Genomic DNA, 72,089 nt, shown 5'->3' with positions numbered 1-72,089 from the left:
GGCTGTGGTGCAGGTTCGTTGCCTGTGCTGGGAACTTCCACATGCCATGGTCATAGCAAAAAGGAAAAAAAAAAAAAAGAAAAGAAATCATGACAGAAATCCTTATATAAAATGTGTCCTCCTCAATCATCTCCACTCCAAGTGCTAGACAGGGAATTTGAATCATTGCTTTTGTTTTAAGTTATAAATGTACTGAAATCATCAAGTGAAATAAATAATTGAAGGTTAATAAAATAAATCTCTATCTTTTTTACACAAATTTAAGTCCACCTAAAATATCTTAATAAATGAAATCATTTATCCTAAGTCCATTGCCCTATGGTGCTGCTAAGATAATGAAACCCACGTGGAAGGCAACTGTAGTAGAAAGGGCTTTGGAGCAAAGCAATGGTGGAGGCAGGGGGTACACTGACATAGCTGCTGTTGTTGTCTAGTTGTAATTCACTAGGCTGGCCAATTCTTACTTAAAAAGACAGTGACTTTAAGATATATTTTGTTTCATGCATAATTGACAGATCCATTGTAGGAATTACATGACTATACTCACTTCTTGGCTTGCAGCATCAATGGTTTTCCCATTAAATGCTTATTCATTTTAATTCCACTAATGAAGTCTATTGAGGAAATTTTGAAGGCTAATGGATTAAAAAGACCTCTGATTAGACTATTTCACTTTCTGATATGATTGGCAAAAGGGGTTGATTTGGCAAATTTGTGATATTTTTATCTGTTTATTGGCACAGGTCAATGGGTGATTGAGAGGTATAAAATTAAATGTAACAATGTCAAAAAATTGAAGTCAACTTGATCTACATCTGATTAGCCCTTTTATCAAATGAATAACTAACATAACACTTTAAAAATACTCTAGGACTCAGTAAATTGATATTTAATTGATCTCACACACCCCTCATCAAAAACATTGGGGCCAGTGCACTGGGAAAGATGGGAGGTCTGATCTTTATGGAGCCACACAAAAAAATCAGCTACATTTTTACCAAGTTTTGTAGACAGTGTTTCATATTAATAAACAATTTGGGCTTATGCAAGGTTAAAATAATCTAGGATTAGATAATTAAGTGCATTCATTCAAAATCAGCTTTGTCCCTTAGCCTATAAATCCACTGATATCTTTTGTTCCCACTTTTGTCATTTTCAGCCCTATAATTGAATAGGAATCTGCTTGTATTTTTATAAACTTTCTCCTGTCCTTGAGAAACTCCCAAGCACTTACTCAGACTGAGAAACAAAGTTAGCAAAACATGGAGAGAAAACCTTAAGCAAATGATCCTACAAACCTCTGAACACCATTCAGAGAGGAGAGAGGAATGGTGGTCCTTGGCTCCTACAAAGAGCCTTTGTTGGTTCTGATGGAGCAGTGGGGAAAGGTTCTTGTTGCTCTTTTCTGTCTACAGACAGCAGCTAGTCAGGCGGTGACTCTTTCATTTTAGGGTACAATCCTGGGTTCCAAGAATAAAACAGTAGCCAAAGGCAGCACACACTCCTGTGAACGTCCCAGAGTCATTCGTTGGCAATAGGACAATTTCTCATTCTTCTTTCCACCAGTTATCAAAGGCTGAGAGATCTTCCTGTTCTTTCTTTACTTTTTTTTTTTTGCAATAATTTTGGGAAAGAGGATTGTTGAATAACACCACTTTATGAAGGTTTGTAAAACAATTAAGTGTATCAATTTCTATTAGTGTTACATACCAGCTCCAAACTTAGTGGCTCAAAACAACCATTCATGTAGCTCAGGAATGTGCCCTTGTGTAGAGCCTGGCAGGATCAGCTCTTCTCTGTTTCTCTTGACATCTGCTGGGGCTGAGCATCCCCTTCTGAGATAGCTTGATCACAAGGCTCAATCACTTGCCAAGTTGGCACTGGCTGTCATCTGGGAGCTCAGCTGAGGCTAGGTTTTGAGGGCCTATATTCCTCTCCCTTATGGCAAGGTGGCAGAGCTCCAAAGCAAGTGTTTGAAGAAAACCTTGCATAGTCTTCTGGCATCTAACCTTAGAGTTTCTTGTCACTTCCATCACAGCCACATGCTACCCAGGTTAAGAGAAGGGATAGGTGGAGCATGTGGGGTTTGTGAAATTGTTGCAGTCCTTTTCAGAAAATACAATCTGTCATAACTTTTTTCTTAGACATTACCTAAAAGTCTTCATTTGTTATGATTAACAATAACTATCTTGAGGTTTACCATCAGAAGCACAGGGACTAGATTTTCTTTAAGAAAACAAAGCCAGGAGTTCCCGTCGTGGCGCAGTGGTTGAGAATCCTACTGGGAACCATGGGGTTGTAGGTTCGGTCCCTGGCCTTGCTCAGTGGGTTGGGGATCCGGTGTTACTGTGAGCTGTGGTGTCCGTTGCAGACGTGGCTGGGATCCCACTTTGCGGTGGCTGTGGTGTAGACCTGCGGCTACAGCTCTGATTAGACCCCTAGCCTGGGAACCTCCAGGTTCCGCGGGAGTGACCCTAGAAAATGCAAAAAAAAAAAAAAGGGAAAACAAAGCCATATCAGACATCGAAAGTAGTATGATTTTATTGTAATTGTTATTTGTGTTTTGGGCATTATTCGTTATTGATTAAATGAGATATATTAGGATTCTAAGAACTGCAAAGACTTTAGAAGGCGCTTACTTTAGTTTTCTACAAGCAAACACACACACACATGCAGGACCTCACATTACCCTCCCTCTACCACATGCACACACAAAAAATGCTTTGCATTTATAGGGTGTCCTCCAGTCTGGGATACTCAGTTCCTGCTCTGGGTCTGAACAAGGTGTCAATTACCAAAGACGAAGAGCAGAAAGGACACCATCCCTACCTACCTTCAGTATACACACCATTAACACTGACAAAATTCCAGCTGGAGCCCTTGAGACATGCTCCTGGTCGGGATAGGCGGCAGCAAAGAAAGAAAAGGTGGGGTAGGGTGTGGGGACACGTGGCCCCAGCACCAGAAAGAGGAGAGACTGGTGGTTGGGGCTGCTGCGCCTGTAACCCCTGCACAGCCAGGTCAGCAACTCCCTCATGTCCACCGCACCGCTAGCGCACAGCCCCTCTGCTGGCGCTGCCATCCACCTCCAGCTCCAGTGGCCATAGGTCGTCCCCTTCAAGTGGCCACCAGCCTCAGAACTGTCTTCCCCTGCTTTCAATTTGAATGGAGTCAAGGTCTTAAGCACCCTCCCATAGGACTGCGAAGGGGAGATCGCTCCAGCAAGATTCAGGTTTGGGGAGTTACCCTCATGGCTCAGTGGTTAAGGAACCCGACCAGGATCTAGCTGTGGTGTAGGTCGCAGACCTGGCATGGATCCTGAGTTGCTGTGGCTGTGATATGCCGACAGCTGCAGCTCCGATTAGACCCTTAGCATGGGCACGTCCATATTCCTCAGGTGCTGCCCTGAAAGGAAAGGGAAAAAAAAAAAAAAAAAAAAAAGGATTCAGGTTTGGGATCTCTCTCCTGTTCAACGTAGGGAAAGGTTGCGGGACGGCAGCACCACCCCTCCAGCCAGGCTGCACGTCTTCCATCATCATCGAGCTTGTGTTCCTCCGCGCAGAGAGAGGTTGCAGCTTCTGCAGCCCCGCCACACTCCAGCTCAGCTCCGCGCAGAACTCTAGGGCTTGGTGGGATTTCAACTTTTGGGAATCCAGGGCTCTTACCCTACTTCTGCTTTGCCCACGGCGCCCTCTAGAGGCAGCGAATGGGGAGAAGGAAGGGAGCCTGAGCCTGGGCAAAAATGCCCTGAACAAAGGGAGCGGGGCAAGGACAAAAGCACCAAGTTCGTGGTGGGGGAACTAAAGTGGACTTGCTATGAGTTTGCTCCAGCAGGAGACACCGCTGGAACAAGCCATGGTCCACTGGTTTGGTTTAAAAAATGCATAGTGGATTTCCCTTTTGGCTTAGTGAATTAAGGATCCAGTTTTGTCACGGCTTGACGGCTGTGGCTCTGGTTGCAGCTGTGGCAGGTTGGATTCCTGGGGAAAAGCAGATGAAGGGTGGAAAGGATTAAAGTCAGTGGGGGATCAGTGGAGTTGGATGAGGGTTTCTGAATGAGGGAGAAGCTATGAACTAGAGCTTACACCCATATTCTTTAGAAATGATAATATCTGCTAAAAAAAAAAAAAAAATCCCCATCCCATCTTATTCCCATCTCCTTCAAAATCCAAGCGTCCAGGAAATTTCTAAGCAAGAAGATAAATTTACTTCCTCTTTATTTCCTGGAAACTTAAGATTATCCAGCATGATACCTTTCCCCAGATTTTCATTTATAATGTAATTCACAGAAACCTTTTTGGAAAAGTGCTACTTTAGTTAGTTGAACTCATCGTTAGATTTTTGTTTAAAGTTGTGCACATTTTAAAACAATCTGTTCATTTTTATTTCTTTGGTACATAGGTATATATTACGTCAAATCGTGATAATGGCATTTAGTATGATACCATCCACAGGGTTTACCCTACAATTTAACCTTTATGTCAGAGGTATGATTTTATATCATTCCCAGGATTGGTTTAATCAAATAATTGAATCAGATATTCTTTCCATTTGGGTTTGAGATACTTTTGCCTTCATTTCCTAACTTAATCACCATATCTTTTATCATAACCCTGAAAATTAATCCTCCAGTTTGAACTTGAATCTTCTTATACTAATTGAGTAACTTTCCTGCTACTTTAAGTAATTAATACAAGTTCTATATTTAAGCAGAAAGTTTAAATTCTTCAAACATGTAAGACTTGTTAAGCCAAGATTCAAAGAACTTTGGGTTTGAATTATTTCTACCTTTCATTACTGTCCTAGTTGGGAAACACTCCTTTCACCTCTCTATTGAAATAAAAATCTTGGAAAGACCAAGGAGAAGAGAGTACATCTTTGGCAAATCAGAAACTCCAGCTAAGAAATGGAACAAAATACTGCTGTGTTTTTGGCTAAACATACTTTAAATCCTAGTGGGGCTTATTTGGTTTAGGACATAGAGAGAGGGTGATAGAATGACATTTCTGAGATAAATAGTAAATTATAGCATTTGTTAAACCTGATATTTTCAAAGCATATTTATTAGTGAAATTTCTTTTCTTTGAACTCTTACATTCAATAATGACAGCCCCAAAATACACAAAGAGGTGGTTTTATCAGTAAGTGCATACACAATAAAAAGGAAGAACTAATTTTGTTCCCCTAAAATAATATGAAAGTACTGTTCTACTTTTTCTGTATATCTTAATTACTGTGTTATTTCTCTACCTGGACAAAGATTCTGTCTCTTCAAAAACGAAAACACTGGACAAATAGCATTTCTGCAGCAAGCAAACATCATGGCAGATAAAAGTGAGAATGAAACACAGATTGGGAAGCAAAATTAAAGGCCACCTTTGAGACACATGCTTCTCTTTACTTTGGAAGGGAAAGATGCTCAAAAGACATACATGAGACAAAGAAACTTCCTATGTAATGTTTAACATGAAAGAACAGCTTCTATTCTGAGGTATAGGTAAGTAAAAATAGGGTGTGAATATTCCATACAAGAAGATTCATGTGTTTTTTTTGTTGTTTGTTTGTTTGTTTTTTGGTCTTTTTGTCTTTATAGGACTGCAACTGTGGCATACGGAGGTTCCCAGACTAGGGGTCTAATCAGAGCTGTTGTTGCCAGCCTATACCACATCCATAGCAACACCAGATCCAAGCTGCCTCTGTGACGTACACCACAGCTCACGGCAATGCCAGATTCTTAACCCACTGAGTGAGGCCAGGGATCAAATCTGCAACGTCATGGTTTCTAGGTGGATTCGTTTCTGCTGCTGCACCACAACGGGAACTCCGATTCATGTGTTTTTAAAGTTCTTATGATGAAATAATTTTAAATTCATGGAAGAGTTGCCATGAAGTTGGAGAGATTTCTCTACCTTTCACCAAATTTCACATTTCATATTGTACATGTGTAATAAATTATCTGTTTGAATTCCTTCCTGAGATTTCCCAACATAACAGGAATGACTTTAATTTGTACTCTTTGCGATGTACTATTATATGAGTTTTGATAAGTGCGTAGTCATGTGTCCACCACCTACTACCATAATGAAGAGTTCTATCATCCTAAAATTTTCTCTGGGCTGCTATTGTGTAGTCAGCTCTAACCCCTTCTCTCAATACTTACCGTCCACCGATCATCATTCATCTCATAGTTTTGTGTTTTTTTAATGTCACATAAATACAGGCATGCATGTGGCATATAGCCTTTGGGGTCTGACGTCTTTCACTTAGCAAAACACTTTCAAGGTCCATCTATGCTTTTGCATGAATTAATTACCCATTCTTTTTTTATTTCGGAGTGTTGTTCCATTGTACGGACATACTATAATTTGTTTATCTATTACCATTTTCAGGGATATCTTGGTTGTTTCCAGATTTTATGAACAAACCTGCTATAAACTCTGTTCAGAGGGTTGTTACAGAGATGGTAGTTTGTGTTGGGTGTAGAAGATTTAATTTCAGCTCGCCACGTAGAAACACTAATTGAGAGACATGAAGGTTGGAAAACTAATAAACAAAAATAAAAGAAAAATGAGTTTCAGCCTAGATCTTACCACCCATTGCTGGAAAGGATATTCTCAGTCTCAATTTCTTTATCTGTATAGGACTATTGCAATAATCAAGCAAGATGCTGCACATAAAACATCTTGTATGTGGCTGTGCTTTGTTGGCCATCATAGTAACTGAGCTGAGTTCATCAAGCACTTTTTGAGCACACCCAATATGCCAAGTGCTGCATTGGTAGAAATAGCAAAAACAGATGACGCAATTCCTAGATATAAGCCCAGTATTTTATGGGAAACAGATCTGAAAAAGGAGAAACACAGGAAGTGTGATAGGAATATAGCATAGAAATGCGAATAAATAGCTTCATTGTGCATGTCTGGCTAACCAAGAGCTGGAGATGTGTAAGGAAAACATACAGATGTCAATCCTTAGAGCTAGTAAGGTATACTGGAAGGAGTATGGACTTTATGGTTAAAGAGAATAAATTCAATCTTTTTCATGTGGCTATTAAATAAATCAATCATCTTGAGCAAGTCTTTTCACTTTTCAGAACAGAAGGATTTGAAATAATTAATCAATGCATAGAAAGTACTTGACATTCACTTGCTCACTTATTCATTCAACAGATATGAATGGACATTGTTTAATGCAATGATTAGATAGATAAGGATAGGAAATAAAACCTTAAATACATGAAATGAATAATTAATTTTGGATGTTGATAGATCATGTAAATTTAATGAATAAAGTGATGTGATAGGGAGTGACAGAAGAAGAGTTGTTAGATTGGGTAGATGAGGAAATACTTTCTAAAGAAAGAATATTTTAGCCAGAATGTGAATGATGAAAAGTTGTCTGTGTTCAAGGGACAGTTACATAAACATAACAAATGATCATTACAGAATCCATGTTTTTTAATCTTAAAAGGGAGATATCAAATTGTCAGATCATAGAGGGCTTAGAGAGCATTATAACCAGTGAATATTTTATCTTTAATTCTGAGGAGTGTGTTAAAATGGAGATCCTAGGGCTCCAACGCTCAATTGCCCTCTTAGCCCAGCACAGAGCCAAGGTGTACTTTCTAAGTTTGGCAAAATTATCCAAGCCCAGCTTCATCCAATTTAGGTTCCAAAGAGGCAAAAGATATACTGTTGCTGTGCTTCCAGCAGCCTGATTAAAGGGAAAGTTGACAGCACCAAGATCCTGAAGGTAGAATCAGAAAGAATACCCTGAACTTAGGCTGCTGTTGACCATGAATCCAGCTCTTCCAATTGCAGCCATTTCTTCTCTGCTGGCCTCCTTACTACCTAAAAAGATAAATTCTAGGAACACACCATGGATCACCATTGATTGGATAGTTAAAAATATCTAATCTTCTTGGATCTTGCCTTGTATCAATGATGTCATCAATTTAATCAAAGAGATTTGACTGGGATATATAGCCCTTGCTACATGTTATCAGGTTGTTGCTCTAGAAGATTGAGTCAGTTTACATTACTGTCAGCATTGGCTCAGGGTACCACTTAAAAGGAGTAAAATGAAGGTTTTCATTCAAATTTTTAGCTTGAAAGAACTGATACTTACTTTATGTGCACACTTTTATTTAATACCAAGCTTCACTTTTTCTCCTTCAAATAGTGTAATCATTTGCGGGGCTTTGAAAGTAACACCTACAGCAACACCTGCAAAGATTCTGATTCAATTAGTTGGTGGGGGGTGTAGAAGTCCCCAGATGAATCTAATGGATAGCCAAGGCTTGGAAATTACTGATGTGATTATGACTCATTAAGAAAAAGAAAAAACCTTGCTGTTGTACGTGCATGAATTACTACACGTTTCAACAGCCTATTGAGGGATATTTAGATTAGGTTCAGTTTAACAGCGTCTGACATAGTTATCTTCTCTCTCATATGGACGTATGTACTAATGCAATTGTCTGACCGCAATTCTCTGATTGATCAGAGGAGTGCTTCTAAAGTGGTGCGATATGCACCTGTTGACTTTGTTTGTCTTGGCTTGAAGCTAGTTTTGATCATTAGGAATCATGGCAAATGATATAGGCTTAGACTTGATCCTAGAAAAGGCGGGTAATGACCCAGTGCAGGTGTGTCTGCTCAGGGCCGATCTGCAGGTTAACATGCAGCAGGCCAGCAGGTTCCATTATTTGTGCTCATTTAAGCTCATTACCATGGCACTTGGTGCTCAGATTTTTCCCGTAGCTCAGTCGGCCTTTTGACTTGAGTAAGGGTGTCACTAGTTTTCCTGCTTCGTAGATTTGTTGTTTTGTTGCCTATAAAGTGGGGGCATCTCATGCAAGATCCCAAGGAAGCGAAACATGAGTCAAATAAATATTGGGTCCTTCACTGTGCGCCTGGATACAAGGTAAGAGGAACTATTGAGCTTTACTGTTCCGTTTCACCAAACTTGATTTTGCATGAAAGTATGACCTCGAGGGATCTTATTCCTTAAAATATTTGCCTCTGCTTTAAAAACAAACAAATAAACAAAACTCTGAAAGAAATGCAAAGGAAAGAGATAAATTTTAAATTTAATAAAATTGTGTCTAGACTCCTGGTTTCTATGAAGGCTGGTGCCTGTAAATGATACTTTATTTGAAAAGAAATACTGGTTGCATAAAGATAGGCTAGAAATGGTGGTTTTTTTGTTTTTTTTTTTTTTCTTTCAGTTTTTCTTGATTCCCCTGTACTCACAGTCTCTTCTCTGCTGAATCTACCTGGAACCAGAACTCTAGTTTTAAATTCCATTCTGAGCTCCTTTTAGAGCAAAAAGCAGCGCTTTTAGGCACAGTGGTCATAACTGCTGTTAAATAAAATGTGTTTAAGGGAAAATTTATCCTTCTTATCCTGGGCAAGGTTGAATCTGTTTTGACTGTATTCACTTTTAACATATATTTACGGAGTGCTTGATATTATACAAAGCAGGTATAAACTAGCAGTCTGGTGGGAAAACAGCTGGAAGCACCACAGAACATAATTACATAATTCAGAAGAAATCCCCCCTTCCTCTCTGCTTTTAGTCTCCTTTTTCTACTTCTTCCTCCGCTTCCCTTGACTCTGTCCTCCCTCTCTCTGGCCCTCTGTGAGGAAGTACACTGGCGATTCCTGGAGATAAAGTAACTGAGTCTGAGGGGAAATGACTTCATGCACCCTCTTATACGAGTGCACCAGGAATTCTCAAACTTGCAAGAAAGAGAAGATACAGTTGTCCTGAGGTAAGAAGCTGACAGCTAGGTCATGGAGCTTAATTGTTGAGGGAGGTGGGGGTGGACTAAACGAAGAACGAGGGTGGGAAAATGGTTGCATGGGATGGATGTGGGAAGGAGAGTAGATTCAGATGTGTGAGATAATACCTCATACATCTTGTTTTTAAAATTAGGCTCAGGGAGTTCCCGTCGTGGCGCAGTGGCTAACGAATCCGACTAGGAACCATGAGGTTGCGGGTTCGGTCCCTGCCCTTGCTCAGTGGGTTCACGATCTGGCGTTGCCGTGAGCTGTGGTGTAGGTTGCAGACGTGGCTCGGATCCCACGTTGCTGTGGCTCTGGCGTAGGCCGGTGGCTACAGCTCCGATTCGACCCCTGGCCTGGGAACCTCCATATGCCGTGGGAGCGGCCCAAGAAATAGCAACAACAACAAAGACAAAAGACAAAAAAAATAAATAAAATAAATAAAAAAAATAAAAAAATAATAAAAAAATATATAAAATCAGGCTCAGAGTTCCCGTTGTGGCTCAGTGGTTAACGAATCTGACTAGGAACCATGAGGTTGCAGGTTCGATCCCTGGCCTTGCTCAGTGGGTTAAGGATCTGGCATTGCCGTGGGCTGTGGTGTAGGTTGCAGACACGGCTTGGATCCCATGTTGCTGTGGCTCAGGTATCGGCCAGTGGCTACAGATCCGATTCAACCCTAGCCTGGGAACTTCCATATGCTGCGGGAGCGGCCCTGGAAGAGGCAAAAAGACAAAAAAAATAGGCTCTTAGAGTCATAATTCTTGACTGAAGAAATGAAATGCAAGTACGTAGTAGGAACTGTCCTTAGACATAGCACTTGGCTCAAGTCGTGAGCTGAGACTGAAGAAACTTCAAGTTTACAAATGAGTCACTGCATAGAGGGGTCATGAGAGCTTTTAAAAATTGTTGTAACAGCAAATTGCTCTGTCTCAAATCTCCCCTTGAGGCGTTATCAGAGGCGGACCTTTGGATTAAAAGGACCATGTAATGACCCTAGAGGGAGAGGGTGCACAGATGGAAAGAAACTTTTCTCGAAAGTGCCATTTAGTAAATATTTGAGGCTCTGCGGGCCAGATGGTCTCCATCACAATTATTCAACTCTGCTCTTGTAGTTCAGAGGCAGCTATAGTTTGGATGTGGCTGTGTTCCAATAAAGCTTTATTTGTAAATATAAGTTAGGGCCAGATCTGCCGCAGGGCTGTCCTTTTCCACCCCCTGCCTCAGCAGAAGAGCACATGCATTTCTGGTAGGTAAGAGGTAGAGATATTAATCTCAGCTTTGCCACTCTCTCTCTCTGAGACATGATCTTGGCCAGGTCGCAGTGCATCACTGCATGTATTATCTTTTATAAGGAAAATAGTGAAAGCTGTTTCAGCTCTCTGGGTTGTGGTGAGAAGGCATGAAATCACAACTATGGATATTGGGGGAGGGGGTTTAAAAGCTGCAAACAATCCTAAGGAGGTGATATTTTATTATTTGGCTTTGGCAGTAATGAGTAAGATTTGATACTGAATGGTAAAAAAAACCCACACACTATCTTACCCCTAAAGTCAGAAGCACGTTTCCTTTCCTCCTGCGTCACTGTCCAGTCTCCGTCCTCTCTGGTCCTGATGACCCAGTTTAGCTGTAGAAACATTAGCTTTTCCTCAGTGCCCCACAACCAGCACCTAAACTCTCCAACAGCCACTCAAGGGAGAACTAACGTGTGGCCATGTGGCTCTCATGCATTCCTAGCTCTGTGCTGCAGCTCACCTTTCCTGTTGACAGGAACAGGCATCTTATCTGCTTTGATTGTAGCTGTTAGCATGGAGTGGTTAAACTGTACGTAGAAATAAATGGTAAAATAACAGGTGACAGGGAAGCTTTTTAAAGATCCCATTTTCTTTGTGTTTAATGCTTCTCCAGCTCTGAGGGAGCAGCAAGGGACGCATCACCCCTTGGAGAACAGGGCTGGAAGCAGCTGTTCCTCTGCTCCTTGGTGGGGTGGGGCTGCCTTTGAAAGGGTCAGTGCTCCCAGGGCCACTGTCACCTGCTTTTCATGGAGGGAGGAGAATAGCAGTGTATTGCTAAGCTATAGGGAAGGATCTGCTGTTTGCTGCCCGGGTCCTATGTTTCTAAAGGAGAGGTTTGTAACTGTTGATTGCTCCTAACTGTGCCTCTTCTTTGGGCCTCCTTGGGAAAAGAACTAAGACTCCATCTCTGCTTCCTGCTGTAGACTAAACCTGTCTCAAGGCCCCTGTGTGTAGGTGGAGAGAAAGGTAAGGGTGATGGGTCAACTCACTAATACTGGGAACACTGATATACCCTTGAGGTTCTGAGGGGGGCAGCCTTATTCACTCAGCCTCTCTTAGTTGGAGGCCTGAGTGGAAAGGGAGCTCTCAGGGGAAAACCAGGCACTTGCTAAGGTCTTGGAGAGGACCTGAGCTAAGAAGCCAGGAAAGTCAAGCATTCAGGCCAGCATCTGCTCCACAGTGGGTGTCCCATAACTACTTGCTGATGGAAAAAGATGAATGCCCCACCCACCAATCCTCATCTCAGTGGGAAGAGACCAAAGTGCCTGGCCTAATAACATCCTGGTCATTAGGAGGGCCATTCCCTGGTTAAGGAGACATCCTGGTCAGAGACTGCTGGCTGGGTCCTAGTCTGTAAGAGCCCACAACTGCCTGATAGCCACAGCCAGCTGCATTCCATTCATGTATTATTTCCTGCATTTATTCCTTCCTTCGGTATTCGTTGGGTATTTTTTGTTTCAGTGCTGGTGATGCGGGAATGCATGAGACAGTTGCAGTCCTTAGCCTTGTGGAATTTACATTCTAGCTCCAACTATCTGGACTCTGCAAATTATATGACCTCCATAAAGGTTCTCCAGGCCAGGTCTTAGGGAGATTTTTTTCTCTGTGCTGTGAGAGAGTACCATTGTTTTTATCACAGGGGATACTCAGAAAGTAGCATTTTTCCTCTGTAGAGTGGGCATGATAATGTTTTCTTCACATAATCCATTAGATTCAGGTGGAATAAATTTCCACCTGATGTTCAGATCAGAAAGTGTCACTCAGATTTAAAATATAGATATCATCCTTTATATTTGTGTTTAATACATGTATTCTTTGCGTCAAATTTATTTCTCTTGACCTTTCCACCTCACCTATGCCTCCACTGTGATTTTAAAACACTCTTGAGGAAACACCAGTGTCTTAATCTCTTGTTTCCTCCACAGCAAGTAGTGCTAAAAAGAGAGAGAAAAGGCCACTCAACCCATGTTCTGTCACCCTGTTAGTGAAATCTGGCATTATTCACCCTTGGGTCTCCTAGGTTCCTGGTTCTTCTACTAATATTTCACAGGGGTCCACAAATTTTTGTTTTATATTTTCTTCCAGACTTTGACTCACTGTGTTTCCTGCTCTTGATTTGCAGTTCCAACTGTAGTTCCTTTTGCTGTACATGCTGCTTTATCAACATTGTGGATTTTAGCCATTAGAACACCCTCTCCTACTTGAGGTCAGAAATAATTCCCACAGTTAAATTAACACAAGTTTGTGAGATCATGAGCTGTGTGATTATGCCTAGTTAATCAGTCAATCAATGCATTTTTTTAAACAAAAAAGATATCATATTCTAATACTATTTGGTGTCTTCTTCCCATGCCCCCATGTATCCAAATACCATAGCCATTTTATGGAATCACTAAAGCATATTTTGTGATTTAGGAAAGTATTTTATTAATTTGTTATGCCAAAACTGAGTAGTCTTGGGTATGTAGGTTCTATAATTTATTTATTAGACACAAAGTGGTAATGAGAAGGTTTAGTGCTATGTCATTGACTCTTATCTAATATTTTTCTTAGGATGAAATGAATAATTTGAGTCACTAGGTCCAAAGGTGTGCATAGATTTATAGAACTTGATATTGGGTACCTCTTGCTGGATTATTTCTTGAAGTATTTTGCTTTAAATCTTTTTTTCCCCTAACATAATGACTTGAGATTAGTTTTTAAATTATCTGAGTGTTATAAAAAGCTTTTTATATTTTAAAGTTGCTGAAAGAATGTTGTGAAGAAACAACATGGTCAAGTGAAGAAAGTGGAGGTAAAACTTAGAAACAGCTTTCAGGGCTGCCATGTTGATAAGAGTTTTAATGTGAATCCCTCCGACAGAGTCCTTGTTTTGTCACTAATATTTGTCTCAAGAATCACATCAGACTCATTATTTGGAATGGGATCCTTTTCTCTCATTTTTGAAAAACCAAGATAGCACCGATGTATTTTTTTAAAGGTAGTGTGTTGTGTCTGTGTGTGTTGATATGATTATAGCTATAGCTACGTACATTGTTTCCCTTCTTGAATCTTCCTCTTCCAGCTCAACAGTCTTACATGGCAATGAAAATTGAGTATATGTATATTTTAATTACCTGTACCATGAAGACTTCTAGGAACTCTGAAGTTTTTCAATTGCCCTCCTTCTCCCTTCTTTTCTACTCTTCCCTCCCTCCTGTGCTTCCTTTTTCCTCACCCTTCCCTTCCTTCCTAATTTCCTTCTTAGGAAGTTACATATTTCAGCTTGGTACTTCATAGTAGACTCTGGCATGAACTTTGGAACAATTTGGGCCCATAATTTTATAATTAGAGGACCATCGATTACTATGCATGGTGATGATAATGTTGCAAAAAATAGCAAATTGGAGACTTTCAGACACCATGGAGACACAAAGATAAAGGCAGCATGACCTGAGAGAAACTTGGTCAACTTTATAACTTTGAGCTTCATTTCCTTATTTTGTAGAATTGGAAAACATAGAAAGTTTTTCTTCTTTCCTTGTAAGGAGGCTTTGTGCTTAAACTGCCCATTAGCCTTTAGTAGTTTATGCAGCCTTGGGTTGGGGGCAGGAGGAGGACCAGAAACTTTAACATCCTGATGCCATGGTAACCCTTGTCTCTTTTTGCATCATCCAACAATAGCATGGTGGTCCTTTACCGAGTCAGGGAGACAAGCCACAGACAGTTAGGAGTCTGCCACTTTGTTCTATTTATCTTTCACTTTAAGAAATTTAATTTTATTAGAGTATAGTTGACTTAAAATGTTGTCTCAGTTTCAGGTGTACAGCAAAATGAATCAGTCATATATCTTTTTTCCCATATAGTTTATTACAAACTATCGAGTAGATTTTCCTGTGCTATACAGTGGGTTCTTGTTAACCATCTATTTTGTACAGTAGTGTGTATATGTTATTCCTACCTTCCCAATTCTTCCCTCCCCTCAATGGTTTCACCTATGGTAACCTAAGATTGATTGTGAAATATGCGAGTTTGTGTTTTATAAATTCTTTTGTATCATTTTTATTAGAGTCCACATAGGATATCATATGACATTTGTCTTTGTATGACTTACTTCTCTCAGTATGATAATCTATAGGTCCATCCACAATGCTGCAAATGCCATTATTTCATTTTTACAGCTGTGTAATATTCCATTATGCTTCATTTTTTAAACAGAGATTTACATTGGCCAAGAATGGGAGCCAGGGAAGAAATAGTTTCCTCCTTATCAAAGTTCCTTATTTAGAGTGCCACACAAGGCCCTGGAAAGGTCTTCCTTTCCCCACTCTAACTCAAGCCTAGCACTGCTCATTCCCTGCTACCTAAGGGGAGTCCACCCGGATACTGGGAATAACGTTGACTAGAGGCCCAGCTGGTGGACATGAAGTGTGAGCAAGAAGAAAGTCTTTTAAGCCAACTAGATTTGGGAGTTGTTTGTTATTGCAATATAACCTAGCCTGCCTTTGTTTTCACAGCCACATAGGGGTATGTGTATGCATGCATGCATGAGTGTGTGTATGTGTGTATAAGGGGGAAGAGATAAAAGTAGAAGAAATAGAGGAGGAGGGAGGTGGACTCTTCTCTTTTGGGTCTTTTTAACTGAAAAAATAACAGACAAATTTAGATGTGTGTTCTAAGATATTGGGACTCATCAGCTTTATTATGTTAAGCTTCAGTTGTATTATGTTACTTAATTCATTAAAAAACCAATTTGTCACACCCTATGCATAGCCTCATTTTATAAAACAAGATACTGAGACACGGTTTGGTTAAATCTCTCAATTAAGATCTCACAGTAAGCAGAAAACCAAACCTAAGCCTGCCACTAAGGTTTACATTTTAATTACTAAACTATATTACTTTTCTGTGGCTTGAAGTTGTTTAAATAATAATTGATCACCAACCTGATATTGGCTATTAAATCGTTGCATTTAGGAATTCTGATTGAGCCAGAATATAAACATTACTTCTGTTCTTCGGGCTCCACTCTGCATGGTAGAAACTAAGGAGATGAACAATTCCCAGTATATTTTCAAAGAGCATATATCTTTTCTTCCAGAAAAGAGAAGATAAAAAGACAACACAAAAACTCTACAATGGGGTAAATTATAAATGCCATAAGAAAAGAATATACAAAAGGCTGTGAAATTCTAGGCTGTGAGAGATTTCTTCTGGAGAGTATGAACTAAAGTCCTTTTTTAATAATGGTTAGTATGAGTTTGGACAATAAAAAATGCACAGAAGAATTGTGAAACTAAGCATTAAAGAGTCTACAATTTAGGGAATTCTCATTGTGGCTCAGTGGTAACCAATCTGACTAATATCTGTGAGGACCCGGGTTCAATCCCTGGCTTCATTCAGTGGGTTAAGAATTGGGCAATGGTGAGCTGTGGTGTAGGTTGTAGACATGGCTTGGATCTGGCATGGCTGTGGCTATGGCATAGGCTGGCAGCCGTAGCTCCGATTTGACCGCTAGCCTGGGAATATCCATATGTCACATGTGTGGCCCTAAGAGAGTCTATAATATAGAATTAGAAAGAAATATTTTATCCAAAGTGTTGTCATTAAATAAATGAATATGGAGCACTTTATTCATTATAAAGGCAATTTAATAAAGGCATTGATAGTTAAGAGGTTTGTGAGGATGAGATTAGGTGATATTGGGGGATGAGAAGAATTCACTTCTAGGTAACTATGACGTGCCTAAATTACCCATGGCAGTACCAAAGTCCTGGTAACACTTCTCTAGAAACTTTTAAAATCCAGCCTATAGCTTTTCAAAATCACAGACATGGAAATTAGCATCCCTAGAAACTACAAATAGATGGAAGTGAACACTAGAGCTGTAACTTCAACTATGGTCTGATACTAGGTTATTTCCCATGAGGAAAAGGTGCTGTCTTTTATCAGGAGCTATCTCTGACTTCCAGAAAATAATTAGCAGTAATTTATATTTGTGGTTTTCCAAGATCAAAAGGAAGAGGAGCTCTTGGCTTGATGTTTTTGTTCGGTGAAGACAAACTATCACTTTTCAACGTGGTAAAACTTTTGACACTTATGTTTGACTGGAACTTTCTAGGAATTCCCCACCTAGGGCACTCCCACAGTATGGGCTGTCACTGCCTGTTAAGCCTGCTCTCTGGTGGAGACATAACTTGAAGCATCCGGATTGCCTTGATTCTCCTCTTCGCCTCCTATGTGCCCCTGCTTTCTCCTCAGCAACATCTCAGGGACAAGTCTGAAGAGGGAAATTTGTCCTGATGGGTATGATTTTACTGGTCAGTCTAAAGAGAACTCCACAGCAGTGAGGTAGATAAGGGCGTGGGTGCTAAGCACAGACTATCTGGGTTAGAGTCCCAATTCTACCTCTTATTAGGGCCAATGACAAGTCTTAGTGGATCTTTGAAGCAGTTAAGAGTATACATGATCTTTTGAGGCAGATCTGTGATCAAGTCCCAGATCTAACTCTGAATAGCCAATGTTCTTTGGCTAAACCACTGGTCTTCTTGGACCCCAGGGCTGTGGGGTCCTGGCCGACTTGACTTGGGCTTACACAATTGTTTGAGAGCAAATAATGCAAGGGGACTTCTAAGTCAAAGTAGGTAGTGAAATGCTGTGGATCTAACTTGTGGATTCTATGGAGAAAGAGTATTTATCAGGAAGTTTTATCCATTTGGCAAAGGCTGGTTTCTAATCTTCAGAGACTGGTTTCTAATCACCATTATTTTCCCTTCTGACAAGTACATATATACTAGGCCTCTCTCAGCGTCCAGAGCTCCAGCCATGTGAGTGTTCTCCTGTGTCTAATGACTAGACTAATTAGAATTAATCTCTAGTTCCAGGGACTTCTGGCACTGAAGTCTCTGGAGGAGCCAGATGTGTGTGTGTGTTTGCATTCATAGGGTCCAAGCTCTAAAGTTCTGATCTGCCAGCCTAGCTGCTGTGGTCATTGTGGTAAAGTGCTGCTAGGTCTTCTTGACAGCTAAAGAAATGGTGAGAGTTGGATTTGGATTTGCAGTAGAAGATTTGGGTCATAATGAAGAATTCTGGTCCCTAAATGTGCACCAGATTGTTGGACGAAGCAATACCTAAATTATGTCCTCCACAGAGATACTGGATTGGGTGAGGATTTCTGCCTGTGTTGTGTTGGAACTTCGAAAGTGTCTGTAAAGAGATGACTGGTGGGCATACATTTTGATCTCTCTCTCCCCATGAGCCAGCAAACAATAATAGTAAGAAATCTCCTGGGGAAAATGAAGTTAGTGTATTCCGTGAGAACATATTTGGTGTTGTCCATCAGCCTACAGGTCATAAAAGTTGGGACTGATATTACTGAAATCTAGGAGAATATTTGAGCTCTTGTATTCTTTCAATACTTTGACAACTCTAGGATAGTGAATAGTGAGAGTTGTGGAGGGTGAGAAAGGAAATAAGACAAGAGAGAATTCAATTGCAAAGTTTGTCTACCTCTATGACTTTACTCTTTGTCTTGAAAACTATTTGCAGAATAGGTATTTGGGATAAGAATAAAGGCATATGAAACCATTTACTGAAATTAACAGATGAGTTGGCTGTCTCTATATAATCTAAGTCTTGGCAAATAGTATTTTTCCATTAAACTGTATCTACTTCTTCCATACTGTAATCTTGATGATAGTCTCACTTGCCTTTTTGGATTACACTCATATATTTCCGTCACATCTTTGTTAAATGAGAATTATGTGAATGGTTACTCATTCCTGATTTATACTTTGCTCCGAGAGAAAGAAAAGACAAGATTTCAAATAACTCTAATGGACATCACAGTGAGTAACGGGTAGGCATATCAGTAATATAGAATGATCTCTTCTAAGGAAATGCCAGCAACCAACCAAAACATTTTTTACAGTTTGTGCTAATGGGAAGAGAAATGTACCCCAAATGGGTTCCATGAAGCAATAGATTCTAGAAACAAATTTTAAGTAAAATAAATACATTTGAAAAATATTGAATTGACTTTTTGTTAGTCCTATGGGACTACCAAAGGGGTTAATACAGTAGTGTGAATTAAAAATCTCCTAGTTCATTTTTTCTAGGTCATCTTACATGCTAATTGTTCTGTGAAACCCATTGGAAATGGCTTGTTTAGATGGATATTTATCTTATTGATTTATTCATACTGATAAATAAGATGGGCACTCAAACCTCACAGTTTGAGGGTGACAATTTTCATCTCAGTGGTTCCATCAGAGATAGTCTTGAAATGAATCAAAGACAGTTTACTACTCAACAGTAATTCTTTGTTCTTTCCACAAAATTATTTGCTAAAAGACCATGGATTTTTTTTTAGGGGATGTGGTTTTAATTATATTACATTTTTCTAGTTTTTTACTTTCCAAGCTTCTCTTGCATGTTAAACAGGTTCGAATAACCCAATTCTAGACAAAGAGAAATGAGGGAAATCTGTTAGGAAGTTTCTGGGAAATTTCTAGTAGAAGACAGATTGGAAGGAAGAGCATTTAGATATCAACTCTTACCCTTCCTTCTTGCCTTGAACATCTTTGGCATTGTGTGACATGCCACCTTGAGAAAGTTGGAGGGAAGGTAGGAAAAAGCCAACAAGAAGAGTAGAAGCTCTGATTATATTGTTGAGGCACTGCACTAATTCTGGAACCATCAGCCTCCAAATGACTTGTAACATAAATAATGAATGTCCTTAGGTTTAAGAGGCAACTCATCAACTTTCCCATGGCTTGCAAGTGAAAACACCTTAACTAATTCATAAAAATATACTTTATTTTCTTTTATTCTTAAACGTTGCTGTTTCTCTTTTATTTCTCAAATTTCTGCTCCTCAAATTGAAAATATTTCCAGGAAGTCAGGATTTTTCTTTGAATATTGCTTTAAGTACCGAGTTAATTTTCATTTTCTTTTCCCATTTAAAAAAAATTTATTGAAGTATAGTTGATTTACAAGTTGTGATAATTTCTTCCATACAACAGAGTGATTCAGTTACACATATACACACATCCATTCTTCTTCAGGTTCTTTTTTTTGTATAGATTATCACAGAATATTGATTGGGTAGAGTTCCCTGTGCTGTACAGCAGGTCACCACTGGCCAGTCATTCAATATACAGTGTGCATGTGGTAATCTCAAATCCCCAGTTCACCCCTCCCCCCACCCCACCTGTCTCCTTTGGTAACCATAGGTGTTTACAAAGTCTGAGTCTGTTTCTGTTCTACAATAAGTTCATTTGTATCTTTTTTTTAGATTCCACATATAAGTGATATCATGTGATGTTTGTTTTTCACTGTCTAACTTCCCTTAGTATTTCTAGGTCCCATCCATGTTGCTGCAAATGGCATTGCTTTAGTCATTTTTATGGCTGAGTAATATTCCATTGTGTGTGTGTGTGTGTGTGTGTGTGTGTGTGTGTGTGTATAGACACACCACATCTTCTTTATACAGCATATATGTGGGTCTTGTTTTTGTATCCATTCGGCCAGTCTATGTCTTTTGGTAGGAGCATTTAGTCCATTTACATTTAAAGTAATAATTGATATGTATGTTCTTATTGCCCTTTTGTTAATTGTTTTGGATTTGTTTTTGTTGGCTTTCTCTGGCCCTTTATCTCTTGGCCTTTTATCTTCCCTTTTGTTCTCTTCTCTTGTGATTTGATGACTATCTTTAGTGTTGTGTTTGAATTGCATTTATTGTAGATTTTTGGTTTGTGATAACATGAGGTTTTGATATAGGTGTCTATATATACACACAAGATTGCTTTAAGTTGCTGGTCTCTTAATTGCAAATGAATTTCCAGGATCCTGCATTTGTACCCTCCTCTTCTCACAATTGCTGCTTTTGGTGGCATATTTGTGTGTGGATGATTTCCTACATTTACTAATGTTTGCCTTTACTACATTTTTTTTTCTTCTCATAGACTGGTCAAGAGTGTTTTCTAAGAGTACTCCCCCTTACCCCTGCATCCCACCCTCTAATAAGAAATGGACAACAGAAAAAAATATGATGACATATATTACACAAGTATAGCTAATTAATGAGAGCCAATATTCACTTTACCATTGTAATTACTGCTAGATTAAGTTGTAGGCATCCTCCTGCACTTCAAACAGTTTTAGTAGCAAAGACTAAGCTTGCATGGGGCCTTTGAGGAACACATCCGCTGAGTTGATTGAGGTTTGCCCTTTATTCTCTCTGTGGTTGCTGTCTTTCCTAACAGCTGGGGAGCCTGTTGGCAAGAGGATCATCAGGAACTGGGTTGCAGTTTCTCCAGGTCCTAAGGGGAACACTACATAGTGATGTATAATTTAAAATTCAAGGAATGCAAACAGAGATAAGCTAAAAAGCAATTGTAGGCTACTTAAGAAATTTTAATTCATGGCACATTTTGTGCATAGTGGCTAATGTATCCCTTGCCACCTCTTACTAAAATTAAGTAACACTCATATTCCTAACCCTCACCCTGGCACAGAATTGTCTTTTTCTATTTAGTATATATTGAAATAACTTAGAGTAAGTCTATCTGCTTTTTAAGAGTGAGAAGCTGGGGAAAATAGAAGCAAATATTATGCAGTGGTGCAGCTAGTGTTTTTGACATTGGAACCCATCATTTTTGGTATCACCCATATGACAAAACAACTTGATTAATAATCATTACATTAAATGAGCAAAAAAATAATGGCTCACACAGAGTTAATTTCTTTTATTGAATTTTACCTGTTTAATCATAATATTAAAAATTGTATAGAAAGTAAAAAGGAACAAATTAACACTTTTCAGTGACATTTATGTATTTTTTAAAAAAATCTTACATCTATATATGGATATATGATAACATTGAATAAAAACATAGTAGTTTTTTTAAGATTTGACTGCTGCAAATTTGTCAATGACTATGTAGGGTTATTTTTTATTTGCATACTTTTACTCATTATTCTACAATCCATTTGGTACTTGGCTACCTTTGCTCAACTATAATCTGATAAACTTTATTTTAATGTCAAAAATTCCTTCTACATGAAGCAACTGATATGTAAATTCTGAAAAAATATAAATATCCTTAGGAAAAATTTTAAACCTAAAAGCAAGTTTACCATAGAACCTTTCAAAGGTTCTCTGTAGTTTAAAAGTCTCTACTAAAATCAACTTACCAGAACAATTTAACATGTTTATTTGTAATTTATGAAATTTTTCTTCTATGCAAATATTCATGGAAAATGTCTAGATAATAGCAAATATTGAAATTTGATTCATTTATTTAGAATAAATGTCTAGTTATTGGCATAAGCATTAAAAGAATACAACAAATATAGCCCACTTGATTTCTTCTGACAGTGTAAAGTGGTTACTTTCTTACTAGGACCTTTTAAATCGCTGCCAAGGTGTTGGTTTGCAAACTCTAGAGGTTTTCAGGGGAAACCTGAAATTGACCTTCAAACACAGTGGACAAAAGAGACCAAAGAAAGTCAGGCCATTGCAGATTGATAGGTAGCAAATTTAATTATATGAGCCTTGTCCTGAGCAGCCATAAGAATGAGATCTCTGCTCCCATCATAATCTTCATAAGAGGCTTTAACTGGGTTCAGTCACATATACTGTCCAAATAATCTCAACAAAACATTGTTCTCTCAAGGCTCTGTACTTGAAAAGAGCTCCGACTATGGGAACAATGGGTGGAGTGTATATTGCTAGCATAGAAGAGGGGATGAGTCTCCAATTGCCCAGGGCCAGCTTCTGGGTCAACCAGTGGTCCCATCTTCTTTATGACCTCCTCCAAAGCATGGCATTTGCTTTTCTTCATCTCCATGTCAGGATATCCCACACTGTTGCTTCTCAAAGCTGATTTTTCAGTACTGATTCACTGCCGATTTCTTTTTTAATTGCCAGTAGCCCCGTGTGCAAGTACTTGTGGTGGTGGTGAGTATGAAGAGTACAAAGAATAAAAAAGACTATAGGTCACATAAAAAGCTGTTGAATATATGTGACAGCACAATTTCTTTAGCAGTTTGTGACTGCTAACTTCTAGTGATGACCGTATTTAAATGATCAAATGTTGTATGAACTTCCAAAACTTTGGGTGTTTTTTGGTTTTGAGAAGCTTATTTATTTTTGGTTTGTTTCATTACCCTCCTAATTCTTAGCAGAGACTTAACTTCCTTATAGAATATGGGCATCTACCATTTATTAGCCACCGCCCCCAACCCAGAAATCTACCACTCTAAGTTGAAAAATCAAAGCAGTGCTGCAGGCACAATTTCTTCTCAGTGACTGGATTTGTATAATAATATCAGTGAACATTTATTACAGGTTATAAATTATGGAGTGATAGAGAATGGGAGAAGGAGTCTTTATTTCCCAAGGGGATAAAACAGTTATTTTGATCTTAATATTGATAATTTTGCTGTAGATCTGGAAGCAGAATTTACTCAGCAAAAGGGGCATGAGGACAGTAAGTCTTTAATTATGTCCCCAAATAGGCTTTGTCAAGACAGTCTCAAGAGAGGAAAAACAGCATGATATAATGAAAAGAATAACAGATAAGGGAAGTATTCCTGAGTGCTTATTCTAGCTCCATCATTGATGAGCTCTGTGACCAAATAAATCAACTTATATCACTGAAAACCAGTTTATTCAATATTATATGATAGATCTGGACTAGACAATCTCTAGAGTCTTTGCCAGGTCAAAATTCTATGAAGAATTTTGTCTATGAAGAATTTTTGTCTTTCAATACTCCAAGCAAGGCAACTGCCTACCTTCCTCATGAAGGCATACCTCAGCTCATGGAGTCAATGAGCATCTTGCATGTTCCCAAGTAGATTAGGGTGTGAAGTAGAAGGAGATGCATGATAAAGGAGAATGTGAAATGATCCTCATCTGTACTACTTAGTCAGTTGGTCTGTCATTTGTCCTTGGTATATGAAGAATGGGTGGTACATTGGTTAAGCATACAAGGCTCTGGAGTGCTATGATATGAACTTGTCCTATGATTCAGTGTTCATCACTTACTGTCATATGTTGCATGTATTATTTAATGTCTTTGGCTTAGGTTTTCTCATCAGTGAAATTAGGATGACTAATATACTTGTCTCATTAGGTAGTTGACATAAATTGAGAAAATCCATAGAAATAACATCTTTCTCATGCTTTTTCATGAATATTTTATCTCTAAGACAATTTTCCATGGTGATAACTGTGCTTATGTTATAAAGCTTCTCTTTGATTCTTTGCATTGGTTTCAGTTAAGAGAGCTCCGTGAATTGCTCTTTCAGTTCTGACAGGTTGTTAAAGAATAATACATTTCCTTTATTCCAAAAATATTTATTTAGCACCTTACTGTGATTCCCACAGTGTAATGCAATAGTGAAACTGAGGAATGTTTGTAAATTCAGTTTCTCTTTTGACTAATCAAACATCTATCCACTTGATTTCATGTTTATTTTATGCCTGGCAGAACACAAGTGTTCGGTACCATGGAGAGCTCCTGAATGTGCGAGAAATGCTGTCCTTTTCTTGCAGGGATTCTGGGATGTTCACTAAAAAAAGCATAAAAGCTGAGAATGTAAACAGGGCTGAATCCTATAGGAAAGCAGCATTTTGATTTGTGCAAAATTATTAATTTTTTTTAGGATGAAAGAGCCCCTGCCTCCCAGGTTTAAAGATCTCTAGGTTTTTTTTTTTTCCTGCCAATGTTTAGATGCTATCGTTAAATTCCCATTCTTCAAGGCTATCAATTCTGTTCCATTTACTGCCCTTCCTCTTTTCATTACTATGTAAAGAATGCTCCAAAACATGCATTTAAATTTTTTATGTAGTACTTGTTTTATTATACTAATAAATTCTCTTTTTGTTTGCCAAAGGCCTCTAGTAGAAGTGAAGAGTTTATATGTAAATTAAGGAAATACTTTGTCATTTTAATGATACAGAACTATATATAAGAGCAAAGAAGTGTGGCTGGGAAAGGAGTTTCTCTTCAGTTATTTTCATAGGTCAATCCTTCAGCTTTGTTGTCTCCAAAGCTCCAGTGCAGTAGAGTACCTCCCCACTCAAGAAAAGGGGGGAATCAGTTCTTTTCTGCATGAGACTTAAATGCCCTTTCCTACACTACCATGATATAAGTAAAGACACACATAGTTGAAGCAATTCAAGCTTCCCATGAAGAAGTTCAGCCTTTACATTGGTAGGGGCATTTTGAAACCTGGCTTTATATTAAAATTGATGGGGGGATGTTAAAAACTTTCTGGTATCTTGCCCTCATCCAAGAAAAGAATAAGTAATTTAAAACTGGTAGAAATGTGGTTTTATCATCAGTATGGTTTTAAAAGTATCCAGGTGATTCTGGTTTTTTGTTTGTTTGTTTGTTTTTGTTTTGTTTTTTTTTTTTCAGTCAAATCTGGAGAAACTGCTTTCCTAGGAACTTTTTTGAAAGCAATATCAAATATTTAGGTTTAAGAGCATTGCTGAATCAAGTAGAAATTTCTCTGTCCTTTTTTACTCGCAAAAATCAGGCACATACATTATCATTCAATGATAGTTTCACTAACATAGACACACAGACATACTTGGAGACACACATGGGTAGCCCCAGAAATACCTACACACACATAATCACGTTCCAGGATGCCAACAGGCACAAGCACAGAGAGACATACAACATTCACAACATAGGTACATAGACACACATGCACACATACATGAACTAGCATGCACAGATACAGATATAGTCATACAGATAAATACAACACAAAAACAGACATACAAGTGTGATTATACATGAAAATACTGATTTATGTAGACAGAGCTCTAAGCACAGAGATGTGCCTGCAATGAAGATATCCAAGGGTTTACACACAAAATCATCTAACAGACACAGAGAGACCAGACAGGAAACCATAAACTGATTATGAATAGAGACATACATTCAAACTGACCTTGGAAATTTTTACCTGGTTGTTTTGTGCATTATCATTGGGGATCAACTACTGCCTTTCTATGGATGTGATTTGGCCCAGCTTAATGCAAACTCCCAGACCCCTCCCTGAGATGGGTATTATAGAATGTAGGATGGCAACTATAACCTCAAAAAAGGAAACCACTCAATATTGATGAGAAACAAAATTCTAGTAAATTTTCCTACCTGGGAGTTCCTGTTGTGGCTCAATGGGTTATTTTAGAACCCAACATTGTCTCCCCAAGGATGCAGATTCAATCCTTGGCCTTTCTCAGTGGGTTATGGATCTGGTGTTGCCAACAAGCTGCGGTGTAGGTTGCAGATGCAGCTGGGATCCAGTGTTGCTGTGGCTTAGACCTCAGCTGCAGCTCAGATTCAACCCCCAGCCCAGAAACTTCCATATGCTGCAGGCATGACTATAAAAAATAATAAAATAATTTTAAAAACCTAAAAAGAAAAAAATTTTCCCACCTGATATGGAGTTCTAAAAGACATGAATAGCAGACTAAGAAAGCCCCCCAAATGATAATTAATAAATAGTATTTGAGTGGCATCATATATTTCCCAATTTCTTTCATACCTTCAAACTCATTTTATTATATCTGCATTCATAGACAGCTTTATAGATTTGATTTCAATCATAGCCTATTTTCTGAGCAACTCAATTAGATGGGTAAATTTATTATCTTCATATTTCACATTCTCACAGATTAAAAAAAAAAAAGAGTTCAAAGAGGTAAAGTATTCTCTTTAAGGATATCCCAGGAAAAACCCAGTCCCTAGTTCAGTCTATTTACCATTAGAATGAGCTGTCTTGAACCTGAGGAGGTATAAAAGGAGAGAACTTAAATACTCCAGAACCAGCTCTCAAAATAAAACAGGATTATGCATGCTTCAGCTAGATCTAGAATCAAGTATTTACCCCCAGAAGACAATGGGGTGGTGCATACAAAAATATGTGCAAGTGCACTCTCTAGCACACAGCTTGATGCTATTATAATGGCTTTAGAATCTACCACATTCTGGTCTGTAGTATATTGAGACGGTCTGGACTTTGGAAGGACGTTTCTTTCATTTGCTCTTTCCTTCAATCATGTGTCTGAATGGAGATCTGGATGGGAAAGCATATGGTCATACACACCTATCCTTTTACATTGGAGTGTAGGAATTCCTGTGTACTCAAAGGTGTGGTTGTAAGATCTTCTGCCAGCCAACATGTACCTGTGGGTTAATTGAGCAATTATCATGTGCCTTTCCCTGAGACTGGATCTGTGGTAGATGCAAATAAGAATCTCTGTATTCAAATGTTGAGTTTTTATTTGAGACAAGTAGTGATTAGAAATTAAAGAATGATTATACAAAGATAAAACAGAAGTCCAAAGAGATTAATTCAGAGTGTAGATAAAAATGTGTTTTAAGTGAATTGCTTTAAAATAAATTGAATCACTTGCCAACATATAAGAATAAAGATTTTAAAAATATAAATACAAATTCCTAATGATAACTTTATATAATTTCAAATAATTAGCAACTTGAGGCTGGCATTCCCACATGAGGAATTGATAGTAATGGCTCCAGCCTCTGTATTTTAAACTGACCTAGTTCAGTTCCACTTCAACCATTTGGGTTACATTCCTGGCACTACAGGTCTCTGAGTTTACCATCTCTGAACAAGAAATAATTAAGTCCAGACCCAATGACTAATGTGTTAAAAGGGTCCAGGGAGGAGAAGGATCAGTGAGGGCTGGGACAGTCAAGGGAGACCTCATAAAAGAAGTGGGAACTAAGTTGTCTCATAAGCAATCAGGATTTAGGCAAGAGGAGGAATCAGCACAGGGTACTTGAGAGCAGAGTTCCTGGGAAGAGGCAGAAAAACGTGCATGCAAATTAAGTTCCAGATTAATTAAAGTTCTACAAGTGAAAATCAACATTTAAAACTTTAAGAAGACAACATAGGAGACTCTAGTGATGATATCAGAATTTGGAAAGATTTTCCCCCCAAAGAGAAAAAATCACAAACCGTAAAAAATTATGCTTGACCTTTTTCAAAATTAAAATTGTGATGCAAACCACAGACTTGAAATACAATGAACTTCTTACAATGAATAAAACTGGCAAATAGTTATATAAAGTATGTACAAAGACATCCGACAAATCAATGTGGAAAAGGTGGGTTAACAAAGGGACACAATGTAATGAAAATACCATTCAAGAAAGAGGAAACAGGGAATTCCCTGGTGGCTCAGTGGGTTAAGGATCTGGCATTGTCACTGCTGTGGCTCTGGTTGCAGCTATGGCACAGGTTCGATTCCTGGCCTGTGAACCTCTGCAAACATAATCAATGAAGATATGAAAATATGCTCATCTCTTAATAGGATTATACAAATTAAAACAATAGCGAAATGTCATGCTGTAATGATTGTATTTTCAAAATTTCAAGCATTTGGCAAGGATGTGAAAAAAAGCTAATTCTTAAAGACTGCTGGTCAGAATATGAATTGGTAAAATCCTTTTGATTGTAAGTTCACATATTTTGTGAAGTTGAATATTCATTATATACTTTTGAACAAGCAATATATATATGTGTGTGTGTGTATTCACACACAAATCTCTGGATAAATCATATTTGCGCAAGGAATCACTTGGAAGAAGCTCCAATGTAGCATTACATGTAAACCCCCAAATAATTAGAATTTAATGTTCTTCAGCAAAGCAGCAGCTAAATAATTGGTGGTATATACACTCAAGGTGAAAAAACTATACCAACCTATACCATGAAAATGAATGGACTAGTACCACATAGTTTACCTTAACCAGATGAAAATCTAAGATTAAGAAAAAAATAAGTTCCAAACAATACATAACATGTGCATTATTTATATCAGGTATTAAGCCATGCATAACACAACAAATAAACCAATAAAAGATTGAATGAACATCTGTGGAAAGGAAATATTTTGGACTAGAAATAGGCTCTGGGGAATAAGATAAGACTGGCTTGTTCTGGCTCAGAGATTCAGGGATGCCTGGAGTGTGAAAGCATGTGCAATACAGTCTCCATCGCTGGAGCTTTGAGAACCACTCTGCTTTCATTTTCTGATCAAGCAGCTATTGCCACTGTCCTCTTTTCAAAGCTGTTACCTGGGGGGAGATAGCCATTATAGATTCATGTGTAAGACAAGATTCATGTATGGTTAAAAAACATTAGCTGAAGAAAGATGTAAGTCTTTGCAGAGCAGCCAGCTCTGAGAGGTAAAGGAAAAGAAGAGTCACAAGCCATTTTCATCCTTCTTTCAGCTACGGGGAAGGTTCAGAAACTCAAGATCATTCAGACGAATAAATATTACCTACTGCCTGGATATATTTTTTAAACTAATTAATTAATTAATTTGTCTCTTTGTCTTTTTAGGGCTGCACCCTTGGCATACGGAGGTCCCCAGGCTAGGGGTTGAATCAGAGCTGTAGCTGCCGGCCTATGTCATGGCCACAGCAACACCAGATCTGAGCTGCATCTGAGACCTACACCACAGCTCACAGCAATGCCAGATCCTTAACCAACTGAACGAGGCCGGGGATCGAACCCACAACCTCATGGTTCCTAGTCGGATTCATTTCCGCTGCACCACGACGGGAACTCCACTGCTTGGATATTTTCAGTGGTTCTTCCTGCCCTTTGTGGCTACCTTCAATCTGCCATCCTCATACCCAATGAATCTCCTAGCAGCATAGCTCTCAATTTATGTCCAGTTCTATCAAATCATCTGAGTAAAGCCCAGATTCTGTACCCTCTGAAGTCTAGCTCTAGCTTCTCTTGCTGGTCTTAGCACCAGTTCACTCCGTAGATACCTGCCTGTATTGTACAGGCTTCTTTGTGAGCACAGGGGACTTGAGGAGGACAAAATGGGCAAGAATGCTTTCCTAAGAGTTCTCTCCTTCCATGGGGGAGACAGACAACAAACAATGACATTACACATGGATGACTGCACACAACACAAATGCATGCATTTAATGAAACAAGTATGACAGTGTGAGATGGGAGCCATGAGATGGGTTGGTCAGGGAAGACTCTGAGAAGATGACATCTGAGCTGAACCCACAGAGAAATCAAGAACCATGTAAACATCAGCAGGATTAATGCCTCAGTTTTCTTTCTTATACTCTGACCTAACTAGTCACTATGCCCTAAATGTGTTGTATTCTTCCTGACTGCTGTGCTTTGACCCCTGCTCTTTCCCCTTCTAGAATGTATCCTCTGATCTCTGCCTGTGGTTGCTCCATGCTGTTTGAGATACTACCCTCTCCATGAAGCCTTATGGAACCACCCCTCCCCCAGACAAATGCCATCTACTTTATCTCTCAGACTTCAGTGTTGATGGTGGGATCTTCTCTCTTTTAGTTAAGATTACATGTGACAAAAGATTAGTTGAAATAAGAATAAGCACATGATAGTGAAATGTATTGGTTTAAATAAACCAACCCTAGAATGAGCAGGGGCAGAGTCTGTCTCGGGGATACCTGTATGTTGAGACCTGTCAAAAGGGGAAGGGATTCTCTGAGTTGCTCCTGTGCCTGCTGTAGTTCTTAAAAGCATCACCCAAAGGTGCTCCTTTGTTACAGTAGCAGCAGTTTCTTCCTGTGGCAGCAGCTGAATTCTGCATGAAGTTTTTCCAGAATGTACAGAATCAGCTTCTTGGTGCCTGCCTTGCCATCCTGTTGCTTTGACCCCCACATCTCCCCTAGACACCAGTTCCAGCTGCTTGGAATCCACCTGAAGCAGTCTGGGTCCAAGATCCATGTGATTCCCTCTTCCAAGTTCAAAGACACCTCATCAGGTGGCAAGCAGCCTATCCTCAGAGCTCTGAGTCAAGACCCATGAGTGCCTCTCTGGAAACTTAGTTTCAGCTCCTGTCTTTATTTTTAAGTTGTAATAACTTCAGCTTCTTCCCTTTGTTCCTCAGCCCTAGGGGCGGAAGTGCTTCCACATTTGATATTTCCATTAAACCCAAAAGTCCTTTTTCTTTTAACACTTTCAGTTACCTAGTTATAACTCTATAACTAATTAACAAGATTGATGACCAAACTCTCTCTGTTGAAATAACAGATGTGGTAGTTTTGCTTCTCTACATGTCCTCACAAACCTGACGTAGCATATCCAAAATTTCTCAGAGCTAGATGGTGTCATGTAGAATAGATACTACTGAGGCTTCTAAATTTCCAATAAAGCCTTGATGTCAGCTATTTTACACACACACACACACACACACACACACACTCTCACACACACTCACACACACTAATGAAGAGTTAGATAAACTCCTATGTTCTAATGACAGACATAGCACATGTTTGGGATGTAGAGGTCCCTGAAATTACCTGAAGAGAGCATTAAAAGCACCATTAAGATACTTTGGCCATTCTGAGTCTTGCCATCAGTTAATGGACAATGTCTGTCCCTGTATACAGATTCTTTCTTAGATCTTAATTCATTCAAATGTATTTTGTTTTGGAACTCAAAAGCCTCACCCTGCTTGCCCTTCTTCCTCTCTTTTTTAACTGGTGTAAATATTTAACCTTACACTGATTTACCCTTTAACTAACCTAACACAGCTATCTTAACACTGCCTCAGCCCACAGCCTTTTGTTTGTACCTTTACGGCATATATCATATGAAGCACTTCTTTATAGCTGGGAGAGGATAAAGAAAGTGACATTAATTGAGAGTGTTTGCAGTTGCTCCCCCTCCCTGCTGATATGTATGAAGGAGTTAACTGTTGATTTCTATGTCAGATTCTAGGTCTTTCTTTATGGTGTAGAATCCAAGTAAAGAGGATTAAAAATTTTGAAAAAGGACCACAGGCTTAAGTTGATGTGAATGACAAATAACTAAGCCAGAGAAGGCAGAGGTGAGAGGATAACATAAAAGCCTGTTTGGGCTTATGGCTAATTTGGAAAAAGATGGTTTTATATTTGTATTTTTAAGGACATTTTGAAATGAAGGTAAGGAGAATCAGATTTTGAAGTTCTGCAGCCATGTATAAGGGAGGGAGGTTAAGTATGAGAGAATTTAGGGTTTGCTGAGTTATGTATGAGATCCTTATTTGGTATAAATACATAAACTTCACGGAAAATAAACATTAAATTTTAAAGATTTATGGTTGATCACACTGAGGTTTCTTAAAATATGACTCTGTGCTAGGATTGAACCAAAAGCTGTTTGATTTGCTATGTTTTATACTGTTTCTGGTGTTTTTCTAGCTTGCCTCCCCACCCCCAGTACAATGGATGTCTCTGGAATGCAAAGTCATCTCCCACAGTGCCTAAGTCCATGCCTTGTACATGCTGCTCATTTCATGGTTGCTGAAAAAGGACTTTTATTATCATCCTCATCATCTAATGTATATGTGGATCATTTATTGTCTGTCTATACTCTATGTCAAGATTTAGTTCTCACAAGAAGCAATGCATGGGCATGATTACCATTTCCACTTTTCAAGAGGAAACTAAGGATTCTTGTTAAGTAACTCGCCCAAAGCCATCCTTCTTCAAAAATATTGTTAGCAAAAATGAACAACCAAGAAACTTGTTGTACCCCGGCCATTGCATTCATCAGAACATTTTTGCAAAGTGCAGCCCTCAGAAAGTCATCACGCTAGCCTGCTCTTTCCTACTAATTGAATGCCAGGATGGACTCGTTAGTTTTAAACAAGTGTGTTTGTGGTCATTTCCCAGGATATTTCAGCCTGTAGGTTGGAAACAGTAGAACCCCCTTCATTTTCTTCAATTATTGGCAAGTTCTTCAGAAGCACGTCTGCCGCTGCTTCTCTCCACAATCCCTAAAATGCTAGAGATGGCCCCGAGAAAATGTACCTGTCTACCTTATTCTTTTGGGGGAATGATTATCTCCTGTTATTTTTTTTTTCCTAGCCACCAGGAAATTTACTTTTGTGAAGTATTGGAAAAAGGACTTTGTGAACTGGTATAGAGAAGGTGTTCATGGTAAATGTTGTAACATTGTGCTGAAATAAGTAGTTGAAAAAATTGAGGGAAAAATAAGAGACATAAGAAGCAGCCTCTCTGCTGGATATAATGACCTTACTCAGTGGAGGGAAGGTCACATGGGAGGTGGGAAGCAGTTTTCTCAGTGACATGCGGGCACAGGTTATTACTCAGGAGCACTTGCTCTCCTCATTAGTACCCCTGCCTGTCTCCAGCTCAGAGATTCAGCTTTACTTTCCTTTGGCAAAGGGAGAGGCATTTCAAGATATTTGGCTCACAACATCTGGAAGAGAACAAACCCTTAATATGTGGTGAGTCAACAAATAAAAAAATCCAGGAATAAACTCACAGAGAATAGTTAAGATCATATGGAATATTAACAGAAATAACAAGCACTCGCTAACACCACTATAATTTATTAAAATATACTGTGTGCCAGACCCTGTGCTAAGTGCTCACCATTTCCTCACTAATGCATCCTAGTAAACACACGGGTAAATAACACTGCTCTATTTGTGTCGTTAATGAAGCTATGGAGTCTTAAGGGGACTCAGAAATGTGTTCAAATTTGATAGGGTGGTAAATTAAGTCTGAGGTTTGAACTCAGGTCTGTCTGACTACATAAAATGTCAGACTTTAGAGAGACTGAGAAGGTCTTGTTAGTTTTATTTCAGTTACACAGATGAACAAACTGAGGTTCAAAGAGATTGACTACCTTTCTTATTAGGGAGGCAGGTTGTCAGAGTCACTTTGACTTAAGTTTGACTCCCAAATTTTCCTTAAAGCTGCATTATTTTGGGTGTTGGCTTAATGTCCGAAAGTGGGCTTTTGGAGCCAAACTTATTATAATTTTTATAGAATGGGATAAAAATAACAATGATGGGGTTGTTGAGATCATTCAAATGAGATAATGTATGTAAGCTCCTTGACACAGGCTGGTACTTAGAAAACTATAAATGTTTCACTTTCTATTTCTCAGTGCATTGCACATCCAGGCCCACACAATGAAAAGGTGATTGTCAGTGGATGTATGAAGTAGGATAAGGACTGAAAGAGGCTGCTGTTGGAATAGCTATAGTTCCCAAGTGTTCCTTGAGTGTTGACACTGCATATTTATCTCATCATCCACCCAACTCAGTCCTGGGTGTGCAGTAGGAGCTATATAAATCCATGGTAAACTAAGTAGAGTTTGGATCAGAAACAAAATTGAATTTAAAGTGTGGAGAGAAAAAAAAAAAGGTGTGGAGACTTTAAACATTTTCCAGGAGACAATGCAGATTTTCCTGAAAAAGTCACCTCAGGGACATGGTCAAATTTTTGTCTAGAGTGGTAGGTGGAGAAAAAAGTTACAATTAAAGTCTTGATACTATTTCTAGCTCTTAAAATACTGATGTTTCCTCAAAAGGCAGGGGGAAGTAACTGGCTTTTGGAATATATACCAAATGTCTTGTCCTCTGCATCTAACTATACTGTCTCATTTAATTCCAGTTAATGCATAACAGACCACCCATCATGGAGCTTAAAATGATGACATTTATTTTGTTCCTAAATCTGAGGGTTGAGTGGCTCAGCAGGCATGAATTTCTCATTAGGCTAGAGTTAAAGGCTGGCTCCAGCATCACTACAAATCTTCCTCAACTATATATATGGCATCCTGGTTAGAAAGTTCAGATAGCTGGGGGCTGTTCCTCCTTCAGCCCTACTCTCTTCCTTCCCTTTCAAGTAGGCTTTCTCAACGATGGCCTCAGGGCAGACTGAATTCCTGCATGGCAGTTGAATGTATACACCCAGTGTGAGTGGACTAGCAGTGACCTCAAGATTTTTTTCTATCCTAGCCTCAGAAATCATGCAACATCACTTTGGCCACATTCTGTCAGTTGAAAAAAATTTCACATGCCATTGATTTTAAAGGTTTCCATCTTTGATGGGAAGAGTGTCATGTGGTTTGCAGGTGTTTTAAAACCATCAGAGGCCACCCTCTTGAAAAATGCAAAATATACTCACTACCTCCAAAATGTCTGTTGTGACATAAGGCACAGGGTCAATGTCCAGTATCCCATCATGAAAGCCAGATTCATGAATGATAAATGAAGCTTCATATGGATGGATACTTTCAAGTGTGGTTTCCCATGTTCTGGAGTAGAGATCTTCGAGTACCACTCTTCTCATTCAGAAGCCTTTGGATTTAAGAAACAAGCTACCTGCAAAATGTCTTATTTTCAGAAATGCTTTTACTTTCATGGGTTTGGTATCTTTCTGAGATTTTTTTTTATTATTATTATTATTTTTTATTTCCCCAATACACTATTTTTTTCTATTGTACAGCATGGTGATCCAGCTACACATACATGTATACATTCTTTATTCTCACATTTTCATGCTCCATCATAAGTGACTAGACATAGTTCTCAGGGTTACACAGCAGGATCTCATGCTAATCCATTCCAAAGGCAATAGTCTACATCTATTAACCCCAAGCTTCCAATCCATCCCACTCCCTCCTCCTCCCCCTTGGCAACCACAAGTCTATTTTCCAAGTCCATGATTTTCTTTTCTGTGGAAAGGTTCATTTGTGCAGTATATTAGATTCCAGATGTAAGTGATATCATATGGTATTTATCTTTCTGAGATTTCTTAAGAGTAATAAAATGAGCTCCCAAAACTTCAAAAATAGAAACAAAAAGAAACCTCAACAATATGAGGTGGTTCATGCCAAAGGTTTCTTTTGCACATGGTCTGGGACTCAAAGTTAGGTGATAGAATAGCTGAGGTTCCTTGAGTTTGCCTCCCTCCCCTCACCCACTCCCTTGCCCCTTCCCCCTGTACTATCTCCAAATGATATTTCCACATGACATCCCCAGGTAGGCTGACTTATTAAATACATGATGCTACACTCATATAATCATTTTACAATCATCAAAAGTTGTGCTTTTAGAATCTTAATTATATATGAAGATACCTAGTACCTAAAACATTTGAAATTAATCAGGGTACTGATTATGTATAAAAGATTATTCCATGAAGGAACTAGACAAATATATAGAATGAAATAATAATCTTTTGAGTGTCATATTCTGGGCTATTGAAACTATTTTCTATATTTATACATTTTCTACAAAATGCTTTATATTAATATTCAGGTAATAGGTAAAAATAACACAGAGGCTCATAAATAATTTCCCCAAGGTTCAAATTGCTGTGAGCTTTCAAGTTGAGGATTAAGACCTGGTCTCTCTTAATTCTCAACCTGTAGCTTCTCCTCTCAATGCTATGCTTTCTATAGGAAGAACTGAAGTCAAGTTTGGCTTAGTTAATATCAATTAATCTACACATATTCTCTGTCTGGCTTTGGATATTCAAGCCTACTGTCTTGTCTTGTCACCCACCCTTATTCAGCAGGACGTTAGGGAGATGTGATGAGTATGGTGTCTGCTTTAGGGTAAATATTCATGTTCTGCATCCCTTGGCCTTTGGAGAGCAGAGGACTTGATGTCCTTTAGATGTTACCTGTGTAAAAAGGATGTGTGCATTTAACTCATATATCTTAACTGGCCTCTTGGACTGTTTTTTTTTTTTTTCCCCCTCACACAACCATCTTTAAATGGAACCAGTCTTCAGCATTTCCTGTGCATGATCCTAGAGGTCTGTACCAAACTCTCTTCCTTTCCAGATAGTTTTAAATGGTAAATATCATCATCTCCATTTTATGGATGAGGAAACGGAGGCTAGGAGGCATTAAATGAATTGGCCTTTTTTTCACCTTTCTTTCCGGGAAATTACTTTGCCCAGAGGTACCCAAATGATGATGATACACTATAAATTATGTCATTGATCTTTTTAACCCCTCCCCCACTCCATTGCCAATGGAAAGAAGTACAAACTTTTGTATGGTCTGTGATAGTTTTCTTGACCTATTTCTACTCTTCTTAAATACAATCTCATACCACTGCATACTGAGTTCTCTAGCCAAAATTATTTGTTAGTAATAATAACTAGTAACAATAATTATTTGTTAGTAATAATAACTGTGGAGCCCTTACTATAAGCTAGGCACTGGATAAATGCTTTATATAAATCATATTCATTACAAGTATGTGAGGCAGATAGGATTATAATCAGCATTTTATTGATATAGTCATTCATTCTAAAAATATTATAGCATGTCCTATCTGTCAAATAGTACTAGATAATACAAATGTAGTTATCAAGTGGGCAAAATCCATTATGTAATTTTTATAAAAATGGTTAATTAAAAATATTTTATCTAGAGTATCTTTTAAAAATAATCTGTGTATTTAAAATTCTTCAAAAAATTCAAGTTTAATTTAAGATCAAATCTTTTTTTTTTCCTTTCTGGTTAGTATAAAAAAAGAGAATGCCTCATAAACCATAAATTTCTCCACAGATCTAGATGCATGGAAAACTAAGCTTTCATCACAGGGCAGGGATCAACTTGCCTGGGCTAACTTGCATTGATTCTCTATACAGGTGCCAGTTTGAGAAGCTGGCATTAGTTTGTGATGAGTTAGACAATCAAAAGACAAAAAAAGAAAAAAATGCAGCCTAAGCTTGTAGCACATTGTATTATTTCTGCAAGTGCCTCCAGGAAAGGTTGTCTTGCTCTTGTTCACATCACTCATTTTCTTCCCTTACCCTAGTCTTACCTGATTTCCTGCTGGGTCTCACATGCCACTTTCAGTCTTTGAAGATGAAATGCTAGGACAGAGTCTGATATTTATCTTCTTGAACAAGACTATCAAATGTCAGAAAAAGTGAAAAACTATTATTCTGGATTATAATGCCTGTACTGAGCATTGACTATGTTGTTGTCACACGTGGGCAACCAAATCATCAAAACCATGTTGGTAGAGTGGGAAGGCAGGTCTAGCATTGTCCTTTGGTTTCTGGGGTTAGAATAATAGGGTGGCACATGGTTCCACTACTTGACATAATCATCTTATTTGATACCCTAAATAAACCAATGAGTAGATAATATTATCTGTATTTTCCATATAAGGAAGCTGAAGCTTAGGTTATGTAGTTGGCCAAATTTGCAGTCTTTAAGGGTTAGTGGTGAAACTGAACCCATGTCCACTTGAGTGTAAGGCTTAGCTCTTAACCATGGCACTGTACAAAGGATGGCTGATGATCAGTACTCTGTGGCTGTGATCTCTGCACAATACTCCATGATAAAATTATAATGCTGACCACCTAAAACTATTCCTAATAAGTACAATGGAGAACTACAAAGCTCCCCCAAGGGAGTTTAATAAACTGTTGTAGATTGAGTTTAAACTTCTATCTATTAAAAGATAATTTTTAAAAATAACCCTCATATTGCCAATTCTTTAATTTATTGATTAATAAACTTTTTTACTTTTTTTATATAGCAGCTAATAACCTTTGCAATTTTCTAATAATTTAAATGTAACATAGATGTCATTGTTGTTGTCTTTGCTGTTATCTCTAAAATATCCCGGCAGTTCCAATTTCACAGGTGTATAGAATCCTTCAAACTTTTGGACAATTGACTTTCTTGCTGTATGGAGTTGGATGTGCTCTGATATAGATTTTCCTCATATACCGTACTTTTCTTTCTTTAACAAACCAATTTTTTAACAATACACTTATTAAGTTAACATTAATCCCACCTCAATGAGAACTTGACTGTGCTTCCAACTTTTACACCAATGTGAAGGTTCAATTTGTTTTCAAATTATTAAGTGCTGCATTCTGCTCTTTAAAATTAGATAGTAGTTAAAATTCTTTTACTTATTCATTTATTTGGCATCTTCCTTTTTCTTCATGTTAGATCCCCTGAAGGTGTGTGTTTTTCATGAATGATCTGAAACAAAGCAGTAGTGTAGAAAATTATAACAGTTCAATACCTTTATCTGGCAAAAATGGAACATCCTAGAGGTATTATTAACTTTACAGTAAATTAAAAGTGCTATAGCCTCCTTAAGATGAAGGTGCACCATGATTTTAATAATTTTTTTTTCTTTTCCCACTGTACAGCAAGGGGATCAAGTTATCCTTACATGTATACATTACAATTACATTTTTTACCCACCCTTTGTTCTGTTGCAACATGAGTATCTAGACATAGTTCTCAATGCTACTCAGCAGGATCTTCTTGTAAATCTATTCTAAGTTGTGCGATTTTAATAATTTTCTGAAATGAGATTGAGATGAATAAATTCTTTAAAGATTCTTTCCAAGCTAGAGATTCAATGCAATTTGAGAAGCAAAGAAAATGGATGTCTTTTTAGGATGTTGGATAAAATTTTAAATGTTGGAACTTTTTAGAAAAAAAATTTGTTGAAAACATTTTATATGACAGTGACTTGTTTTATTTCATCTTTTTATCATTTCCAATTGGTGGCATTTTTGTTGCATTCTGTAGATAAGGTTGGGAGTGGTTAAGAAACCATCCAAGGTAGATTAGGTAGAAAACTGCAGGTGTCGGGGTCCATATGTGCAAAGACTTAACCTAGAAAGGAGGCGGCTGAAAGTTGGAAAGATGGTAAGAGTGGTTTGAGCAGAGTCCCATGAGATAGACAGGGCTGGTGCATGGAGGATCTTCCAGGAAATGCTAAGTATTTGGAGCGTCAAACATTACACACTGGAAAGATCACTCTTGCCATTGTGTGATAAAGATATTAGAGCATGCAAGTGCCAGAGCCTTTAGAAGGTTCTTTGAGTCACCAAAGCAAACATGATGGTGGTGCAGACTAGGGAGTTGTTAATAGAAATGGAGACTACTTGGTTGGAGAGGGATTTTGGAGATAAAATGATAGAAATAATTTATAGTTGTATGGGGATGATAGGAATGTTGGTGGTGAGTGTATTGAGCATAATTTCCAGGTACAGGCTTGCTTTACTGTCAACATTTGTTGAGATTTGTAATGCTAGGAAAGAGAAATTTTCAGAAAAAAAGATTGCCAAATTTGTTTTAGGACATACTATTTTGATTGCCTTTGAGACATGCAGAATAGGTAGTTGGATGTACAGACTTGGAGGTCAGAGAAATTGTTTGGATGGTGATTTAAGTGAGTGAAGAAAAGTAAAGAACACACATTATTTGTGTTCTTGCAGTGATTCCCAAACTGCTCAACCTCAATCAGAAGCCTTTTCATGTTTATCCTAAACTCGATTCACTTGTAATATGTATCAAAATCACCTGGATAACAATGCAAGGAGGCATATACAAGAGTCACTTCCCAGTTTAAATCTCATCTCTGTCATTTCCTAGGATAATGCTTATAATTTAATCTTTCTGTGTCTGTTTCCTCATCTGTAAAATTGGATATAATAGTTAACTTTTAATGTTTAGTGCAAATTGGGTAATTCATGCAATGCTCCCAGAAGAGTTCTTAGTACATCTTAAATGCCCAATAAAGATTATCTGCCATCATTAGTCAGCGAGTTGTTAAAATGAATATTCCTGGAGCTCAGACTAGGAGTTATATATTCACTACTTTTGAGAACCATCAAGCTCCAAGAGAGGTAACCATTCATGAATTAGTCAGTGCTCCTGCTGGGTTGTTGAGAATGGATTTGAATTAAGTCATTTTGGTTAGAGTGTTTCTCTGACCAGAGGTGTGATCTGAGGGAGCTTTTAAAATATCCATTTCTGGATAACCACGAGAGACTTCCTAAAGTATGGTATATGAGTCAAGAGCCACAGGAATAGGTATTTGGAAAAAAAAATTGTATATACTTAGTGACATACTGGCCCACAGCCTAATTTTTAATTAAATGACAATTTAGATGATGTCTTATTTTTCTTTTGCAGCTTACATATCTAGATGGCCAAAAAAATGTGTTTCCCCTTTCAGAGTAGAGAATTCTTGCTAATGATAGGCTGTCTGTGTATGTACTAATCACATCTCCAAGCCCATTTGCTTCTCAGTATGGCCGTGTGACTATTTCTTGCCATTGGAATGTGAGTGGAAGTAATATAACTTCTGGGGCAAAGCTATGAAGAAATAGCCATTCATATTCAATATTATATTTTCTGTCTTGCTGACTGGCTCCAGAGGATGACGAAATCCTAAAGAATGCTGGAAGCAAAAGATGGATGAAACCTGGGTCCTTGGACAATCATGTGCAGGAAAAGTGCTTTCCAACCCTGTATCACAGGCTAGAGAAGGATACAAGTAAAAGTCCTTTGCAGTTAAACCATGAAAATAGTGGGGCATGTTTGTTACAGAGCTTCTGTTACACTCACAGTTGTCAACATGAGGGATTTCTCTCCATGATGGTTAAATTTTGTATTTCAACTTGGTTGGACTATGGTACCCAGTCCTTTGATCAAAATTAGTCTATATACTGCTGAAAGATATTTTACAGGTGGTTTAACACCTACAAACAGTTTACTTTAAGTAGGAATATAGTAGATAATATGGATGAGCCTCATGCAATCAGCAGAAGGCCTTAGGTACAAAACAGATTTTTCTGGGGAAGGAATTCTGCCTCAAGACTCTAAGATAGAAATTCTGCCAGAGTTTGCAATGGGCTGGCCTGACAGATTTCAGAATTTCCAGCACCTGTAGTCTGTATATATAGATACATATACATCCTATTGGTTCTGTGTCTCTGGAAAACCCTGACTGATACAAAGTCTATATTCTTCAGAAGATGCTTCATAATAGGTGTTTTCATCATTATAAACACATACATACAGTTTATAAGCTGTGTGTTGGGATTATACTAGACCCTGAGGAGGAAAATACTGTCATTTGTATGGTGTTTAGAGTATACTCCATTTATGAATAAATGCTAACATTCAGTCATTGTTGGTTTTATATTTTATTTTATATTGCTCAAATATGCAGTCATTTTTAAAATGTGCATTTTGAAGACTCATTTTAATATTTCAAAATTCTTTTTAATATTGGTAACTTTTTGCTTGGCATCATTCCTATTTAGCTTAAAAGAGTTTTAGTAGTTGATTTTAAGAGATGCATTGGATCTCCATTTTGTAGCTCCACATACAGCCAACTACTGGGTCTTATAAACTGAAAAAATATGCTTCTGCACCATTATTTTAAATATAATTTTAAAAATCCTTAGACACATAGTATAAACATAAATATTCATAATTTACTGTTCTTTTAAATACATTGGTTAAATTTACATGGAGATAAGAAATAAAATTTATGAAACGCTATTTTCTGTTTGTGCTGATGGCTTATTGCCAGTCATATTTATGGTTGATATCCTAGGACAAAGTGGACTACATTCATCCACTGGACTGAGAACTCATAATTCCTATCCTCTTGAAGACAACACAGTTAAATTACAAGCTAGCTTCCCAATGACTTAGATGATTTGGAGAGGGGCTGGGGCTTGGAAATTAGAATAACATGAAGTTAATTCATTTGACTTCAGAAACTTATAATCAACCTGTCTCCTCTTAAAAGAGAGCTTATAAATGGAAGTTGTCATTATTGAGGCTGCATGCCTGGTGCCAGCTTTTGATCAGCACCATCTAAGCTCTTCTCTATTAGGAAAAGACAATAATCTCTTTGCTCAGAGGTTTATTGCATGCATGTAGATATGCACACGTATACACACACGCACACACACGCCTACCCCCTTTGCAAGGCTCCTTTACTCATAGCCTGACTATGAATAGATATAAGATCCTGCTTTTTAATTTTAGATTTACTTTTAAATTGCTTTCCTTTGGAACTGGGTAACAGGAACTACAGTTTTCTTTCATTTATTTTCAAAGTCATGCCATTAGCACTGCTGGCTTATTGGTCTCCTTTGATCCCTCAGGGAATAATGATTCATTAATAACAATAATGGGCTCTGCTCAAACTGAGTCTTGATGGACTTTGCAATTTATAGTATCTTCCCTCCAAATTTTTGCTCTTCTGCCTTTCCTACACCATGTGTATGTTGGCCCAGCAACTTAAAACTTCCTGAATATCCATTTCTTCAGCTACTGAAAAAGGGGCTATAGTACCAAAGTTCATAAACATCCTCTCCTGATTAAGTGGAATGATAATTTTCCTTTTTTACTGCTACATCTATTTCTTTCCCCATCACTATTACTTAAGTCCAGGGAGGACTAGCTACAGGAATTTTATAGTCTCATAAAGTGACCTTTACAATGGGGCCAGTTTAGCTTTAGGTAATAGACTAAGAACAAATTTAGGGAGGGTGGGCACAAGATCTAAGGAAAAAAGGAATAGGGGTCAATAAACAAGTCATATACAAACCAGTAAGCAAAAGTATCACTCACATTCATTACTATTGAAACCTTGGGCTTTAGCTGCATCTCAGGTGCTTGTTAAACTCTGGGATTCCTTATTCTCACTCAAGACGCCTGAATCAGAACTTTGGGGGCTAGCCCTGAGAACCTGTTTTTTTTTAAAAAACTTCCGGAGTGATCCTGAAGTGTACAGAAATTTGAGAACCACTGGCTCAGGTTATGCCTATTACTTGCATAGTTTTGAAGGAAGTATAAATATGCAATAATGCAGCTGCCACTGTTAGGGAATTTTATCTTTGAAATAGTAATTGACAGCCTCTACTCTCCCTCTCCTCACGTCTCCCTCCCTGACAGGTGCACGTGAGAAGGAGGAACAGGGGTAGCTCCAGCTTCCTCTAAAGACCTGGGGCAATATAAGATACAGCCTTAGCACAAAAACAAGTGTTCTTTAACTATTTTTGATAAGTAGGTCATTGCTTATAAACAAATAAAACAGATAACAAAATCAAGGGCGTTCTAGAAGCTTTAGGCCTCAAACTCATCCATGGGTCATTGGGAAGCTCAGCAGCCTTACAAATATCACCAGTTCTGCAAAGTAGGTGAAAAATAAAGTTTTTACAAGTGAAGAATATGGATAGCATAATATCTTTACTGCTTACAGGCAGATAGCTAGTTTGAAGCATCATAATAACCATCCACACTTTTATATGTTTAACAATTGCAGGATATATTTCTTTTTCACTACTTGAGCCCCATTGATCAGTGCTGCATTATTGATTTTTGTTTTAGCATTGGATAAGAATCATGCAATAAATGTGTCCATAAATTCAACTTAAACTCCTCAGAGTCAGGACTGAAATCCTTTCGGTTTTGAGAGACTTTCTCATTTTTGCATGATTCTGGTGTTGCACGGAGACTATAGGGAAGGCAGAGAGGAAAGTCTCATTTTGACATTTACTCCATGTGATTCTGTAGCTACGTGTTCATATGCATACAAATATACACTCATATACACACAAATATATTCTTCCTGTGTGGACTCTGTTACATTGGGAAAGAAAGACTTACAACAGGACTGTTTTATCTGATTCTGTAAAATAATAGGCTAAATTCTGATAGTTTTCATCACTGAACTACCTTTCTTTCTTTCTTTATTCCCTCCCTTTCTTCCTCTCTTTTTGCCTGTCTACCTGCCTATATTCCTTCCTGTAAGGAAAGACAAAGATAAGAAAGATCTTTCTGTGATGTTTGCAGGGACAGATTTAAAGCTATGGAGTTGTTGTCTCTGGAAAATATAATGGGTATACATTTTAGTTGACCATTTTTTCTTCCCTTTTTTCTTCTCTGATTCTAAAATCTATTTTCATTGAGCATTTACCATGTGCATGTGTCAGGCCTGGACTATGTACTTTACCTATATTTCCTTTCAGAAGAGCTCAGTGAAATATAAATAGATGAATATGAAGAGGCTGAATGAATTGCTCAAATAACCCAGGTACACTAGGAAAGCATGTTCATTTATTCATTCATTTATTCATCTTCCAGATACTTACAGAGCATGTATTATATGCCAGTATTCTAGGTGCTGAGGATAGAGCAGTGATCAAAACAAATAGTTCCTGTCTTGTTAGGATCCACATCCCAGTGGGGAAGACATTTTAAAAAGGACAAAGAGAAAGGACGAGAGCAGACATGTTACTTGGGATGCAGTGGTCAAGGACGGCCTCTCTGTGTACATGGCTTTTTGCACAGAGACCTGAATGAATTGAGGGGAGTGAGCCAGAGAGGCATCTGGAGGTGAGATTTGTTAAAATGGCATATGCTGTCCTATAGAAGTTGGTCCTGGCCCCCGTCTGATGTCCCATATGCTTCAACTGTCCCCTTATACTCTAACCTAACTGAATATCTCTTACTCTTCACTGAGTTCTGTGTTTCTATTTCAGGATTTTACTCATACTCTTCTCACTTTCTTTTGCTTGAATATTCCCCCACCCAAATCTTTTGGGTTATGTCTAGCTGTGATAGTTTCCTTTGGCTGGAAATGCCTTTAAATACTCACCACAATCACAACAATTTTCTGGTCTCTTCTCCTGCATGGAGGGCTGGATGAGCAATGGGGCCATGATGTGAGTTGCTAAGGGTCTACTACTGCTGTTGATCTATAGAAGTTATACGCAAGTCAGTACTTGCTTCCTCAGTGTCACTGATCTTACTTCAGTGGAGGAGATGCCTTGCTTGAATTTGACGATCTCTAAATCTAGAGTCAAACACATCACCCCACTGTGTCAGGATATATGGTTCACTTATTCCTGTGTCTGTATGTCCTTGTGCTGGTTTCTATGTTGGAAAGAGATGATTTATGAGAAAACAGACTTATCCTTAATATATCAGAGCTCCGCCCAATTTCATGCAATTTCTCATAATCTGTATGGACCAGTTACTCTCAAATTTATTATTTAAAATGTTACTGAATAAGTTGCTACTTGGACTCTGTCACCAGTCAGATTGTTTTCTCTGGCTAACATGGTGTTTTCACGCCTGCCCTTTGGCCTGAATCTCTCTTCCTCGAGTGCCTGCTGTCTTGGGAACATGTCTTTGAGTCTTGTGAGCAGGGATGAGCAGTAGTGTCTGACTCAAGAGACAAGTTCTCTCCCAATTATTCTATACTTAGCTTGCTGGTTGGCTTTGGGAGAGATCTCAAAATATTTGAACTTGAAGATCTTTATCTGAACAATAGGACAATAAACCTGACTTATATAACTCAGAAAATTATTATGGTGCTTCAATAGACTAAGTAATTGTGGAAGATAATGTTCTTATTTCCTGGATGTGGATGTCATTTCGACTTTAATCCTTTTGCTTTAGCCATGCTTATATTATTATCGTCATTGATATTGTTGTCATTGTTATCATCATGGTCACTAAAGTAATATGTGCATAGTAAAACAAATCTAATGATACCAAAAGCTCTGTGATGATGTCCTCACCCACTGAACCCCAGCTGTAATCTCACTCTCTGAATACAATTTGAATCAATATTTTTTAGGTTTATATCACAACATGAGTGTCATCTTTCTATCTCTCTATTTCTTGGTTAATTTTATTCATTCATTCAATTTAAATATTTTCCCGTAGACCTTTTTCAAAATGCCCTTTTCCCCCTATATCAAACACAAAGAAATTGGGCCTGAAGAAAATAGAGACATATTCTTCTTTTATGTCTGAGATCTAGGAACATTGCCCTGATACTGAAGGGCAGCCTGCTGCTCTCAGAAACTTTGGGTCCTCTGAAATGATGCCTTCAACAGGTTGTGTAATTATCCTCTTATGAGACAAAATATGAAAAACCAGTCAGAAAAATTCTGAAAAGTAAATCACCAAACTGTATGAGAAATGGGCTGTATATTATATTAGCTACAATTTAATGGTTTTTGAGCTTTAGTACATCTGAGGCTTAATTTTTTTTTTAATTTTGTACCCTTACTTATCAATATTAACACATACATTTGGGCTTGAACTCATGCAACTGTCAAAATAAATGAGATGAAACACAAGTTTCATTGTTTCTCCTGTTGCCTTGGCTTTGTTTTACAAACCAATTATTCATAACATGTGGCATTTCGCTGTTTTCCTTAGGGCTATGGATAAAGACTTGGCATAAATCAATGCCTTATTTTTACCTGGAATTGCATAAGAGGAGGATCCCTGGAGAATTGGAAGAATTGGGGGGAATAAATGTTTTTCATGAGCATAAATGAAAGGATGGTTTAAATTATGCAAGGAAAGATTCAGAGAAAATTAATAACTGTTGTGGAGAAAGTAAGATAACCCTATTTTCTGAATATTACGCATCACAAAGAATTAAGTATTTCACCTGGATGCAACCAAAAAACTCTCGAGGCACAGATTTTAATTCATAAGTATTCTTCGCTAGAGGAAAACTTAGCAAAAAACAGCTTTATAAAATTAAAATAATGGTCTAGCATAAAATATTAATTAAGGAATAAATTAGTTGGTGTAAAAGTTGTGCCTTTAGCTATCTGTTTAAAAACTCCTCTTGTAGTAGAGGCTTAATTTCTCTAGGAATTCATATAAAAATGACTAGTTTCATGCACAGGAAGAAACATATAACGTGAACAACAATGCTCTTTTACTTGAATATATATATATTTTTTACTATTTTCAATGTTTCATACTTAATCCCTAATTTGAATCTCAATAGAACTCCATGAAAAGGGTCTGATATGTGTGTCCATATTTTGTAAATGTGTAAACTAAGTTTCTCAGACCGAAGGTCTTTTTCATAGTCACACATGAATCACTGGCTAAGACTAGACTAGAATCCATTTTTCTTTATCTCTAGTCTCTATAATACTTTTATAAGAAATAAAGTTCTATTTGTAGCTGGAAAAACATAGTATCACATTCTCTGTTTTTCATTAGCCAATCCTTTAACCATGTTCAAAGTTACTTGAATTTCATTTCTCCAAGTTCTTTATTAAGTTCTCTTACACCACCATATCTCCATAATTGATGAGGATATTTAAAAGCACCTTGTTTTCCTGTATTGATTATCTAGTTTGTTTTCTCCTTCTCCTCCTCCCCTTCTTCTCCCTGGCCCCTTCCTCCTCCTTCCCCTTCTCCTCTGCCTCCCTCTCCAAAGGTTGTGAACACCCCAAACCAAGACTGGAGAAGGCAATGTCATTTAAGTCTTAAGAGCTTGGGTATATAATTTAATCATAACTGGAATCAAATTTAATTCTGACACTTTACATGGATGATACTTAATAAGTTACGTAAACTCTAAGCTTCATATACCTCATCTGTAAAATAATACCTACCTATAATTTACATTACATTTTTGAACTCTCCATATATTTCTCATTTTTGGTGGGTTGTCAATCATGGGACCTCACTTTTTTATTCTCAGAGTTGTGTGTATGACCTGAACTGGCCAATAGGGAGATACATTCTTGAAGTTTTGACATTTGGCTGAAGGATAGGCATTTGACCCAACCAACATTAATCAAGACATCTTCCTTGTTTAAAAATGCAAGGGACTGTTTATCTTTCTGATATTTCATTTTAGTGTCTATAAATGCAATAGATTTCTGTGTATACGTTTTTTACCCTGAAACGTTACTGAATTCATTGAGTTCTGGTAATTTTCTGGTAGCATCTTTAGGATCTACTATGTATAGTATCATGTTGTCCACAAATAGTGACAGTTTTACTTATTTTCCAATTTGGACTCCTTTAATTAATTTTTTTTAATTCTCTGATGGCCATGACTAGAAGTTCCAAAAATTTGTTGAATAAAAGTGGTGAGAGTGGACATTCTTGTCTTTTTCCTGACCTTAGAAGAAATGTTTTCAGCTTTGCACCACTGAGAATGACGTTAGCTGTGGGTTTGTCATATATGACCTTTATTATGTTGAGGAAGGTTCCCTGAATAACAACTTTATAGAGAGTTTTGATCATAAATGGCTGTTGAATTTTGTCAAAAGCTCTTTCAGCATCTAGTGAAACGACCATATGGTCTTTATTCTTCAGTTTGTTATGTGGTATATCACGTTGATTTTGTGGATATAGAAAAAATCCTTTGCATCCCTGGAATAACTACCACTTGGTCATGGTGTATAATCCTTTTAGTGGATTGTTGGATTCAGTTTCTTAGTATTTTGTTGAGAATTTTTGAGTCAATGTTCGTCAGTGATATTGACTGGAAATTTTCTTTCGTGTGATATCTTTGGTTTTGGTGATGGTGGCCTCATAGAATGAGTGTGAGAGTGCTCTTTCCTCTGCAATTTTTGGAACAGTTTCATAAGGATAAGTGTTAACTCTTCTCTAAATATTTGATAGAATTCCCCTCTGAAGCCATTTTGTATTCTCAGAGTTGTGTGTAAGACTGTTGTTTTTTGGAAGTTTTTATATTGCAATTTCAATTTAAGTGCCTTATCGGTCTATTCATATCATTTATTCCTGGGAAGATTGTACCTTTCTGAAAATTTATTTCTTCTGGGTTGTACATTTTATTGGCATATTGCTGCTTGTAGTTGTCTCCTATGATCCTTTGTTTTTCTGTAGTGTCAATTGTAACTTCTCCTTTTTCATTTCTAACTTTATTAATTTGATCTTTTTCTTCTTGTTGAATATGACTAAAGGTTTATCAATCATTTTATCTTTTCAAAGAACAACCTTTTAGTTTCAATGACCTTTTCTATTTTTTCTCATTTCTATTTATTTCTGCTCTGATCTTTATGATTTCTTTCCTTCTACTAACTGGGTTTTGTTCTTCTTTCTCTAGTTTCTTTAGGTATAAGGTTAGGTTGTTTATGTGAGATTTTTTTTCTCGTGTCCTGAGGTAAGATTTTATTACGGTAAGCTTCCCTCTTAGAACCATTTTTGCTGAGTCCCATAGGTTTTGGATCACTGTGTTTTCATTGTTATTTGTCTCTAGGTATTGTTTGATTTTCTCTTTGATTTCTTCAGTGATCCATTGGTTGTTGAGTAGCTTATTTTTTAGCCTTCGCATATTTTTAATAGGGTTTTCTTGTAATTTATTTCTAATCTCATAATGTTGTGGTTGTAAAAGATACTTGATATGATTTCATTTTTTTCTTTACATTTACCAAGGCTTGTTTTGTGGTTCAGCATGTGATCTTTCTTGGAGAAAGTTCCACTTGGAAAGAATATATATTCAGCTGTTTTTGGATGGAATATTCTATAAATGTCAATTTAGTTCATCTAGTCTAATATGCCATTTGAGGCCTGTGTTTCGTTATTGATTTTCTGTCTAGATTATCTGTCCATTGATGTAAGTAGAGTGTTAAAGCCCCCCACTCTTATCGTGTTACTGTTGATTTCTCCTTTAATGGCTGTTAGCATTTGCCTTATATGTTGAGGTGCTCTTACATTGGCTGTATATATATTTACAAATATCATATCTTATTCTTGGATTAATCCTTATCGTTTTGTAGAACACAATTTGATGTAAATCACAGCAATATCTTTGGATTCATCTTTTAGAGTAATGAAAATAAAAGCAGAACTAAACAAATGGAAACTAATTAAACTTAACAGCTTTTTGCATAGCAAAAAAACCATAAACAAAATTAAAAAAACAAGCTACAGAATGGGAGAAAATTTTTGCCAATGATGCGAATAAGAAGGGACTATCTCCAAAATATACAAACAGCTCATGGAGTTCATTACCAAAAAATAAAAAAAAAAAAACAACCCAATCAAAACATCAGCAGAAGTTCTAATAGACAGTTTACCACATAAAACATATAGATGGCCATTAAGTAGATGAAAAGATGTTCAAAATTGCTAATCATTAAATATGCAAATTAAACTAAAATGAGGTATCACCTCATACCAGTAGGAATGGCCCTTGTTAAAAAGCCTACAAACAATAAATTCTGGAGAGGCTATGGAGAAAATGTAACCCTAGAACATTATTTATTGGAATATAAATTGCCTTGGCCACTTTGGAGAACAGTATGGTATCTTGGTTGAGATCCCAGAACCATAAAAGGCCATTAGGTAAATAACAAGAAAATTTTAATAAAATGAGAACTTTAGTTCATAATAATGTATCAATATTTGTTTAGTAATTGTGACAAATATCATTAACTTAAGATGTTAATAGATGTAACTTCATGTGGGATATGTCAAAATTTTCTGTTATCATTGCATTTTTAAATTTAAAACTCTTTTGTTGTTAAACATTAACTTCTAAAAGTTAAAAAGTAAAGATGAAATTTGAATTGTTACTTAAAGAAAGTATACAAATGGAAAATAAGCATATATAAAGATTCTGAACATCCTTAGTCATTAGAGAAAAGCAAATTAAAAACCACTGTGAGCTACCATTACATAGTCCTTAAAATAACTAAACTTTAAAAAGAAAGGCAAAGCCAAGTGTCGAAAAATATGTGGAATAACTTACACTCTCATACATGACTGGTGGCATTGAAAAATAGAAGAGCCATTTTGAAAAATATTTAACAAATTTTAAGTGTAAATATATACCTAACATAAGACCAAGCTATCAAATTCTTAGATATTATTCAAGACATGAAAGTCACACAACCACTGAATTTTCATAGCAAACTTATTCATAATATCAAAAATTGGAAACCATCTCAATGCTCATTGACTGATGAATGGATAAAAAAATCAGTGGCACATTCATACTGTAAAATTTTACTCACCTGGGAAAATGCTGTAAAAACACAGGTGAACTTCAAAAGAATTTTGCTGAGCAGAAAAATCAGGTGTAATTAAAAATTGACTCAATTACATTCTGCTTGTATAAAGCCCAATTTAAATATAACACACCAATAGCTAAAGAGCTTAAAAGTAGATAGGAAAGGATATACTATGCTAACATTAATCACAATAAACCTGTAGTAGCTGTATTAATCTCAGAAATTGGATGTTAGAGCAAAGAATATTACCAGAAATAAATAGTCATACAATATAAATGAATAATATATCATAACCAAGGAAGTTTATACCAGGAAGTTAATGTTAGTGGCCCATTTAAGAACTAATTATTATAATTCTCCATGTTAGCAGATTTAAATCTAAAAAAATAAGAAAAATACATATTTACTTCAAAAAGTGCCAAAAAAAAACTTTTTGCCAAAATCACAGATGTATTTAATGAATAAAAGTGATCAGCAAATCAGGATTATAAATTGTACTCAAACTAATGAAGGGTATTAAAAAAAAAAACTATGGGAGTTCCCGTCATGGTGCAGTGGTTAATGAATCCGACTAGGAACCATGAGGTTGCAGGTTCGATCCCAGGCCTTGCTCAGTGGGTTAAGGATCCGGCATTGCCCTGAGCTGTGGTGTAGGTTGCAGATGTGGCTCGGATCCCGCGTTGCTGTGGCTCTGGTGTAGGTCGGCAGCTACATCTCCGATGAGACCCCTAGCCTGGGAACCTCCATATGCCGCAGGAAGCGGCCCTAGAAAAAGCAAAAAAAAAAAAAATCAAAAAACAAACTATGGCTAAAATCAAATGAAATGATGACCATCTGATAGTTTTCCTACAAAATTGAAATTACAGCAGGGGTTTTTACTCTCACCACTTCTATTCAACAACAGAATAGTAAAATAATACAAGAAAATCAATAAAGTTATCCAATTAGAAAAGGAAAAGTAAAAACTGTCATTATTTATAGAGAATCACACGCAACCTCAAAAATAAAAACTTCTAGGAGTGATATGTGAGTTTTTTAAGGTTATAAGATCAAAATACAAATATCAATTATATTTTTACATACAATGAATAATTTTTGTTGATACTTTTAAATAAATCTGATAAAAACATATGAAAATGCTATATACTGAAAACAACAAATTACAGTGTACAGAATGGAGAATACCTAAATAAGTAGATATGGATAGTGCAGTTATAGATCAGAAAACTCAGTATTAAGTTATCATTTCCTTCAATTTGATAATAAATCCAATGAATATAATTTGAAAAACTTAGCTGTTACTGCTGCTTCTCCTTTTTCTCCTTCTTTTCCCCTTCCTTCTACTTCTTCTTTTCTAATTCTTCTTCTTTTTTAAAAAAAAATTTCCTTCCCAGAAATGGTGGAAAATCCAACCAGGTAGAAAATAAACTTTGGCACTTACTTGAATCGTCATTGTTGTTTTCAAATAAAGTTTTGAAGTGTGGGTTGCCATGTTTTTGCGTAAGGGTTAAAGTAAAGATATTGTGGAGAAGTATATAAATTTAATGGATCAAAGCAAACAGCAGTCCAGAATTTAGTCAAACAAAATGTGTTTTGGGAAAAGCTCCAAAAAAAGATGTCAGCGGATATTAAGTATTCAAAGTCTTGACAGACATAAGTTAAGGAAAAATTCTTAACATCTAAGCATTGTTATTTGAACTAGATTTAATTTAAAGGTATATGTCAGCCAGAAATTTCTTATTTAGAGAACTTTATGGAATTAGAGGTGACTGACTCTAGGAATAAAGTGATATGAGCTGCAGCCTTGATAACTAGCTGAGCTTACTTGACATAACAGGTTTGTCACCTGCTCAAATTCAATTATATTTTATTTATAATTTGCTACTCACTTCTGTTTAGAAATATCACCTTTGTAGATTAACTATGGTATTAGAGAAAATATGAAAATCTGCTTTGAAGAAATATGTTGTGAATTCTACTTATTGAAATTTAGTGTATTTGATTTCTATTATTAAATAACTATTTTGTCAACAATTAAAATTATATAGTTATTAATATTTTTATAATATAAAATCCCATAGCCTTAATGTTTATCCTTGGAATAGCACTAAGTGCAGGCTTCTTAGCTATGATAACTAATGCACAACCCCAAAAAGGAAAAATGACAAATTAGACAATCAAAATTAAAACTTTTCATTGAAAAAGACTTTTAGAAGGTAAGACAAACTATACATTGGTATAAATTATCTACAAACTATATATATCCAATAAAATTCTTACATATAAAATATATAAAAACTCTTAAAATTCAATAGTAAAAATAAATCCAATTTTAAATGGACAAAAGAAATGAACAGTTATTTCACCAAAGAGAAAACATTAGAGAAACAATCCATGCATTGTTGGAGTGCCAAAAGAAGAGGAGAAAGGAGCAGAGGGCTTATTTAAAGAAATAAGGACTGAGCAGTGGAATAAATCAGTGAAAGACAAATACTATATCACTTATGTGTGGATGCTAAAAAATAAATGAATGTAACAAAACAAACAGATTCACAGATGTAAAAGACAAACCTAGTGGATACCAGAAGGGAAAGAGATTGTGGGGGCAGAGCAGGGGCAGCAGATTAAGGGGTACCAAATACTATGTATAAAATAAATAAGATGAAAGTATGTATTATTGTATAGCAAAATAGAGCCAATATTTTATAACATCTTTAAATGCGGTATAGGATCACTATGTTGTATAGCTGAAAGTAATAAAAAATTATAAATCAACTGTAATTTTTTTAAAAAAAGAAGACTAACTTCCCAAATCTATGGAGAGATTTATGCATTCAAATTCACAAAGCTCATAGATCCACAACGTCAATTAAATATATAGCCTCCAGGACATATTACAACAACATTGTCTACAGTCAAAGACAAAGATACTTTTTTAAAGCAAAAAGAGAAAAAAAAATCCTCACCTATAGGGAACTGCCAGAAGGCTATCAGCAGAATGCTTAGCAAAAACCTTGCAAACTGAGAGATGATATAGTCAAAGTGCTGGAAAACAAAACAAAACAACCTGTCAACCAACAATACTTTACTCAGCAAAGCTGTCTTTCAAAAATGAAAGTGGGGTAAAGACATATCCCCAAATGCAGAAGCTGAAGGAGTTTGTCACTACTCTATCTGCATTACAAGAAATGCTAACGGTAGTTGTTCAAAGTGAAACAAAAGAACATAACAACATGAAAATGTAAAAATTACAAAACTTAACTAGAAAGGCAAGAATGAATTTATTTATTTATTTATTTTTTGTCTTTTTGCTATTTCTTGGGCCGCTCCTGCGGCATATGGAGGTTCCCAGGCCAGGAGTTGAATTGGAGCTGTAGCCACCGACCTACGCCAGAGCCACAGCAACGCTGGATCCGAGTTGCGTCTGCAACCTACACCACAGCTCACGGCAACGCCGGATTGTTAACCCACTGAGCAAGGGCAGGGACCGAACCCGCAACCTCATGGTTCCTAGTCAGATTCATTAACCACTGCGCCACGACGGGAACTCCAAGAATGAATTTAAATTCAGAATACTCTAATACTGTAATAGTGGCATGTAAATCATTTTTGACTCTGGTATAAAAGTTAAAGGACAAAACCATAAAAAATAACTATAGTCACAATAATGTGTTAATGGGTATGCTATAATATAGACAAGAAATTGTAATGTCAATAACATAAAATTTTCTGGGAGAAGTTAAAGTGTAGAATTTTTGTATGTTGAAATTATTATCAGCTTAAAATAGACTATAATATCTGTAAGTTGTTTTATGTAAGCCTCCTGTAACTACAAATATAAAACCTATAGCAGAACACAAAAGATAAGGACTAAAGAACAAAAGATTAGCACTACTAAAAATCATCCAGATTTTGCCTTGCTGCTGTGTTACTTCTTTTTAATTTAACCATTACTTAGGGGATTTTTTTTTCAGAAATACTATTACTAGATCAGATTTTGGAACCCTAAATAGTTCTAGTTAAATTGACGAAAATTCTTTCCATGGGTTTTCAATAGGTACCGTTAGAAAACAGCAAGGCATATGTTATTTTCTCCATTTGAAAAAAGTGAAACAGAAAATTTAAGGAAATTATGCTAGGATAAAGTCATTCAATGACAAAGCCAGGTTTACCAAAAAAAAAAAAAAAACAAAAAAAAACTTTAGTTCTTGTGATTTTTCACAGTAGCCCAGAGGAATTTGTAGATCTTTTTTTAGTGTTTGTTCATTTTATTTTGCTTAAAAGTGACTATTGATTACTTTCAAATTTTTATAGTATTTCTAAAATTGATTACACCAATTTTGAGGGAGGATGTTGAGAGGAGAGGACTTTATTCACCATGCTTGAGGAATAGTATTAAGTGATGATAAAACAATTAAAATAATAACAATGGATAGTATGTTTTAAGTACTCTACTTAAAAAATAGGCGCAATGGTGGTATAAAATGATTTAGTTCTTACACAAACTTTGACTAATTTACTACATTATTTCTCATTTTCAGATGAATAAGTCTTAGAAAAGTCAAACAGTTAGTAAGATCAATGTCATAATTTTCAGGTTGGGAAACCAGAGTGCTCTTATCCTTAAAAACCATATTCCTATATCTTCCTATTGATACAAAATGGTACAGAAAGCTAGGTGATTATGGATTATCAGTAACAGATTCTGAGTGGTGAGTTTTGATTTTTATTCATTTTCCCAAAGTAGGTGGATTATTTGGTTAAATCCTCAAGACTAACCTTTTCTTAAAAATCTCCAATAAATCTGTTGCTCTGTTCTATATAGGTTGATTAACAAAAATCCATATTTTTCTTTAAGAGATTTGTGTTTTATAGACTTGAATGGCCCTAGCTTGTGTCTCAGATATATATATATATATATATATATATATATATATATATGAATAGATACACAGTCTATTTCAGCTGTGGATTGGTAGGTGACCCACTGTGTCTGAAAATAGGCAGTCATAATTTTCTTGATGCAAATCTCTTTCCTTCTTTCTTTAAGGAGAATGGCTTTGTTAATGGTTTAGATCTGATATGCCATCCTTAATAGCAGTGCCAGTTATTCAAAGGAGAGGTTAAAAAAGCACTCTTCTCTTTACTCTCTTCAGATGGCTTCTTAATTGGTTTATTATTTTTGCAGATGTTGTAAGAGAAACTTCAGAGTACAAGCCAACAAAGCATCAAAGAAGGTAATAAAAGTGGACTTTTTCATTGAGTATTCATTATATAAAAAAAAAAAGTTCTATATCAGTTGCAAGTTCAGTACATTATGAGCCAAGGATATTGTGATTTTGTAAATTCATGTCAATTATTTGGGATATAAATTGATCTTTTTGCTTTATGGGAGATGAGGGTCTTTGGAAATTAATTTAGTAATAGTCATAAATCAAATGTTCCTTCCACTTCATTTTCAAAAAAGTCATGTAATTATATTCTTTTGCCTTTTTATGTGATTTCGTAGTTTTTAAACTGTTTGACTGACTATTATCCTGGGAAGAAGGCCAGCCAGGTACTCTTATTCTGAGAACTATGTTGAGGAAACTGAAGTCCAGAGAAGAAAAGTGATTTATTATAATGTCAGTCAGTCAGTCTTCTGACTCCTAATCCTCTATACATTATTCCAGTATCAGAGAATCTCTGGAATACAGGATCCCTGCTGTAGATGCAAATAAAAGGTGTTTTACTTATGACACCTAAGTCTATAGGAATACAATAGAGTGACCTTGTATGGATTCTTTTTTTTTTTTTTTTTTAATTTGGCTCCAAAATTTTGTTTTGTGAAAAAAGCATTGGAAGTTTTTACTGGAATCTTAATTGTAGTGTTTGAAATAGGCCAGATAATTCATAAAATTCAGTGTCTCCTCCTAGCTAAAAATCTTTCCCATGCCTTTCTTGAAGGATCGTTTTCCTGCCTTCGACAGAAAATTTGTAGAGATACGGTGATAATGTATTTCCATTTTTTTTTTAATTTCTGAGTTTCAGACATTTTCTTCTTAGTCAATATTTGTTGCCTTCCATTTAGAATGGCTTCAGGTTTGCCAGTGGTCTCAGGTATGAGCAGATACATTGATTTTGTGACAGAATAAATTATTTAATTGATTTTATATTTCTCTTGGACTCAAAAATCTTCTTATAAACCTTCATCTATTGATACCATTGTCTTATTTCTGCTAGCTCATTTTTTTCCCCCTAAAAGTACTTTGACCTTCTAATAAATTGCCATATGGAAGGGTGTCCAGATTTCTCACCAAGCTTGTCAGTTTCACTTTTTACTAAACTTAAAATTCTTTGAGATGTGTCAAGCCATGACTGTTCTCAAAGTTAACAGCCTACAAATAGGTGTGATACAGTAGGAAGGGATAGAACTTACTTAAGTCGGTCATTTGGGAAATGGCTATCTAGGTATTCATATTTCAGCATGACCTTAGTTGTTCTGCTTCTTTGTACAATGGAAGGAGATGGCAACACTGGTACACAGGTGTAGAATGAATGGGGGGAGAGAGATTGGGAACAGGGCTTTTCCTCAAAAAAAGTTATGAGATAGAAGGTTTTAGTAATAAAACTTATGGTACTGACAGCGGACAAATCTCATGGTTAGTTATAACATAATGAATTGAGGTATTATATCTAAGAAAATTATATACCTCATTAACTGTTAGAGGGAAATAGACGCAATAATAGCACTGTAAAATAATTGCATGCTTAGGGCCACGAGAGGTCAGCCAGAGTCCAGTCAAGGTTATCTGAAAAACCAATTCATATTGATCTATGTGCCTACTCTGCCTCTCTAAGGGACATTCTTTCCCTGATATTAATATTATAAGGATAAAAGCCATAAGTGATGGGACAAACCACGATTAGAATTGCTAGGCCCTGAAGTCCATCGAGCTTCACTTTTTGGGGCAAAGTCTGCGGTAGTGAGTGCATGCTTAATTAGTAGATAAAGATGAGGTCACAAGAAGGAAAGACTTGTACTGAGCCCACGAGCTTGAGATCATCCAGGGTGTAGAACATCTACTGAAACATCTGCTGAATTTAGTACATAAATTATCTGCTTTGGGAATCTCTCATCTCAGGATTTTCAGCATGATGTCGTTATTGTTTGGAAGGAAATTTTTGAGGGAGCAGCCACTTTAATGTGAGGATGTGTGACTAGAAAAGATGACCAAGATGGGTACCTTATTTTAAGGATACTTGTGTTAGAAAATGATCTCTTGAACTGGATCCTGATATGAAGCACTTGACTGTGCTATATTTAGTTCAGAATAGATTTAGGAAACAACCATGCCAGTTTGAGAAAACTGGATTTGGAATATATTTTTACTGATTTTTCTTACTATCAGCAGAGTCAATAATTTATTGTAAAAAATATAGAAAATAAAGAAGGAAAATGGAAATGTATGTCAAGAAAAACACTCAACCTTTTTTTTTTCTGTAGACCCATTGTTTTGTTTTTTTTTTAAACATATGCATATGTGCTTCATATGGAGCTAAATTTTATAAAATTGATGTTCCACAGTCTCCACTCTTTTATAAACTGGTTTCTCACTTAACATTTCATGCATGAGTTCACTTCATGGCTCAGTGGTTAATAAACCTGACTAGTATCCATGAGGATGTGGGTTCAATCCCTGGCCCCTCTCAGTGGGTTAAGGATCCAGTGTTGCCATGAGCTGTGGTGTAGGTCGCAGACTTGGCTCGGATCCTGCACTGCTGTGGGGTAGGCCAGCAGCTACAGCTCCGATTTGACCCCTAGCCTGGGAACTTCCATGTGTCGTGGGTGCACCCCTTAAAAGATAAAAAAAATCATGCATATTTTATGTTATTAAATATAATTTGAGATTTTTATTTTTTAAAATTGAAGTATTTGTACATAGCATTATTTTTGTTATATAATTATTAAATATTTGTATATATTGCAAAATGATCACCACAGTAATTCTAGTTAACATCCATCAACTTACATAGTTATAATGTATTTATTGTGATGAGAACTTTTTAAGATGTACTCTTAGTAACTTTCAAATGTGCAATAAAGTATTATTAACTATAGTCACCATGCTATATATTACATCCCTGTGTCATTTATTTTTATAGCTGGAAGTGTGTAACATTTTGTTCCCTTCCCCCATTTCTCCTATCCCCTACCTCCTGCCTCTGAAAACCACCACTTTTTTATCTGTATCTATGAGCTTGGCATTTTTTGAATTTTGATTTTGTTTTGATTCCACATATATAAATGAGATCATAGGGCATTTGCCTTTCTCTGTCTGACTTATTTCACATAGCATAATGCCCTGGAATTCCATCCATGCTACAAGTGGAAAGATTTTATTCTCTTATGGCTGAATGATATTCCATAGTGCGTATGTGTGTGCATGCGCGTGTGTGTGTGTTTCTTTATCCATTCATCCACCAGTGGATGCTTAGGTTGTTTCCATATGATGGCTACTATAAATAATGATGCAATGAATATGGGGTCACATATCTTTTCAAGTTAGTGTTTTCATTTCCTTCAGATAAATACTCAGAAGTGGAATTGCTGAACCATATGGTAATTCTATTTTTCATTTTTCGAAGACCTTCATATTGGTTTCCATAGTGGCCTCACCAATTTACATTCATATCAATAGTGCACAAGAATTCCATTTTTTTCCACATCCTCCCAACACTAGTCATTTCTTGCCTTTTGATTGTAGCCATTCTGATAGGTGTGAGATGATAGTTCATGTGGTTTTGATTTGCATTTCTCTGATTAATGATGTTGAGCATCTCTTCATGTGCCGGTTGGTCATCTGTCTCTCCTCTTTGGAAAAGTTTCTATTCAGATTTCTGCCTTTTTAAAATCAGATTGTTCCCTTTTTTTGCTACTGAGTTGTATGAGTTATTTATATATTTTGAATGTTAATTCCGTATCAGATACATAATTTGCAAACATTTTCCATTCAGTAAGTTATCTTTTCATGCTGTTGGTTTCCTTTGCTGTGCAGAAGCTTTTTAGTTGGATGTATATAAATATTTGTTTTAGTTGCTTTTGCTTTTTGTGTCAGATTAAAATCATTACTTTAACCTGTGTCAAGGAATTTACTACCTGTGTTTACTTCTAGGAGTTCTATGGCTTCAGGTCTTATGTTCAAATCTCTAATTAATTTTCAGTTAATTTTTGTGTTTGACAGAAGATAGTCTGGCTTATTCTTTTGTAATTGGCTGTTGATTTTTCCAATACCATTTATTGAAGAGACCATTCTTATATACCATATTTATTTTGCCAATACTCTATTGGTCTCATATTTTTTCTGTTATAAGCATGCCATGTTCATATGTATTTGATATTTTAAAATAATTTTCCATAATTCCTATTTGTAGAAATATTGAGATAAATGGCATATTTTTTTAGGATATTAATGCATATTACCAAAGGCCTATTCCTATGCTCTATAGATAATCCTTGCCTGTACTAGTGCAAATAAATATTAATGACATTAAAGATTTCTCTAATCCTTGATACCTACAGCTAATATCCTGGAGCAGGGACTGGAAAGTTGGGAACATGTGAAGGTTCTGACACTGGCTTGCTACATAATATTTGCTAATCTTCTTCATTTCTATTCTTTATCCTGTTCCTTAGTTTTCTCATCTGGAAAATGGAGGAAATAATAATCCCAACCATTTGTATTTCAACAAGATGATATAAAAATAAATGAGGTCATCACCTAAATCCCTTTTAGACTTCAACTACCTATAAAAGGTCTATGTAAATTTTAATACCCTTAATGTATTATTTAAGATAAAATAGGAGATACACATTTTATGTGACTGAAAACTTGACAACATCTAAGTTTAGAAGTAGTTTGTTGTTTTAGAGGTATGGGCCAAGACCTGTGCTAAAGTTTTCATGTGCGATTAACTACAAATTTAGTATACTTTTCCTTATGATTTAGATGAGTACACTGAGATTAAAATAATTGAACCAAAGCTAAGGCATGCATTCGGTAAATAGATATGCTTTGGCTCAAATGTATGATGTTTGACTCTAATGATATGTTATTGCTTTGAATGTTTTGAAATAAAACCATAATTTAATGCAATGTACCATCATCTCTTAAATACCCAGATTTATTGTCAATTCTGGGTTAATTTCCAGCATCTTCCTGAACACTTCTATTAATTTTATATGTACCTAAGAGTTCAAGTTAAGCTGATATTAGCCTAAGTAAACTGTTAATAGTTTAGTAAAACTGTGGATAAAAAAACAAAATTAAAAGTTCTTCAAAATACATAATAAAACCATAATTTGTTTAGTCGAGGTTTAAAGTTCAGAAGGGTCTTAGACATCATTCCCATTCTTTTATTTTCTAACATGCATAATAAGACAGGAAAAAGAAAGTGAAACAAACCAGATTAGCTCTAGTCTTTAGTTCCTCTTTCACAGCACAGTGCTTTTCAAGCAAGTAATTTTTCCTCTTGGACAAAAGCTGATTAATTTTCTTTCTGGGGGAGAGTCAAGCAAGTGTGTGATGATGTATGCACAGAGGTGTTTCACTTATTATAGTTGACAATACCAAAAAATTGGAAACAACATAAATTTTTGTGAGGAATAGATTTGTTTAAAAAAATGGAGTTTTGAAGAAATAATTTTGAGGATGTCACCAAGATGCAATAGAGAGAACACTGAATTTCTCTCCTCCCATGGACATATTTGAATATACATCTACATATGCATCAATTTTCTGTGAGAGAAAGCCAGAAACTAGGTGAGTGACTCCTGTGCATCGGATGACTGAAAATATACCTATATCAAAATAGTTAGGAAAGGTCAAGACACTCTTCCACCATAAACCCCATCTCCAGCACAACACCTTACAACCAGAAGGGAACCCCACAGAAAGAAATCCTGGGAGCGATTGACTTTAATGGCAGATTTTATTACACATTTAAAAAGAGAAAATAGCAGTCCTTTTCAAAGTCTTTCAAAAATTTGGGAGGAGGAAACACTTTCAAATTCATTTTAAAAGGCCACCATTACCCTGATAACAATGCCAGATCAGGTATATTTGCCTCTAATTTTTGTGTCCTTCTGAATATATATGCAAAGACACACAACAAACTGAAGTCAACAGTGCATTAAAAGATAATACACTATAATCATATGTACATCTAACAGATACAGGAAAAGCATTTGACAAAATTCAACATATTTCATGGTGAAAACTCAATACATTAGGTATACATAGAATATGCCTCAACATAATAATGGCCATATATGATAAGCCCACAACAAACATCATACTCAACAATGAAAAGCTGAAAGCTTTTCCTCTAAGAACAGGAACAAGACAAGTGTGCCCTCTCTCACCAATTCTGTTCAACATAGTATGGAAGTCCTAGCCAGAATAATTGGAACAGAAAAAGAAATAAAAACCATCCAAATTGGAAAGGAAGAAGTATAATTGACTGTTTTCAAATAACATGACCATATATATATAGAAAAACCCTAAAGACTCCACTAAAAATCTGTTAGAACTAGTAAATAAATTAAGTGAAGTTACAGGATACAAAATCAACATATAGAAATCAATTGCATTTCTATACAGTAATAATGAACTATCTGAAAATAAATTAATAATCCCACTTAATTGAAATGGAAGGATACCAATTAATAATATAAAACACATTGAAGGAGTTCCTGTTGTGGCGCAGTGGTTAACGAATCCGACTAGGAACCATAAAGTTGCGGGTTCGGTCCCTACCCTTGCTCAGTGGATTAACGATCTGGTGTTGCCATGAGCTGTGGTGTAGGTCGCAGACGCGGCTCGGATCCTGCATTGCTGTGGCTCTGGCTTAGGCTGGGGGCTACAGCTCCGATTCGACCCCTAGCCTGGGAACCTCCATATGCCGTGGGAGCAGCCCAAAGAAATAGCAAAAAGACAAAAAAATATATATATATTATATATATAGAAATAGGGAGTTCCTTTCATGGCTCAGTGGTTAATGGACCCAAATAGGATCCATGAGGATGCAGGTTTGATCCCTGGACTTGCTCAGTGGGTTAAGGATCTGGTGTTGCTGTGAGCGGTGTAGGTTGCAGTCATGGCTCAGATCCTGCGTGGCTGTGGCTGTGGCTGTGGCTGTGGCATAGGCCAGCAACTGTAGCTCTAATTTGACCCCTGGCCTGGAAATTTCCATATGCTGTGGGTGTGGCCCTAAAAAGCAAAATATACATATATTTAAGAAGGTGAAATATATGTACACTGAAAACTATAAATTATTAATGAAAGAAATTGAAGAAGGCACAAATGAATTGAAGGACATTCTCTGCTCAAAGTTTGGAAGAATAATTTTTGTTAAGCTTAAGTTCGTAATACCCAAAGCTATTTACACATTCAATGGCATCTTTATCAAAATTCCAGTGAGTTTTTTTGTGTGTGTGTGTTTTGTCTTTTTAGGTCCGCACCTGAGGCACATGGAGGTTCCCAGGCTAGGGGGTGAATCAGAGCTGTAGCTGCTGTCCTGTACCACAGCCACAATAACAAGGGATCCAAGCCACATCTGTGACCTACACCACAGCTCATATAGTACTGTAGTCCTATTTATTGAAAAATATCTGTGAATAAGTGGACTATCACAGTTCAAGTCCATGTTGTTCAAGGTTTAGCTGTATATTGCAAAGCTATAGTAATCGAAACAGTATGACAATGGTATAAAAATGAGGCAGTTAATAATGGAACTGAATAGAGAGCTCAGAAATAAACCCATGCATATATAGTGAATTTTCAATAAAGGAGCCAAGAATGTAAATGGGGAAAGGGTGCTCTCTTCAATAAATGTTGGAAAAACTGGCCCCTTATATTATAGCATACACAGAAATCAACTCAAAATACATTAAAGACATAAATGTAAGGCCTGAAATTGAAAACTTCTCAAAGAAAATTGGATGAAGTAGAGGGTAATCTCATTGACATTGGTCTTCACAATGATTTTTTGGATTTGACACCCAAAGCAAAGGCAACAATGGCAAAATTATAAAAGTGGAATTATATCAAAGTAAATCTTTGGCATGGAAAAAGAAAGTATCAACAAGATGAAAATAGGTTTGTGAAATTGGAGGAATATTTGCAAATCATGTATCAAACAAGGTGTTAACATTCAAAATATATAGGGAACACATATAACTCAATAGCTTAAAATCAAATAACACAATTAGAACATGGGCAAAAGGATAAACAATTCTCAAAAGATAGAGTGATGGACAACAGGTATGAGAAAAGATTCTCAAAATTAGTAATCATTAGAAAAATGCAAATCAAAACCACCATGAGATATAGAGTGGCTATTATTGAAATGACAAGAGATAACAATGCTGGTGAGGATGTGGAAAAAAATGACACTGTCAGTGGGGATGTAAATTCACATGGCCATTATAGATAACAGCATGGAGTTTCGTCAAGAAATTAAAAACTTCTTACATGATCCAGTAATACCACATCTGGGTAAATGGATGGCTTTTAGACAATCAAAAAGAATTTTTAGTATGTGAGAATTCTTGGCTGAAATTTTTCACACAAACTCCAATTTGATCACTAATCCCAGATTTTAGCTTGAGGCCAAATGGTTTTGTATTCCTCAAAAGTTTCTTTGATGTCTTTTTTTTCCACCTAACACTCTTGATATCCTCCAAAGGGATCTTACCCTTCAGAATATAGGTTTTTTTAAAAAATATTTCTTTAATATTTTGTATTGTTTGAATTATTTTTAATAAATAGGTTTCTTTTGTATACATAGTAAAGTGCTTTAAAACAATATTGAAATTTAGATGGGGTGTGCTTTTCCACATTTCAAGGTGTCTGGTTAAGTGCTTCACCTGGCCTTTTTATGGCCAGGACATCTTTTCCTTTATTTATTAGTTTTGTAATCTTAAGTTTGTAATTTTCCCCAGGTAAATGGAACCATAAGGTTTCATTTCTTTCTTTCTTCTCTCATTAAAAAAAAATTCTTATAGTTGCTATAAATGATGTTTGAGTGACGTTTTCTAAAATTGCATAAAACCCACTATGTAGAGAGTAATAGGACTGAATTTTGCCTCTTTTATAAATAAGTTTTGTATCAACATCCTTTACTGAGAATATTTTCTGATTTAATGGCATTTATTATATTTTGGTATAGTAATTTTATGAGAAAAGCTATGCTTTTCAAGAAAGAAGCAACTGACAAAATAAGATGTAAAGGGAGTTCCCATCATGACGCAGTGGTTAACGAATCTGACTAGGAACCATGAAGTTGCGGGTTCGATCCCTGGTCTTGCTCAGTGGTCTCTCTGGTGTTGCCATGAACTGTGGTGTAGGTCGCAGATGCCGTTCGGATCCTGTGTTGCTGTGGCTCTGATGTAGGCCAGTGGCTACAGCTCCGATGATTAGACCCTAGCCTGGGAACCTCCCTATGCTGTGGGAGTGGCCCTAGAAAAGGCAAAAAAAAAAGACACACACACACACAAAAAATATGTAAATATTGGTATTAATTTTCAAAAGATTTTCTGTGTTTTTTTTTGGGTCATACTTAGAGAAACAGTTTATTTTCCAATGAAAGGGAAAAGAAAGTGGGCTTATAAGAATCATTGGGTATGGGGTTGGTCCACCGATCATTTGGTGGATGGAAGAAATTGGGGAGTGAGGTCGGAATTCCTTTCCCTTAAAGTTTATTCTTGGCTCACTTGAGGAATTATTTTAACATCATTAACATATCTCCTCCCACCCCGATACCAAGGGTTAGGTGACACAAGCAATAACTGACCATTATTGAGCATAAATCAAATGCATTATCACTCTCCCCCAAGCTTTATTGAGATATAATTGACGTATGATATTTCGTAGGTTTAAGATGAGCACATAATGATTTATGTGTGTAATGTGAAATGATTACCATTATGTGCTTGGTTAACGCATCCATTACCTCACACAGAACTCTCTTTTTTTAAGAGCTTTTAAAATCTATTTACTGTCTTAGCAACGTTCAAATATATAATAAGTATACAATACAGTATTGTTAAATATGGTCAGTGTGTTACACATCACATCCCCAGAACTTACTATTGCTTTTTCTTCCATGGAGGTAAGTTTTACAAACTGAAAGCAGCAGAAAAGTATTGTACAATTCAGTGAGTTCTGATAAATGTATGTACTTTGAACCTTCACCCAATCAAGATAGGTAATACTTCCATCATGCTAGAAAGTTCCTTAAAAACCTTTTTTAGTTATTCCCCATGCTGCAAGCAAAATCTATTCTGATTTCTATCACTTTATATTAGCTTTTCCTTGTTCATATAAATGGAATTATATATTGTATATTATCTGTCACCAAAGGTATTTTCTGAGGTTCACCTTTATTGTAGAACTCGTCACTTATTTGTTCTTTTTTTAGCAGCTACATATTATTTCATGATGCAAATATACCATAATTGTTAGCAATTCTCTTATCGATATACATTTATTTACAGGTTTGAGCTACTGTAAATAAAGCTACTGCAGCATAATTTCACAATTCTTTTCAAAATCAAATGGTTTCACATCTTAGGTAAACATTTAGGAGTTCAAATGAAAGGTCTTAGGGTATAGAAGTTTATTTTATCTTGCGAAGAAACTGCCTAACACAAAAAGTCTACCTCAATAATATTTGGTATTTTCCAGCTTTTACATTTTAGCCACTCATGTGCATATGAAACTTTATCACACCGTGGTTTTGAGTTTCCCAGATGAATAATGATGTAGTGTACCTCATTTTATTCATCTGTAGGATGTGTTAAAAATGCTATGTGTTATACTCTTGTGAGGATTAGATGAGTTAATATGTATACAAACAGTGTCTGATACCTAATGAGAGCTTAGTGAACTATAGATTGAAGTATTCCTCTTCAGATCAGGCTGTAGCTCTGTCACCCTCCTCTTTCATTTCCCATTGTTTATAATTTTTTCTGTGCTCAGCCTACCCCTAAGAGAGTTGATTATTTCTGGGTCATCTGTAGCTTCAAAGTATAAGTGATACCCTTTGAAAAAGCATGCTTTTACACTGTGTGCCAGGACTGTTTCTCTGGCTTCTTATTCATTCAATATTCACTTTGGGAAACACAGAAGAGTTGAGGCAGCTTACATGGGCAGCATTATCAACTTTTTTGCCTTTTTTTTCCAACCAAGCAACTTTTATTCTTTTATTCAGATATTTCTGAATATAAGCTGTACAGCATTTCTTTGTTTCCACTGCATTTCAGTCTGTCCTGTTATTTTGCCTCCTGAAATGTACTATAGGCTGCATATCTCACTACCTTTGCATTTCGTGAAACTGTATATACTCTATGATCACTGCTAAAGCAGTGTAACACCATAGTTATTCAAAGTCTTGTTTCAGATTTGGGGACATTGGGTGTTAGGAATTCAGAAAGCTCTCTGTCCATGAGTCTAGATGGAGATTCCAGTGAATCTTTCATTAGAATAAGGCTTTTTCTTCAGACATTGCTGTAACTAGAAAGTGACAGCTGATGAGAGGAAATTTTTTTGCTGGAACAGCCTCTGTCCACCAGTGTCAAATAGAAAGGCGAAGACAGCTTTGAATGAAGGAGAAAAAATAAAAGCTTTATTGCTTTGCCAGGCAAAGGAGGCCACAACAGGCTAATGCCCTAAGGACTGTGCCGTCCTTTGGGAGAAATAAGAAATACTTTTATAGTCTTGGGAGTAGAAAATAGGGCCACAGCTAAGGATTGGGTTGATGTAAGCTTTTACTCTTCTTCAAAGTTCATGTTTAGTGGCCATGGTCAGGTTCTGGTGATCCTAGAATGAAGAATGCTTCATCAGGTAGTTATCATCTTTCATTTGTTGGGGTTTTAGTTTTGAAGAGCTCAAAGATACCATTATGTATATTCCTTGAAGAGAAACTAGGACCCGCCCCTCCCCGCCCCCGGAAGGCTGCACTCTGGTTTCCTGACTGCCCCTCCCTTTCCCTGTATCCTCTCCCTTCCCTGATTAAGAGCTCTTTTTTAACCTGCCATTTGGAATGTAAGGAAGGTCATAGAGGCTGAAGTTTATTCCCTAAAGAGAAGAAATGGGGGAAGCAGAAAGGCTTTTGTTCAGGAGTCCCACGGGGTCCTGGTTGGTTTCAAAATAATTGAGAGAGGAAGTAAAATGGTGAATAAACCCAGTTGGGTGACTTTTGTAAAAGGGGCCAAGGACAGAGGAAGTACTAGGAAATAGAGGGAGAGCTCTCTGATCGTCTAGAGGAGATACTGCAAAAGCACAGAGAATAATTGTTTAGTGACTGTATATAGAAGAGAGAGGAACATTTTATAGTCATGCACCAGAATCTTCCTCTAGTGATACAAAACTATTTCAGGAAGGGTGACCCTGTCCAGGACCCAAGAGTGGGCTCTTGCCTAATACTTGGAAATGAATTGTCAGAGGAGACACACATGCTGACAAAGCAAAAGACTTTATTGGGAAAGAGTGCCTGGGCAGAGAGCAGCAGGGTAAGGAAGCCCAGGAGAACTGCTCTGCCATGTGGTTCGCAGCCTCAGGTTTTATGGGAATTGGGTTAGTTTCTGGGTTGCCTCTGTATCTTGCTTGGCCCTTACTTTATCTGGCCCAGGGTCCTTCTTGGTGATGCGATGTGAGCACCTCTCAGCCATGATCCTGGAAGGTTGGTCGTCTACTCCCTCCTATTGGCCCCTCCCAAATCCTCCCAGTTAGTCTTCAGGGCAGCGCCAGTTCCTTATCAGGGACTCCTGCTGTGAGACAACTCATGCAAGTGGCTATTGTCCTGCTTGGCCAAGGTGGGCAGTTCTGGTCACTGGTTCTCTAACAAAACCACTTGTAGAGAATCCAGGCTAGAGGAAGAACATCTTGCATCAGGGGACAATGAAAAAGAGAGACAGTGATAACATTGTAGGGAGCACAATTCAGACCCATAATTACAAGTCCACTCTGGAGCCAGGAGTTTGGATATTTTCCTGCTGTGTAACTTCAAGGCAAGTTACCTCTAAGAGTCCTGGTTTCTTCACTGATTATTGAGGTTAATATTAGTTTTGTTGCAGAAGTAATTGGCTGCTTCTATACACCAATGCCAAATAGAAACACAGAGTTGGAGGAATCAGAAAAAGTAGGTTTCATTGCCAAGCAAAGAGAAAACACAGTAGGCTAGTGCCTTAAGGACTCTGTGCTGCACCCCCGCCACCCCTTGGAGGAGGCAGTGAGGGGTCTTAGAGTGTTTGAGGAGCAGGGCATTTTCCTGACTGGTGAGTGGTGAGGTAATTGAGAGTCAGGGTCATCAACCTTCTGGTTGTAGCCAGTCTGGGCTCTACGTGCTTGTGGGCAGCATGCAGTTGACTTCTTCCATGTGGTGGGAGCCTCAGCACCTGCAAAACAGCTCCAAGGACATGGCTCAGAATATTATCTATAGTCCTTGAAGAAGAACTGAAGGTCCTTGACATTGCTGAATGGCTAAATTATTGTTATTCTGTCTTGACTGTTTTCCTTTTTCTTTGTATTTTCTCACTTCTCTGATTAAATTGGTTCTTTGGCCAAAGTTTTTCTATAGATTTAAAAAAAAAGGGCAAGTGGAGGACATGATGGGGGGGTGTCCACTCTGGGGAGGCCTCACAGGATTTTGCTCCATTACAGTTTCTACTTAAAGTAGAAACACTGGGGTTTCTGCTGAACGGAGGAGATAATGCATGTAAGTCACCAAGCATATGGGTTGGAATGTAGTAATTGTATGATGCATTTTGTTACCAAAATTTATGTGTTTGAGGGTCTCTTCTACCTTAAATGCTATACCAGGACTTTTCACACATTATTATATTTAATTATTGGTTTTATTCTCTGGCTAGTTAGGTGTTATTACTTCTGTTTTGCAGATGAAGAAACTAAAAGAAACTAAACATCTTGTCATGTCTTATATGTCTTGTATGTTTTTTCACCATATTCAAGGTTGAATCAAATATAAGACGAGTCTCTGTTACACATTTATAACTACCTGCCTTTGTTATGGATAGCAGCATCTCATCAATTCAGGTTAGAAATTGGAAGAGAAGAGAAAGAACAAGGGGGAGGGTACTGTGTGGGTTAGATAAATTTAAATATCTAGGTAGATAGATATTTAGTCTCCAGATGCTATAAAATACCAAACTAATTGCAGGAAGAGGAAGCCATCCAAACTGATTTATTGGTGAGGGATCCAATATTTAGTTCTTATTCAATTGTCCTTCCTTTCAATACTAGTGAAAAATAAATCTACATAGATTACCTATTTTAGCTTTTAGTTTAGATTTATACCTATCTGAGGCATTAAACAAAGTTGGGTTTCTTTACATCTCTAGTGATGAACATATCCCTTAAATTTATAAGTGTGGCTTCTGATCCCTTTAGGATGTATAGTCAAAGAGATGCCAGATAAACTTCAAAAACATAGATTTTTAAAAACTCACCAGAGAGACAAGGATGTAAATAAAACTAAATGAAAGTAACTCCTTCAATGGATAAGACTTTTTCTAAAGAGAATAAATCTATAGCTATTTTCATCCCAGGGGACATGGCAGGTGGCAGCAAGATCCCAACATAAAAGATGTTAAAGAGAATCCATCCAATACTTAATGTTTGTGTGTTTTAAAAATAAACTTTTAATTTTAGGATAGTTTTAGATTTACTGAAAATGTAAAAATTAGTACAGAATTCCTGTACGCCTCTCAATCTGTCTCTTTGATTGTTAGCTTCTAACTTTTTATGGCTTATTTATCAAACTAAAGGACCAACTTTAGTCAAATTTCACTAGTTTTTTCCTTTTATGCTTTTTCTGTTCCAGGCTCTCATCCAGATTGTATTTTATTATCATGTCTCTTTAAATTCCCCTTGATTGTGACAGTTTCTCAGATTTTACTCATTTTGATGATCTTAGAAGTTTTCAGGAGTACTCATCAAGTATTTTATAAAATGCCCCTTAATTTGGGTTTGTCTGATAGTTTTCTCATAAAATTTAATCTGGGTTATGGGTTTCTGGGAGAAAGACTGTAGAGGTGAGATACCATTCTTATATATCAAGAGTACATGTCATCAACATGACTTGTCACTGATGATACTGACCTTGGTTATGGGGCTATATCATTCCTGCTCTTTCCATATTCTGCCTTTTGAAAGCAAATTGCCAATATAGTCCTCATCAATCCTTGTGTGGGTTTGGGACTTAAGCACCACCTGTGGAAGAGAAAATTATCCTGTGTGGGAAATTGTGTCTTTTCTCCCATTCATTTATTATTTAATCATTTATTTGTACCAATACAGATTCGTGGATAGTTTATTCTTTGGGTTTTGATCCATGACTACATTATATATTTTGGTACTCATAGTTTCAGCTATCCCCACTGGGTGCTGTTCTAGGCAGGTATCTCTAATCCTTTGACAGGCCCATACCCTTCTGTTTCTTGGTCACTTCTTCACTTTCCGGTATTACAGTGTTTTTAACATTTTATTTTGAAATATTTTAGGTGTCTGGAAAAACTGCACAGATAGTAT

Source organism: Phacochoerus africanus, chromosome 15, assembly GCF_016906955.1.
Source record: "Phacochoerus africanus isolate WHEZ1 chromosome 15, ROS_Pafr_v1, whole genome shotgun sequence".
In the NCBI taxonomy this organism is placed as follows: Eukaryota; Metazoa; Chordata; class Mammalia; order Artiodactyla; family Suidae; genus Phacochoerus; species Phacochoerus africanus.
Note: the sequence above shows the minus strand (reverse complement) of the source record.